Consider the following 61,441-nt stretch of genomic DNA (forward strand, 5'->3'; position numbering starts at 1 on the left):
AGCGAGTTTAAAGAGAAAAATCAAGAATTATAAATCAAATCGATAGAGCTCCAAAAACAACAACGCATTCAGACGCAACGCATGATAATAACAGGACAAGACATTACTCACCGTGTTTGTTGAGTGTTTCTTACTCACCTAAGCTTTTATGAACTCAAAGGCGCGAGCGCGCGAGAGAAAATAAATAAATAAAAATAGCTGAGCGCACGGGTGGCGAGTTAACAGGCTAGCGAATTACTAGCGTGTTGTGCTAGTAGTAACGGAAGCTAGTGATGCCAGGGTTGGGTAAGCTGTATTTAGTAGTAATATAAACAACTAGAAATTGTAGTAAATGATGGTTCAAAACAAGGAAATACGAGGCTAAGACGGAGCTTACAGCACCGAAGCAGACACACTCACAGCAGGCAGCGAGGCAGAGAGAAAAATCAAGAATTATAAATCAAATCGATAGAGCTCCAAAAACAACAACGTATTCAGACGCGACGCATGATAATAACAGGACAAGACATTACTCACCGTGTTTGTTGAGTGATTCTTACTCACCTGAGCTTTTATGAACTCAAAGGCGCGAGCGCGCGAGAGAAAATAAATAAATAAAAATAGCTGAGCGCACGGGTGGCGCGTTAACAGGCTAGCGAATTACTAGCGTGTTGTGCTAGTAGTAACGGAAGCTAGCGATGTTGGGTAAGCTGTATTTAGTAGTAGTATAAACAACTAGAAATTGTAGTAAATGATGGTTCAAAACAAGGAAATACGAGGCTAAGACGGAGCTTACAGCATCGAAGCAGACACACTCACAGCAGGCAGCGAGGCAGACAGGACTGTCTGTGGGTGTAAAGACCATTCTCCTGTCGGAAGATTGTTTCTGGACAGTCTGTCTGGTCCCACATTCAGATGGCCGGGCACATGCGCTGCCCTGAGCGAGCGCAGATTGTGCTGAGCCCAGACCAGGAGGCGTTCCGTCAGCCTGTGAAGGATTCTGGATCTGATACCTCCTTGGTGATTTATATAAGCCACCACTGACATGTTGTCCGAACGGACCAAGACATGGTGTCTTTTTATCTGGGGACAAAAAGCGCCTCAGCGCATTGTCGACTGCCATCATTTCCAGGCAGTTTATATGCAGAAGCTTCTCCCGTTCCGACCACTGGCCAAATAACGGTCTGCCCTCGAGCAGCGCTCCCCATCCCGAGGTTGAGGCGTCCGTAGACACCACCTTCACACTCGAGGAAGTCCCCAGGCTTACTCCTGACCAGTACCAGTCGGTCACTGTCCAAGGTTTCAGAGCTGCGACGCATTTCTGATCGACCTTGAGGCGCGCGAGACCGGAGGTCCAAGCTCTGCGCGGCGCGCGCGCTTTTAACCAATACTGCAGCGGGCGCATGCGAAGCAGACCCAGCTGAAGCACTGAGGATGCTGAAGCCATGAGACCCAGCATCCTTTGAAAACTTTTTGAGCGGGACTAAAGCGCCGTGGCGAAAAAATCTCTGTCATGCGCTGAATACTTAGTCTGCGCTGCGGCGACAGCTGTGCTGTCATAGACAGCGAGTCCAGATCTGTGCCCAGAAAAGATATTTTCTGACTGGGAGACAGCGAACTCTTCGCCCAATTGACTGTGAGACCTAAATTCTTTGAGGTGATCGAGTAATATGGTCCTGTGTTCTATGAGCCCCGACTGTGATCGAGCTAGAAACAGCCAATCGTCCAAATAATTCAGCACTCGTATGCCTCGGAGCCTGAGGGGTGCGAGCGCTGCATCCATGCACATTGTGAATGCGCGAGGTGCCAGGGATAGGCCAAATGGCAGGACTGTGTACTGATATGCCTGACCCTCGAAGGCGAATCTCAAAATCGCCTGTGACGTGACGCTATTTGTATTTGAAAATAAGTGTCTTTCAGATCTATCGACATGAACCAGTCCCCTTGGCAAATTTGCGAGAGGATTTTCTTGGTCGTTAGCATTCTGAACCGTCGTTTCAGAAGTGCTTTGTTTAGTCGTCTTAGATCTAGAATGGGTCTGAGACCCCCGTCTTTTTTGGGTACCAGAAAATATCTGCTGTACATCCCCCCTTCGCTCTGAGCTTGTGATAAGGGTTCTATAGCCCCTTTGCTCAGTAACTTCGCTATTTCGGCCCGAAGTAGGTGTGCTACTTCCTTTTTCACCGTAGTATCGATTCGCGCCGCTTTGCGTTGCGGGCGTCGACCGAACTGTAGCGAATAGCCTCTTTCTATAATGTCTAGCACCCACTTCGAAACCCCGGGTAGCCTTGCCCATGCGTTTGCACGAATGGCTAGGGGTTGAATGTGAAGCGCGCTCTGGTCGCTCAGCGACAGAGGGGCTTCAGTGTGCTGCAACATAAGCGTGACATTTGAGGCAGGGGGCGCGCTTGATAATAGCGGGCAGATTGCCCGCGCTCAACTCCTCTGCGGTGGTCAACCGAGAGGGGGAGGGCTGGGCGAGTCCCGTAAGACCTGTCATGTCTATGTGTGAATGTGGGCGTGGGATAGCGGGCACATTTACAACACTGAGAGCATTGTCTGCCTGAGCAGAGCGAATGCATGTTGGTTTCGTTTTACAGAAACCTTGAGACATGCAGAACATAGTGTTTGTGGGCACTGGGCAGTGGGCACATTTACCACATTTAATGCGCAATCGATCTGGGTCGATTTCATGTGCGCGAGCCCTGTGCGACGGGCTGTGTTTCTGTGTAGGAATGAGCACTGGGCAGTGGGCATTTTGTCTACACTCATAACACCATCGGCCATGGCCGGAACACCAGAAAATACACTCTTATGGGATTTATCTGGGTAGCCGTAAAAGCGGCGTTTGTGTGCAGGCAAGCGGGCTGTGTCGCCGACTTGTTTACTGCAGAATACACTGGAACAGTCGCATTACTGGAGCTGAACGAGCGAGAAGTTGCTCGTCCACTGCAATATTGACATTTCCAGAGAAATGTGTGAGAATGGAGGTAGTGACGCACGGAAACCATAGAAACGGTGCTTGGGTGCAGGCGAGCGGAATGTACAATGCGCTCGTTGGCTGCAAAATGCACATCTGCAGTCGCCTTTCAGGGAACTGACAGAGCGAGCATTGACGGCAAAATATTTTTTTTTTTTGCCGGTAGACCCGGGATCGAACATGGGTCTCTCGCGTGAAAACCTGAGAGTCTGCCACTGGGCCACAGGGGAAGACACATAGGCATGCAGATAGCGCGAGTATTATCAGAGAGCATCAACATGCCGGCGTTTGTTTGCAGGCGTGCGTGCATTACAACAGGCTCGCTCACTGCAGTATGACATTTCCAGTCGCCTGAACTTCAGAGGGGAATGAGAAATGTGTGAGAAATAGAATTCGGCCCGGCCGCAGCGGGACATTAACACTCTTTTCTCCTTTCGCCAGTGACGCACGGGAACCATAGAAACGGTGTTTGGGTGCAGGCGAGCGGGTTGCACAACGCGCTCGTTGGCTGCAAAATGCACATCTGCAGTCGCCTTTCAGGGAACTGACAGAGCGAAGCATTGGAGGCATAATTAATCTGCCGTTAGACCGAGATTCGAACACCGGTCTCTCGTGTGAAAAACCAAAGTTTCCGCCACTGAGCCACAGGAGGGAACACAAAAGCTTTCAGATGCACGAGCATATAAGAGCGTCAACATGTGCTTGCCGGCGCTGCAATATTTATATTTCCAGTCGCCTGATCAGGGAACAGAGAAATGTGTGAGAAAATTCAGGTCAGTCCAGCTTCGGCGGGACTAAAACACAATTTTCTCCTTTCGCCGGTGAGTGACGCGTGAATGGGGCGCAGGGGCAGGGTAGCTTTCTTGTACGTAAAGAAAAACTAACCCCGACCGTCCGCTTCCAGCCTCCCCTGTGAACGGCACATTTTGTGCGGCTCGAACAGAGGGAGAGAGAAAGCTAGCCCCGTGACCGTCCACTCCTGACATCCCCTGTGAACAGCGCGGTTTGCGCGGCTCGAACAGAGGGAGAGCAGGTATCATCCTCCAAGCAGGCAAGGCAAGCGGGCGCACCGGCGAGCTTTGCGGGTTGGGGGGGAAAGGGGCGTCTTGAAAAAGACGCCCGGCTCTTTTAGTGCAATGAGAGTGTGTGTCGCGGCGGCGAACACACACACATACACAAAACACAGTAACAGAGAAAAGGATATGTACGCCGGAAAGCGTCAGCAGAAACGGCGACTGAAGGCGGCGAGATGTCGACCAGCAGCTTCAGATGCACAAATCCCGCTGGGTGCTTGACTCAGACGGCGCGGCTTCCTCTCAGGATCCAACGATGCGAAGGCCCGCTGAAGAGATGAAAAAACTGACCAAACCAGCCTCTCTGGCCGTATTTATAGCCCTAGCCCCACCCGCTTTCGGCGGGACATGACGTAATGGGCGCGAAGCACCCTCATTGGTTCTGACGTCATGAGGGGCCTCTATCGATAGGCTGGTGCAGTTGCCGCAGAGCAGCCAATGGGCGCGCGAGCTGTCTCGCCCATGTCTGCATGCTGCTGCAATGCGTTTTACATTATTGCAAAATTAAGGATAATTTGTGGCTTCAATATCTCGAGGAAAAGAGGTTTTCCCCTAGCGTAAGATACTTACGCAAGTACGAGAGACCTCTCGTAAGAGAACTGTTCAGTCTGTCCTCTATCAGTGTGCCAAATTGCACAACTTTCCCGCAAGCGGTTCTATGGGCTGCCATAGAAGCCCAGTCGGAAGAAAAAGAAGAATTATTTTTGGTACGCCAACAGATACAATAGGTGCCTACGCACATTCTGTGCTTGGCCCCTAATAATAAGGGTACCTTTTTGCCATTTATAGCGCCACCTATGGTCCGATCTGCATGAAACTCGGCACACTTCTTCACCATGTCATGACACATATGCTCAGCGATTTTCGTGATGTTCTGAGTTTTTGTTTAGGATTTATAGGCTTTCAACTGTATTTTGCCCCACCCATTTTCCAAATGACCCTGTTATAGCCAACCAAATGCAAAAATGCTACTTTTTTTCAATAACTTTTTTTTTTTTTTTTTTTTTTTTTAGAATATGCAAGATGTACATAAATTGGGATCACAAACAGGGAAAACAAGTAAACAAACAAACAAACAAGCAAAACAAAACCAATACAGTCAGGAACTGACAGATGCGTGCGTTTGTGTGTGTGTGCATGTGTGCATGTAAAGGTAACTGGGTGGACGTGTCACAGTACATACTTTGAAGAACAAGGGAAAAGAAAAGGGAATATATATATATATATATGCAAATAAACATACATACATAAACATGTATAAGTCAGTATATGAAAACAAATAACATATAAATAAAACAAATATAAAGAAATCAATCAGTGGTAAGGATTGACTACTAAAAATACTATAACGTCTACTACTACAACTACTACTTCAACAACTACTACTACAATCTCTACTTCTACAATAACTGCTACAACTACAACCACAACTACTACTACAATCTCTACTACTACATTAACTGCTACTACTACTACATCAGCAACTTGAATAATGACAATGGTATAAATACTTGATAGTAATGATAATAAGATAACAGATGGACAAATCAAAACAGTAATAATAGTAATGTAAAGTAATGTAAAACAAAAGTATAAGTAATAATATTAATGATAGTAATGATATTAATGATAGTAATGAAGAGGTGATGGGAGGTTGGGAAATCAGGGAGAGGACAAATAATAATAATAATAATAATAAGAGAAAAAATATATATATAAGGAGTATATATATATATATATATATATATATATATATATATATATATTAGTGGTGGGCCGTTATCGGCGTTAACGTGCTGCGTTAACGCGAGACTCTTATCGCGCGATAAAAAAAATATCGCCGTTAATCTATTCTCCAAGTTGGGTTGGGAGATGGCTCTATACTACACAAGCTATGATGACGCAATCTACCCGCGGCCGCGAGGTAAACCCGGCTGCAACGCATATTCGTCGTCATCTTAAGTAAACACGGCTGAAAGTGAAAGCTGGTGAAAAAGATCGGTGCAACATCCATTATTTGGACTTGGTTCGGGTTTAAGCCGTCAGACGAGCAGCAGCAAACTATAGACAGAGTGTGTGGGGTAACAGTTCGGTAAGTTAACACACGACTAATCCGTTCTACCACCTCAAATTCAAAACGAAACATGATATCACTGAATACCAGCGCGCGCGTATTATTCCCATTCCAATATATCTTAGTGGTGTAGCACATAATCTCGATTTTAAGAATCGTTGTTGTGTTTCTTTTTAACTGAAAAGACATCAGTTAGAATATTCTAATTTTAAATTTGGGGTTTCATAAGCTCCAAGCCATAATAAACATTAGACCTACTTAAGTCTCTGCAGCTAGTGTACTTAAATTTTATTTATCTGCAAAATTATGTTGTATACTTACAGTTTTGCACAATATATGTTCTCAAAACTATATACACCCTTTAAAAAAAAATACATTTAGCAGTTGTTTAGCATGGGTCTGTGTAATCTGTTCTGAAATGGTTTTATTATAATATACTGTATATCGTTATCGCAAGAGGCTGCAATGTATATCACAATATAGATTTTAGGCCATATCGCCCATCCCTAATTGATAGCCTATAGTAGTTGATAATAACATAGGCCTACCTAATGTTGCCTACGGACGGTAACTGTACAGTAGTAACCTTTTACAGTCTATGAGTAGAACAGCTTTCTCAAGCAGTTTGTGATGCATTTTGGAAACAGGAGATGAGCCCCTGGTCTAATGTGCCACCTGGCTTGAGAAACACGTTCTCAAAGACTTACTTTTATAGTCATTATTTGGGTAGCACACATATTCTGAATGCCTTCGGCAGAATTCAAATGAGCCATTTTAATCTAGATTAATCTAGATTAATTTCAAAATTAATCTAGATTAATCTAGATTAAAAAAAATAATCTATGCCCACCTCTAATATATATATAATAATAATAATAATAGTAGTAGTAATAATAAGACTGAAAGAGGTAAATAGTGATAATTATAATATACTCATATTGATAATAATAATAAAATAACAACATTAATAATTATATGAGGAAGTGGAAGTTATATGATCAGCCTTGAAGTGCATAGTGTGTGTCAGTTGCTTTGTGATGCATTAAAAAGGTATGACGTTCAGCATGGATCAGTCCAGTGCAATGCCCAGGTTGCCATGCCCACGTCACCCTTACCCTCTGAATTAAGCTTTTTTTTTTTTTTTTTTTTTTTTCTTCTCTCTTTTTCTCCCTTCCCTTCCTTTCTTTTTTTCTTCTTTTCTTCTCCTTTTTCCTTTCTTCCTTCTCACCTCCTATAACAACATTAATAATTATATGAGGAGGTGGAAGTTATATGATCAGCCTTGAAGTGCATAGTGTGTGTCAGTTGCTTTGTGATGCATTAAAAAGGTATGACGTTCAGCATGGATCAGTCCAGTGCAATGCCCAGGTTGCCATGCCTACGTCACCATTACCCTCTGAATGAAGCTTTTTTTTGTTTTTTTTTTTGTTTTTGTTTTTTTTTTCTTCCTTTTTCCCTTCTTTCTTCTTTCCTCTCTTCCTTCTCTCTCCTCTTTCTTTCTCTCTTTTTCTCCCTTCCCTTCCTTTCTTTTTTCTTCTCTTCTTCTCCTTTTTCCTTTCTTCCTTCTCACCTCCTATAACAACATTAATAATTATATGAGGAGGTGGAAGTTATATGATCAGCCTTGCAGTGCATAGTGTGAGAAAAAAAAGAAAAAAAAAAGAAAAAAAAAGGTTGGGAAACAAAGCAGTACGTAAACTCTTTTTTTTTTCTTTTTTTTCTTTTTTTTTCTCTTTCCTTCTTTCCTCCCTCCCCCTCCCCCTCCCCCTCCCTCTCCCCCTCCCTCTCCCCCTCCCTTCCCCTTCCCTTTCTCCCCCTTTTCCCTTCCCTTGGATATTTAATTTAAATATTAGACACAGTTTCTATCTCTTCCTAACCCCCTCTCCCCCCCACCTCTTGTTTAAGTACTGATGAAGGTGTTGTTGGGGAATGACTCCAGACAAAGAGGATCTTCAATAGAAATGTATTCTGTTAATAAGTTTTTCCACAATGAAATGTAAATGGTATTTCTTGATTTACAGTTTATGAGGATAGTTTTCTTGGCGATAGTTAGGAACACCAATAGTAATTGACCATTTGAATTATTTATATCTATTGTGGATATGTCACCTAGTATGCAGAGGGAGGGAGACAGTGGGATGTGACATCCCATAAAGTTGGAGAGTGAGTCAGTAACCTTTTCCCAAAATGTTTTAATTGAGGTGCAATGCCATAAGGCGTGAAGATAAGTGTCAGGAGTGTTTTGTGTGCAATGCGAACATGTCTCTGAGGTGAAACCCATTTTAAATAATTTCTGCCCAGTTAGATGAGTTCTGTGAAGTACTTTATACTGTATGAGTTGTAAGTTAGCATTTTTAGTCATGGAGTATATGTTTTTGCAAATTTGAGTCCAAAAATCAGCATTGGGAGTAATGGATAAGTCTGATTCCCATTTGGTGGTTGGTAGAGCTAATGCGTTGTTTGATTTTGATATCATTTTGTATATTTTGGAGAGTAATTTTTTGGAGGAAGATATATTAATAAACTCGGAGATTTGAGGGGAAAGGTCTAGATTGATTGGTTGGTTAAGTAATTTTGATTTAATTGACAATTTGATTTGTAAATATTCCAAGAAGCAATTACTCCCGATGCTGTATGTCTGGGCTATATGGGAAAATGGTGCCAGGTTGTTATTATTAATAATATGCTGTAGTTGTGTGATTCCCTTATCTGCCCATGTGCGAAAGTTTAGTGGCTTCTTGTTAGCTAAAAAATCTGGGTTATTCCAAATTGGGATGTATTTACATGGTATGAGTGGGGAATTTGTGATCTGATGGAACTTCCACCAGGCTGTCAGAGTTGCTCCTATTGTTGGCATTTTAAAACAGTGATGTTTTTTGATTGTTTGACTGTGAAAAGGTAATTCTGAGATGCTAATGTCTTTGCAGATTGATTGTTCAATATCTTGCCATGTGTATTCTGAAGAGTTAGGTTGAATCCATTTGTATATGTTTTGGAGTTGATTTGCCAGAAAATAATTATAAAAATGTGGTGCTTCTAATCCACCTTGTGATTTTGGTTTCTGTAGGGTTGTTAATTTAATTCTTGGGGTCTTGTTTTTCCAGTAGAATTTTGTAATAATTGAATCTAAAGATTTGAACCAGATACGAGTGGGCTGTGTTGGAATCATTGAAAATAAGTAGTTTATTTTTGGGAGTATACATTTTTGTTACTGATATTCTGCCCATGATTGATAATGGTAAATTCATCCAACGTTGAAGATCATCATCTATTTTTTTAAGTAATGGGGTATAGTTGAGTGCAAACAACTCTGGCAGCTTGGCGGAAACATTGATTCCCAAATATGTGATGTAATTGGTGCACAAAGGGATTTGTGATGTTTGGGATGTCACATCCACACTGGTGGAATTTAATGGAAGTATAGCCGATTCATTCCAGTTAATTGAGTATTCAGAAATGTTTGAAAAGGTATCAATGAGTTTTATTGTTTCTTGTAATGATTTTGGGGGGTTTTGTAAGTATAATAATATATCATCAGCGTAAAGACTTATTTTATGGTGTATGTTTAATGTTTGAATTCCTTTGATGTAGTTGTTTTGACGGACAGCTGCTGCAAGCGGTTCGATGAATATGGTGAATAGAGATGGAGAGAGTGGGCATCCTTGTCTAGTTCCCCGGTGTAGAGTGAAGCTGCGTGATGTTAGTCCGTTAGTAATGACAGTGGCTGAGGGTGATGTGTAGAGAATTATAACCCAGTTGATGAATGACTCCCCAAAACCAAACCTCTCTAATGTGGAAAACAGGAATTTCCAGTTTACTTTATCAAATGCTTTTTCCGCATCAAGAGTGACTATGACAGATTTATTTTTGTTTATTGATGAGTGGTGAATTAGGTTTATGAGTCTGCGGGTATTGTTTGATGCTTGTCTACCTTTAATGAAACCGGTTTGGTCGGGATGGATTATAGTTGGCATGATTTTTTCTATTCTATGGGAAAGAGCTTTAGCAATTATTTTAGTGTCTACGTTAATTAGTGAGATTGGGCGATAACTTGACGGTAATGTTGGATCTTTATTGGGTTTGAGGAGGAGTGCAATTGTGGCTGTGTTCATGGTGTCTGGAAGTTTTGATTTTTGTTTTGATTCGCATATCAACCGGATGAAAAGTGGTGATAAGATAGACCAAAATTGTTTGTAGAACTCAGCAGGGAAGCCATCAGGACCTGGTGATTTATTGTTGGGCATGTGTTTAAGAGCATTAGAAAGTTCTTGTTCTGATAAAGGCAATTCTAGAGTATCTATTTGCTGTTTGTTAAGTTGAGGTAAGTTGATATTGCTAAGAAACAGATTTATGTCATCCTGGGATGGATTCTTTTCAGGGGAATATAGTTTACTGTAAAATTTTTGAAAGATTTGATTTATTTCTTCTGGTGAGTTGGTAGGTGTCCCTGCTGAGTCCTTAATGACTGATATAGTTGTTTTTTCTTTATTGTGTTTAATTTGATTAGCCAGGTATTTACCAGATTTATTACTATGATGGAAGTGTTCTTGTCGTAGTCTGTGAATAAGGAATTGAGTATGCATATTAATTAGTTTATTTAATTGCGATTTATATTTTATTAGCATATCCTGTGTTTCTTCTGTTGGGTTATTTATGTTGATGTCTTATAGTTCTTTAATTTTCTGTTCTAGTTCATCTTGTTGTTCTTTCTCTTTCTTTTTTTTGTAAGTGGAATATGAAATTATTTTGCCTCTTAATACTGCCTTTCCTGCTTCCCACAGAAGAGATGGGGATGTTTCCGGGGAGTCATTCATCTCTAGAAAGCAAGCCCACTCTCTTTCAAAGTAGCTGTTGAAATCGTGGTCTTGTAGAAGTGAGGTATTAAATCGCCATCTAGAAATGGGTTTATGTGCAGTGGTTATATTCAATTTTAATGTTAATGGAGCATGATCACTAATGATTATTGGGTGAATCTTTGATTCGGAAATATTGGATATAATAGAATTACTGGTGAGAAAAAAGTCAATGCGAGAATATGAATGATGAACTGGTGAAAAAAATGAGAATGCTTTAATGTCCGGATGCTGGAGGCGCCAACTATCGCCAAGACCAAGATCCCACATGAACTGTTTTATGGTTTCTGCAGATTTCCAGATGCGTTTATTGTCAATGTTGTTACATCTATCTGTAGTTGGATCTAAAACTGTGTTGAAATCACCTGCTATTATGATTGGACAATTAGAAATATTTGAAATGGAAGAAAAAAAAATCTGAAAAAAAGATGGGTCATCTGTATTTGGGCCATATACATTTCCTATTGTGACTGAGTTGTTTTTAATTGAAATGTTAATTATGATAAAACGTCCCTCTGGGTCTGTAATTGTGGTGTTATGAACAAATGGTATTTTTTTATTTATTAGAATACATACCCCTCTCTGTTTCGTGTTGTAGTGGGCAGAATATAAATGATACTGTGATGATTTGATTTTGTTTTGATCAGATTCAGATAAATGTGTTTCTTGGAGAAGACATATGTCTGCTTGTAATTTGTTTAAATGATAAAAAATTTTGATCCTCTTTGTCTGGGAGCCAAGTCCACGGACATTCCAGGATAAAAAAGTGATTGGCGACATTTCTCAAAAAAATACAAAATGAATAAATAAATGATATGTATGTATATTAATATATGGGCTTGTTAGTACTGCATATGTATATATGTGAGTGTATGCATTTGAAAAGGTGTGGTAGTGTACCTGTGTGTGTGTGTATGACAACGCAATGTTATTGTTATACTGATAGACGTACAATTTAGACATGGAGTTAACAAAACGTACATAATAGAACAATGAACAAACAAAAAAAAACTTAAAGACCAACATAATGTTTAAATTTGTCCACTGTTATGATTGCACGTTTTCCTTCATTCATTTTCTGTTTTCGGATTGGGAAGAGTTGTTTTCGACGTTCGAGGATGACCTTTGGATATTGTTCGTTGAGACCGTAAGCTGTACCTTTAAGTTGTCTGCATTGTTTTTGAACCAGTTCTTTGTGTTTGTAGTGTTCAAATTTTGCGATGATAGGTCGCGGTCGGTTGTTGTTTTGTTGAGAACGGATGTGATGGACACGGTGAAAGGTGATGCTTTGTACAGTTTCAACTGGTAGTTTGAGTTGTTTTGTCATAAAGTCCTTGATTAATTTTTCGGGGTCGTCTGGCGTTTGATCCGGGATGCCTGTGAACACTAGATTGTCTCTCATACTGCGTGCTTGTAAGTCCAGAATGTTTTCTTTCATCGATTTGTTCTCTGTGACAACGGAGGTGAGCTGAGCGGAAAGTGTGTGAACTGAGTCCTTTAAAAAGTTATTTTCTTTAGTGAGAGTGTCTATCTGTTCTTGGCTGAACTCTAAACTATGACGTAGTTCTTGGAATTCCTTGTGAATGACTTCTATTAATGCGATTCTTGTGTTGAGTCCGGAAAGTTTGTTTTCAATTGAGCGTAATATATCGCTTACCTCGGCACAGCAAGATGGTGAGGATGGTGTTGAATTTAAACTTGAAGGTGAATCAGAACGGGGTCTCTTGGAGATTGAAGTGGGATTACCTTTGTTATTTGGCGTGTTCATGTTGCAGCCGAGTGTGTTGTAGTGAGCGTCGATATATTCTTCGAGTTGATCCAGGGTGAACAATGGAGAGAAAATAGTCCAGTTGTGTTGATTTAGTCCAATTTCCGATGTGTGGAAGAAAAGAAAACGGTAGAAAAAGAAAACACTGAGGTTGTTTGTTCCTAGCAGACGGACGCCGCCATTTTACGTCTCGCACTCGGTCTCGGTTTTTCGATAACTATTGATCGAGAGAGTCCAGAGAAATGTCCTAGACTGGTTTGGTTCCGATCTGGCGAAAAACCTAGGACTAGTTCGCAAAAGTAGGTTTCGGACAAAATTCAACATAGCAGAAAATTTGTCTGGCCTACATCGAAATTGGAGATAGCCGTTTTGTCCGCCTTGAGCCAGGGATCGCAGTGGTGTAAGACACTTGAGTCTAGGACAAACGGTCTAGGAGTTATGGACGATTTAGTACTTTTGCACTAAATCTGTAGCTGTAGCACAACGTAAAATTTGTTTGCGCAGTCTTCGAGAACGGTTTGACGAATCAACACGAATTTCATAAATTTTTGTCGGCACAGTCTGGAGATGATACGATTCGATTTTGGTGAAAATCGAAAAAACGGTCTAGGAGGAGTTCGAAAAAGTAGGTTTTGACTGAAAATCAAGATGGCGGACAGGAAGTTCGGCCAAATATGGCAAACTTGGTATCTATGTTCTCAGCGTGACCCAGGGAATCTATTAAGACCAGTGGCATTTCAATAGGCAGATTCATTCAAAAGTTATTAGCCTTTTTGGAAGTGTTGTTATAACTTTTGACCACAAGGTGGCGCTGGTTCGAAACTTCTCACGCTCCTTCAGGGTATTCTGCTGATGACCCATACCAAGTTTCGTAACAATCCGTTCATGCGTTCTTAAAATACAGCATTTTAGCACAAAATTCAAAGTGGCCGACAGCCAAAATGGACGATATGGTCAATTTGGATATCAGTCGACTCAGCATGTTGGCCTGAATCTAACGAAACCAATCTTATGATTTTTGGGCAAACTATTCAGAAGATATAAGCAAAAATAGCCATTTTTCATATATCCGGACCAGTAGGTGGCGCTGTGCCAAAACGCAGCATGTAGCCTCAGGTCATGGTTGGGATGACATGTACCAAGTTTGGTCTGAATCCAATAAAGCGTTGCGGAGATACAGCCTTACGTCTGTTTTCGCAAGCGCTAGGTACAATTTGTTGGTGGGTTTTTTCAAAAATTGCTAAGCGAATCAACTTGAATTCCATAACTTTTTGTCGGCATGGTCTGTAGATGATCTGGTTCAGTTTTCGTGAAAATCGGAGCAACGGCCTAGGAGGAGTTTGAAAAAGTAGGTTTTTCGGAAAAATCTAAATGGCGGAAAACTTTCCATGACGGAAAATGACGGCATAGGGTGCAATCGAATCGTCTTGAGCTAGGGAATCAGAGGAAAAGGGAATTTTGTTTCTAGCCCTTGTGGTTCAAAAGTTATTAGCATAAACGTGAGTGCAAATTTGGACAGCTGGTGGCGCTAGAGGGAATGAGTTGGAGACTCCAAATTTGCTATGGTGACTGTTCAGTCTGTCCTCTATCAGTCTGCCAAATTGCACAACTTTCCCGCAAGCGGTTCTATGGGCTGCCATAGACTCCCAGAGCGGAAGAAAAAGAAGAATTATTTTTGGTACGCCAACAGATACAATAGGTGCCTACGCACATTCTGTGCTTGGCCCCTAATAATAAGGGAACCTTTTTGCAATTTATAGCGCCACCTATGGTCCGATCTGCATGAAACTCGGCACGCTTGTTCACCATGTGATGACACATATGCTCAGCGAGTTTCGTGATGTTCTGAGTTTTTGTTTAGGATTTATAGGCTTTCGACTGTATTTTGCCCCGCCCATTTTCCAAATGACCCTGTTATAGCCAAACAAATGCAAAAATTCTACTTTTTTTTCGAAAACTATTGATCGAGAGAGTCCAGAGAAATGTCCTAGACTGGTTTGGTTCCGATCGAGCGAAAAACCAGGGACTAGTTCGCAAAAGTAGGTTTCGGACAAAATTCGACATAGCAGAAAATTTTCCCTGCCGCCATCAAAATCGGAGATAGCCATTTTGCCCGTCTTGAGCCAAGGATTCCAACGATATAAGACACTTGATCCTGGGACAAACGGTCTAAGAGTTATGGGCGATTTTGTACTTTTGGTCGCTGTAGCGCCACCTATGGGCCATTCGGGGTCATACTCTGATAGGTTGTCCCCAAATTGAGGCCTACCATCTGGCCAGGTTTCACGTCTCTAGGCCTTACGGTTTGGCCTGCACGATGCGTTTTACGAATCCTTACAATTACAATAGGGTTTCAGCATTTCATGCTTGAACCCCTAATAAGAATGAAGGCTTTTTGCCAGTTATAGCGCCACCTATGGTCCGATCTCCATGAAACTCTGCATGCTTCCTCACCATGTTCTGACACATAGGCTCATCAATTTTGGTGAAGTTCTGAGTTTTCATTTGGGATTTATAGGCTTTTTTAGTGTATTTTGCCACGCCCCTTTTCTAAATGACCCTGTTACAGCCACCCAAATGCAAAAGTTCATCTTTTTTTCGATAATTACTGATCTAGAGAGTCCAGAGAAATGTCCTAGACTGGTTTGGTTCCGATCTGGCGAAAAACCTAGGACTAGTTCGCAAAAGTAGGTTTCGGAAAAAATTTGACATAGCAGAACATTTTTCGGGCCTAAATCGAAATTGGAGATGGCCATTTTGTCCGCCTTGAGCCAGGGATCACATTGGTGTAAGACACTTGAGTCTAGGACAAACGGAGTCTAGGAGTTATGGGCGATTTAGTACTTTTGCACTAAATCTGTAGCTGTAGCACAACGTAAAATTTGTTTGCGCAGTATTTGAGAACGGTTTGACGAATCAACACGAATTCCATAACTTTTTGTCGGTACAGTGTGGAGATGATACGATTCGATTTTGGTGAAAATCGGACAAACGGTCTAGGAGGAGTTCGAAAAAGTAGGTTTTGACTAAAAATCAAGATGGCGGACAGGAAGTTCGGCCAAATATGGCAAACTTGGTATCTATGTTCTCAGCGTGACCCAGGGAATCTATTAAGACCAGTGGCATTTCAATAGGCAGATTGATTCAAAGGTTATTAGCTTTTTTGGAAATGTTGTTATAACTTTTGACCACAAGGTGGCGCTGTTCCGAAACTTCTCACGCTCCTTCAGGGCATCGTGCTGATGACCCATACCATGTTTCGTAACAATCCATTCATGCGTTCTTAAAATACAGCATTTTAGCACAAAATTCTAAATGGCCGACAGCCAAAATGGCCGATATGGTCAAATTGGATATCAGTCGACTCAGCATGTTGGCCTGAATCTAACGAGACCAATTTGATGATTTTTGGGCAAACTGTTCAGAAGTTATAAGCAAAAATAGCCATTTTTCATATCTCCGGACCAGTAGGTGGCGCTGCGCCGAAACGCAGCATGTAGCCTCAGGTCATGCTTGTGATGACATGTGCCAACTTTGGTCTGAATCCAATAAAGCGTTGCGGAGATACAGCCTTACATCTGTTTTCGCAAGCGCTACGTAAAATTTGTTTGTGGGTTTTTTCGAAAATTGCTAAGCGAATCAACTTGAATTCCATAACTTTTTGTCGGCATGGTCTGTAGATGATCTGATTCAATTTTCATGGAAATTGGAGCAACGGCCTAGGAGGAGTTCGAAAAAGTAGCTTTTTCGGAAAATTCAAAATGGCGGAAAACTTTTCATGACGGAAAATGACGTCATTGGGTGCAATCGAATCGTCATGAGGTCAGGAATCAGAGGAAAAACGAATTTTGTTTCTAGCCCTTGTGGTTCAAAAGTTATTAGAATAAACATGAGTGAAACTTTGGACAGTTGGTGGCGCTAGAGGGAATGACTTAGACACACCAAAATTGGTGTATTTAATGTTGGGACTGTCCTCTATCAGAATGTCAAACCATTACAACTTTCCCGCGATCGGTTCTATGGGCTGCCATAGACTCCCAGAGCGGAAGAAAAAGAAGAATTATTTTTGGTACGCCAACAGATACAATAGGTGCCTACGCACATTCTGTGCTTGGCCCCTAATAATCCTACCGGAAACAATAGGGCCTTCGCCCTTTCAGGGCTTGGGCCCTAATAATCCTTACGAAAACAATAGGGCCATAATGACATTATGAATACAATTGCTGCCCTCAAATGTTAATCTGAACTAAAATAAACCTTTGTTTATAACTACTACAATATTACATTTCACTTTTTCCAAGGAGCTGTTTTGTTTTATATGCTCCTAAGAAGAGTCAATTATAGCTCTAGAACTGCTCAAAGTAAAAAAAAATATCATACTTTATGATGTTAGTTTTAATAAAAAAAGAATTAAAATTAAATCAAGAATTTCTCTGGCATTTCTTTCTTTTTGCTGTATCGAAAACGTACCGAACCGTGAATTTTGTGAACTGTTACACCCCTACCATCTATTCATATACCACGTGTTTACGATCCATTATATACCATTGTTAAGCTGTACTTTTGAACTTCCACAGAAAATGTTATTGACTGTGATGAGGAAGACGGGAGCATACAAGAGGGACACTGTTCATCTACTGTTGACGGTTTGTATTACTGTCAAAATACACTACTACATTTTGCAGTTATTCATAGTTTTCAGTCACGTAACTTGTGAAGACCTGACAGACAAAAACATTGTTCTAACATCATAGCCAACATTAAAGAAGATGCTTCAGTATGCTGAACAAATGCTTTTTTGATGAAACGGCTCATTGTGTAATGAATCAAATGCCTCCAAGCTATTCTTCAACTAAATTACACTAAACATTCATTCTGGAGTGAATATTTTTTGTGAGTTTACTACCATAAAAATGATATTTCATAGGAGAAACTTGTACAATTTTCGTAAAACACTAGCTGATCTGCTCTCTTCTCGTGTTGTGTCATGGCACAAAACGAATCATGTCAGATGATTAAGACATGAAATAAAATGGTTATACTCAATTTACTTGCGCTTATGTTTGATTAAATGTCTGCTGGAAAGATGTAGTTCAATTATACTTGCAATAATGAACAATTGCGCAGGTTTAGGGTTTATTGTACTTCAATGATTTTAAATAATTAGTGCATAAGTGTGACAAATAACAGTGTATTGTCAGCATTCTATAGTACATTTAAATTGTATCTTTCTGAACATTTTGAACTTTGATTATTTTCCATAGAACCATCTGCAGAGATGGCACTTCCTCCTACCGAGAGGAATGACATGCCTCCTCCACCCAAGAGACCCAGACCACCATCAGATGAAGAGATGCCTACAGGAGCCCGTGCTGCTAGACCTTCTTCCAAAGGTGAACTCTTTACACATTTCTAAGACTAAATTAGACCCTTTAGGAGCACTTTAACACCCAGATCTCAGACCAGATCACTAAATGCTGATTTAGTTTTTTGCCGTTTCCCTTTTGAGCCGTTTCCACAAAAACATTAGCGATTTGAACACTTTGCCACATAACTGTTTCTGCTGGCAGCCCTAAATTGTTCCTCTACACTTGAATTTCTAGATCATAATGCTCAGGAACCCATCTGTAGTTGTTACTTGGTTGATGCTAGAATCTACTAGGTGTTTTGTGGCACTAGTAGGAACTGTAGCTGTTCTAATAATTAAAACAGTGAATCAGTAATAACTAACCCCTGGAGCAGTTTGAGTGGATGGATGCATAAAAATTACTTGCAACCAAGACATTGATCCTAATATATTTTCCTTTTATCCAATGATCATTTCAGGCCAAGTGACTGAATGTAAAAATCACTGTTTGATTGACAGTGTAATTCTATTTATAGGTAGAATGCAAATTAATTTCTCTTGCAATATAGATGCTGACATAAATACTAGGGCTGCCCTCGACTAAAGTTTTTTTTCTAGTCGACTAGTAGTCGTTCATTTTAAGTTATTAGTCAACTAATCGCATTTTTATATTAATAAGCCATAACTCATAATAATGAGCCTTTAATTGCCTATATAATACATAGCCTAATTAGCGCTCAAGCGCACACTTAAAGTTCCACAGCGCACCGGCAAAAATAATGATTGAGTGTGTCTTGAAAAAACAGAAGGAGACTGTTTAAACATTGTAATAATTTATTGATATTTTCGGCTGCAGAGATTAAGTCGATGATGTGGACTCGTCATCTCCGCGTTTCATACGGATTACATAATCTGAGAATATTTATTTTCCACTTGAATTGATTCGTTTAAAAGCAGACATTTCAAGCTTTCTATAGATATATTTCTCGTGTGTGAGGCGAGTATACGCTGAGTTTCGGCTCATTTCTGTGACGCTCAAGTTCACTGAGACAGCAGAAAGCACATCCTGATTGTTTTCATTATTTTACAAAGCACAACATTTTGTAGTTATTGTGAGTTTACAGAAATAAAAGTTGAACCTTTACAGTTTGCATTACTCTTATCTGTATGAATAAAATGACAGAGTATTGAAAGTTAAATGATCGCGCCGGCGCCTTTATGTCCTGCGACTATCCGACTAATAAAAGACCTAATAAATAATAATAATAATAATAATAATAATAATAATAACCTGTAGCGACAATGACAGCCCCCCCCCCCCCCCCCCTAGAGGTGTGTGTAAACCATAGGAAAGCATATATGTCCTATTGTAACATTAATAGAACTGCAAATGCCTATACTAATGCATAATAATGTCTCTTTGCATTGCTACGTCTATATTCTATTTTTGATATCTCTGTAATCCTCTCCAGCTAACGGAGTTAAATTTCGATAACCAATTGCAGTAATTTGTATCGTTTGAGACCTTTCATATGTCTGGAGCAAATCTTCTCAAATTCGATCTCAATCATGACTCATTCGAGTGGGCGCGTCTAACCGGACAAAGGAAAACCTTCCGCTCGAAATGCGCTAAGATGATTCGCCCTCCACGCAAAAGGAGGCGTACACGGGACACTGTTAAAAGTCTGAACCTTCAGTTTACAATTCTCTCAACTCTCATCCTCTCTTCTGACCTTCTCCTCCACGCGCAGCGCTTCTCCTCCCAACGCAACCAGCTGGACAGGCCTTGCCCTGGGCCTCTGGACGCATGCCCCGCGTCATGTAGAAGCTGCCGTTCTTTTGCAACTAAGTTCCTACTCGCCTTTCCCCTCCACAAGGGAAATGATCTGAACTTTCTCGGTAACGTTAAATTCAAGTGAGCCTTTACATCGTTTTGCGAAACGACCCAGAAGACGAAGCTAGACGCAAACCAGCCGGACACGCGGACACGCGCACACGCGCGCCCCCTTTTCAGCACCACACTGAAAGAGCACAGAATCTTGCAAGTATCTCGCTCTAAAAGCTGATTTCAGGTGTCGAGCTCTTAGGTCTGTGAATTAAGTTACCCTCTATCTCTTCTCTCTGTTTCTTTCTTTCTTTCTTTCTTTCTTTCTTTCTTTCTTTCTTTCTTTCTTTCTTTCTTTCTTTCTTTCTTTCTTTCTTTCTTTCTTTCATTTCATTCTGACCACGCGATGTTTTATGTTTTTGTTTGGTTAAATGTTTGTTTGTTTTATTGTTTGCATTTTTACATACGTTTATATTGTAGCTCATATAATCTCTCTAGTTTACATTTATTAAAAATCCATTTATACTTTTAACTGTCTCTGTGTTTGAAAACCCACCTTGTAAGTCAATGAAATCAAAGATCTAAGCTACAAGCTCGATATTATAGACTACCTTGAGTAGTTTTAATTCATAAACTCAAAGTTTGATGTTCGTGGCCAGAAGATAAAACTTTCTTGGAGTTTGTAAACAGGGATACTCCTTCTTAACCCTCTGAGGTCTGAGGGATTTTTGGGGTCCTTGAGATGTTCTGACATGCCCTGACATTTGTGCTTTTTTCAGTTGCTTATAAACATATTAATGGCAAAGGTATAATTACACTCTATTTAGCACAAACAGGGCTACCATAATATGTGAGCAACATGCATGTACATGTTTGTATTTTCGAGAGAATAATGTTTATGCATGGTTATTGAAAAAACTAAAAACTAAAGTTTCCGAAATAAGGCCACAAAACACATACTAAATACGTGTCAATAAGACTTTTGACTAATTGATGTCTTTGCCTAGAGTTTTTTCTTCAAAATGATGTGAAAATCATCCTGCCCTTATCATTCACATAACACAATACATTGATTTAAATCTTGTAAAACACTTTTTGTTTGTAAAGGCAATATGCGCAAGGGGCGTCAACCATTCAACAGCATCATGCATATGTAGTGGTTCACACCTGAGGGAGACAATGGGGCCCGCATACTTAATGAGCCATTCATTCAGGTGTGTCACCTATAGCCACAAGAAAGAATGCAAGAGCAATATATATACAGTATATATATATATATATATATATATATATATATATATATATATATATATATTCTACCAAATTGGTTCACAGTTGGAAGCATGTCAATTTTTTTTTTTTTTTTACAAATTTTGCTTGCAAATTGTATAATATCCAAGGAAAACATGTCTATTAATTGTGCAGTTAATTCTCATACTGTATTTTCAGTTTTGGAATATGTATCCTCTCCCCAAATTTGTCAATAATAAAACACAATAAAAATTATTTAAAGAAAATGCTTATATTTACCTTTTAAAATTTGTTTACATCTACCTTGTAAATATATATTTTTTTATTAAAAAGGTTACAATTACAACAACAATTGAAGTGTAATCTTGCTTTGTAAAAACTAAAGTATACATTTTATCATACATATTTCAAACTTCGAATATAGCCTACATTGACAAAACATACTATATAACAATAACAATATTTAACAATATTTAACAAAAATTGGCAAACAAAAGCTTATTTGAGGTGGCAGATATTTTACAGTAAAAATGTGTAATCTATCCAAAACTAATCAACGAAATGTTGTCTTTCATTTGTCAGTAAAATAGGTATTTCGTTTTTATTATAAGGAATATAAATGTTAATTTGCAGTTTAATACGTTGCTAATACAAATACATTTTATTTCAACATATTTCAATCGATTTTACTCAGTATAGCAAAATAGTTTGCTAAAAGCAGATCATTCATTCACACACAGAAACGCAATTCAAATTTAAACCGTCTTTTTGCGAGTTGTGGTAAACAGCGCATCTCTGCCGTTCATTCATTCACACAGAAACGCGATTTACTTGAGAATGAAAAAAAAAACTTACTACATTATTCCATCCGTTGCTCCTCGAAATACCAGCACTTCTGAGGTAAGTTTTCCATTATTATTATTCCTCACAGCGCTGCGAGACAGTGTAGACAAGTGCAATGATCTGAATAAACTTGATGTGTTTTCTCGAGCTGATATGTGGGCGTTCACAGTTTGTATGGGATCGTCTCAGTCATTTGCGTTTGAATAGCGCGCGCTCTCCGTGGGCGGGGCCGATTATAACGTAATGAGATGAGATGAGCTCGACTGGAATCGCTCTTTTAATACAGATTTCACAAGATGAGAATATTTGTTTTTTATATAAATTACTTCATTTAAAAGAAGAGAATTCAAGCTTCATGCCTGTGTGTCTGTATGCCTGTTTGACTGAGTATCCGCTGAGTTATTGTTCATTTTCGGACGCGTTTCAGAATGGACTTCACTGGCAGAGAGAAGGCAGAACTCGCTTCGTGTTTATTTTTCTTTATTTGGCAAAAAGCACAACACTTTGTTTTTATTGTGAGTATACACAAAAATAATACACATTTAACAGAATCGATTGATGTATGAAACTCCTATGGAAAATCAAAGTCAACAGAGTATTTATGAGTTTCTTTTACATTGATAAAAAAAAAGCGAGCTGGTATCGCCGGCGATACCGTAGACCTCAGGGGGTTAACTGATAGTCTTACATTTATTCGCTGGACGAATGACTGATGATGAGACCAGTTACAGAACGAAGTATTTCCGAAAATTGATAAAGTAATGTATATGCGATTTATGAATTATGACCATGAGTTATGATTAGTAATATTTCCCAAATTCCCTATATTCTTGAGCTAATTCGCATTGACCCAGAGTCATTTACGTTACAAACCAGACCTAATAAATACTGATAATAGGATTCAGAACTTCGGATTGGAATTCCAGCACACACACTTTATCATTTAAATAGTTTTTTCTGTCCACTTTTAGGTAAAAGTACCCAGAGGACACCCTGGCAGCAGACAGAGGTGCAGGCGGTGGAAAGGCACATGAAGTGATTCATCATATCGCTCACTCTACCAGCAAAGAGCGACTGTGACAAATGTTTAAAAGTTGAACCAGAAGCCCTTAAGAACGGCGATTGGAAGACCGTGAAGTTTTACATTTATAATCGCATTACAGCTTACAAAAATAAATTGCAGTGCAAATAATAATAATGTGAAGATGCAACTCTGTCATGGCAGGTTTTGTTAAAAGATGTTAAAGGGTTAACATGTTTGGGTTTGCTAACCCTTTAAAACAACAGCAACACTTGTAGGCTATAGAATAACTTTGTTGTTCGACCAATGCTTTCCGACTGGTGGCCTTGATCACAGTCATCATAAAACATACGGCAAACAGTGTGTCATGTTTGCACTGTTTTATGATGACCGTGATGAAGGCCACCGGCCAGAAAGCATTGGTCGAACAACAAAGTTATTCTAAAGTTGTAGTTTGTTTAAATTCACATGTCTGTGAGAGGAAGCATGTGTGAAAGATAAAGATTTAAGATTTTTTTAAATTATTTTTATATCAGGACTTTTTGAGGTAATATGTGAAGTTGAACTCAATAAAAGTTGAATTCAGCAATTGTAATGTGAATTAATGTGTTGAAGCTCAATTAGTAGTAGATTTTGTTTTATTTTTTATAAGTATCAGGTGAATGAGTAGCAGCTGATGCTGGGAGGTTGGCTGAAAAAATTACAATTATAGAAAGAATAGTTTGAAGTGGAAAGGTTTAATTGTTTGACTTGTGGGTATGAAATGGGTTTGAAAATATCCAGACAATAATTCACTACTTGCATGCAATCCTTTGATGTTGCAGTGAAAAAGTTCTCCATTCACATATAATCCACTTCAATCACACTAATATTCCAATCAATTGTAGGAACAATCAATCGATCCAAACAAATATTCTGCATGTTGAGGAGATGATTACAAGCACAACACTAGGGCCTGGTTTCACAGACAGGATTAGGCCTTTAGTTCAGTTAGGACATTTAAGTAGCTTTTATAAACGTGTCTTAGAAATAAGCATTACTGGTGTGCATCTTGAGACAAAACAATGGCACTTGGACACAAAGGACTTAATTTAAGATGTGCTTTCAGTTAAAACGGCTTAAACACACACTTTAGTCTGAGACTATCTTAAGCCTGGTCTGTGAAACTGGCCATAGGTGTTCTATGCAAGAGTGAAGCTTGGTTGTAGATTGAACCCATTTTTAAGGGCAAATGGACAAATGCAATCTGAGGAATTACTTTGTATAAATGCCTATTATTTGTCATTAGTAATATACTTATTGTTCTATCTAGGTCCCCACAAATCAAAAGGGGAAGTTGTGTGAATTATGCAAATTAAGTCCCCACAAATCAAATGGGAGGTTGTGTGAATTATGCAAATTAGGTCCCCACAAATCTAATGGGAGGTTGTGTGAATTATGCAAATATTATGCAAATATTATGCAAAGTGGGTCCCTATAAGACATGTCCACTCGATTTTTCAAAAGTCCCCATAACGCATGGTCAAATCATTACTTCATCAATTCAGATATCTGAAGGCGTGTATAAATTATCGAAGCTATGGTAAGTATCCCTAATTTTTTTCATACCTCTAGAACCTTTAGAAAGGGTGGTCCCCACAAGTGATGATCATAAAGTTGGTCTGATTGAACAGTGGACACATAAAAAGATACTCCGTCATTTTGTTCATACAGGACACCATTCAAACTGCAAAGTGTTAGCATATATTTGTGTACAGTCGAAATAAAGCACAACATTGTGCTTTTGTAAAATAAATTCAAGCAATCTGCCCCCCGAAAGGCGCTAATTTTAAAATGAAACTAAAATGCTCACGGCTGCACACACATTCATAACGGTGCGCGTCCACGGCGAGGAACGGGCAGAACAGAGTCAACGTTTTTTAGTTCATTACTACTTCCATAGGAATTCATTGAAAACGCTCGCTCTGCTCTGCACCATTATCCATGTCAGTGTGGACGAACATATTTTACTTTCGTTTTTAAGTTAGCGATTCAAAAGCCCCCAGCGGTGTCACACGTTGATTAACCCTCTGGGGACCACGCTGTTTTTGGGGCCCTTGAGATGTTCTGACATGCTCTGACATTTGTGCTTTTTTCAGTTATTTATAAACATGTTAATGGCAAAGGTGTAAATTCACTCTATATAGCACAAACAGGCCTACCATAATATGCGAGCAACATGTATGTAGATGTTTGTATTTTTAAGAGAATAATGTTTATGCGTGGTTATTTAAAAAAATAAAAATGAAAGTTGCTGAAATAAGACCACAAAACTCATACAAAATATGTGCCCACAAGACTTTTGACTAATGGATGTTTTCTCTTGGAGTTCTAGCTTCAAAATTATGTGAAAATAGTCTTGCTTTATCGTTCACAAAAAAAAAATACATTGATTTAAATGGTGTAAAACAGGTTTTGCTTGGAAAGCCAATATGCGAGGGGGAGGAGTAGTTTACACCTTAGATTACCCAGTCCCACCCACTCTGCATAATGACTCTGCATAATTAGCCATTCATTCAGGTGTGACACTGACTGAGCCACAATGCAAGGACAAAATAGCCTATATATTTAGAAGAAGACTTATATTGACCATTTAAGATTTTGCTTACATCTATCTTGTAAATATGTTTTGCTATTTTATTAAAAAGGTTACAATTACAACAATAATTACAATTTCAGCAATATTTCTGCAAAAAAAGTACTCTTTCTTTGTAAAAAAAAAAAAGAAAAAGATTATAGGCCTACATTTTATCATATGTATTCATTAGTTTGAATATAGCCAACATTGGAACATCTTAGTCTATGACTTTATTTTTGACAAAATAGTATTTTATATATATGAGCAGAAAAGTATCTTTACAAATATGTACCCTTCATTCATCTCACAGAAACGCGATTCATATTTAGGCTAAACAGTCTTTACAAATATGTACCCTTCATTCATCTCACAGAAACGCGATTCATATTTAGGCTAAACAGTCTTTACAATTATGTACCCTTCATCCATCTCACAGAAACGCGATTCATATTTAGGCTAAACAGTCTTTACAAATATGTACCCTTCATTCATCTCACAGAAACGCGATTCATATTTAGGGTAAACAGTCTTTACAAATATGTACCCTTCATTCATCTCACAGAAACGCGATTCATATTTAGGCTAAACAGTCTTTACAAATATGTACCCTTCATTCATCTCACAGAAACGCGATTCATATTATAGAAACGCGATTCATCTTTTTGCTTACATAGGCCTACACTAACGTTATTCCATAACGTTATTCCACATTAACACTTGAGAAAGGATAACTTAGCCTACCTCACTCCTCAGCGGGATCTGCTCCTCATATCAGCACGGAAAATTTTCTCCATAAGGTAGGCTATATTATGCCTCTTTGTTTACAGTTGATGTGGGGGCGTTTCACAGACTGAAATGGTTCTCAGAATTTGCGTTTGAATAGCACGCGCTCTCCGGGGCGTGGTCAAATTACTGTGAATCATCTCGTAATGAGCTCGACTGGAGTCGCTCTCTTTTTATACAGATTACAGAAGCTGATAATATTTGTTTTTTATATAAATTACTTCATTTAAAAGCTGCGATCTCAAGCTTCATGCCCGTGGGTCTGTTTCCCTGTTTGACTGAATTTTCGCGGAGTTATAGATAATTTTCGAACGCGTTTCAAATGGGAGTTTACTGGCAGAGAGAAGGCAGAAATAGCATCATGTTAGTTTTTCTTTATTTGTCAAAAAGCAAAACACTTTATTTTTATTGTGAGTATACAGAAAAAAAATAGAAACTGAACAGGATCGATTGATGTATTACACGAAAATGAAAGATCAAAATTAACAGAGCATTTTGTGTTTATTTTTCATTGCTAAAAAAAAAAACGAGCAAAACGCGCGGGCGCGTTTTTGGTCCCCAGAGGGTTAACCGGTGTTAAAATATTCTCACCGTCACATACCTAGTATATTTTTATATAGATACAATAGGCCTACCTGATTTTGAACACAAGAGTGCAGTATAGCACTATGAATGACATAATTTATTTATTTTTTGAAAAAAAAAAAAAATTCTGGATGTTTTTAAACTTAAACAATTATTAAATTGAAAAAAAAAAAAGAATAAAATGGGTTTAGTTGTGATATTTGTATAATTTTATATAGAAATAAATGGCGTACAATAAAATTTTTAGAAGATATGAGGCTTTTAGTGTTTCCTTTTTTGACATTACTTTAATCCCTCGCCATAGCAAAACCGTTTGAGATATTTAATATCCGTTCTTCTTTAATGTATTTTCATCATGTTGAAAAAGTTTGGTGTGAATAAAATAAACCACTTAGGAGGAGTAGCTAAAAACTCTGAGTCTGAAATATCCAAAAAATCTACATTCAAACAAAATATCTGACTTCCTGTTGGTCGGAGCTAATGACTGTAAATTAGAAAGTTGTCCGGCTCGATGAGACCAATATACGTCCTGATTTTTGTAACTGTGGGTAAAACTAACCCCCCCCCACTTTTGTCAAAAGCATTTTGAAAGTGACACACTTCCTGCTGCCAGTTGGTGGCGCTATAACTTTGACTCACAATAGTCACATCCATCTGATCGGCCTCTTACCACGAACACACTGCTGAAGTTTCATCAATATCAGTTAATGTGTGCAGAAGTTATAACACTTCGTGTTTCTCTTTTCTCGCCATAAATTTGTGTCCTTGCCACGGCCAAACCGTTCGAGATATCAAAAATCCGTCCACAATTTAGCATCCTCAATGTCTTGACTCCATGCACACCGAGTTTGGTGGCGATTGAATTAATTTTCTAGGAGGAGTGTTTCAAATTCCACAGCAAGCGTTCTCCAAACAACCCATAATAGTTGACTTCCTGTTGGGCTGGCGTATAACTTAAGAGTGCGAAAGTTGTTCGGCCCGATGAGATCTATATGTGTACTGAGTTTCATATTAATTCATGCAAGCTAGTTTGATCTATGGACCAAGTTTTCGGACCCCATTCAAGGGGGCGCTGTTGAGCCCCCCTGCCACGCCCGGGTACCAGCTTCAACCCAGCCCTGATGGCCGCAGGTTCTGACCTGTGTGCAAAGTTTCAAGAGTTTTCGAGCACGTTAAGGGCCCCAAAAGTCCCTGAAACCTTGAAAAACAATTATAAAAGCAAATTTCTCCTAACAGACAAATCCCCCACACCCCCCCCCACACACACAGAGACACAGATACAGAGAGAGAGAGAGAGAGAATTCTCCAAAAAATCACATTCAAACCAAAATATCTGACTTCCTGTTGGTCGCAGCTAATGACTATAAATTACAAAGTTGTCCGTCTCGATGAGACCAATATACATAACGATTTTTGTGACTCTAGGTAAAACTAAGCCCCCATTTTTGACCAAAGGTGGCGCTACTGAGCCCCTCATCACACCCATTTCTGAAACTTTTCACATGTCTACTGGCTAATAAATGTGATGTGTCTGTCGAGTTTCATGCAATTTCAAGTATGTTAAGAGTCTCAAAAGCATAAAAAAAATAAAAATTAAGTTTGATGCGTTGCCACGGCAACAGTATCTAAGATATCAATAATCCTTTCACAGGTCTACATTTGCCGTGTGTTTACATTATACACATAAAGTTTGAAGCAAATTGGGTAAAAATAAGAGGGTGATTTCAAAGCATTTTGAAAGTGACAAACTTCCTGCTGCCAGTTGGTGGCGCTATAACTTTGACTCACAGTAGTCACATCCATGTGATCGGCCTCTGACAACGAACACACTGCAGAAGTTTCATCAAGATCAGTTAATGTATGCTGAAGTTATAGCACACTTCCTGTGTCCCTTATTCGCTATAAATTTGTTTCCTCGCCACAGCCAAACCGTTTGAGATATCAAAAATCCGTCCGCAATTTAGCATCCTCAATGTCTTGACTTCATGCTGACCGAGTTTGGAGGCGATTGGATGAATTCTCTAGGAGGAGTACATCAAATTCCACAGCATGCGTTTCCAAACAACCCAAAACAGCCGACTTCCTGTTGGGTTGGCGTAAAACTTAGAGCACGAAAGTTGTTCGGCCCGATGAGATCTATATGTGTACAGAGTTTCATATTATTACATGCAAGTGTGTTTGATTTATGGACAAGTGTTCGGATCCCGTTCAAGGGGGCGCTGTCGAGCCCCCCTGCCACGCCCGGGTACCAGCTTCAGCCCGGCCCTGTTGGCCGCGGGTTCTGACCTGTGTGCAAAGTTTCAAGAGTTTTCGAGCACGTTAAGGGCCCCAAAAGTGCCCGAAAGTTTGACAAAAAATAAAAATAATAAATAAATATAGCTTGCGGGCCCAAGCCGGTGGCACCGCCACCCTGGTGCCTTTAGTTACACTAAAGGCACCGCGGTGGTGGTGTCACCGGCTTGGGCCCTCCATCGCTGCTCGCAGCTATATTTATATATATATATATATATATATATATATATATATAAAAATATATATATATATATATATATAAATGTAACAGTATACATATATTCCCACTTCCATAGGTATTCATTGAAAACGCTCGCTCTGCTCCGCACCATTATAAATGTCTGTGCAGGCGAACATATTTTACTTTCGTTTTTAAGTTAGCGATTCAAGAGCCCCCAGCGGTGCCACAAGTTGATTAACCGGTGGGGAAATATTCTCACCGTCACATACCTAGTATATTTTCATATAGATACAATAGGCCTACCTGATTTTGAACACAAGAGGCAGAGGTGTCAAGTAACGAAGTACAAATAATTCGTTACATTACTTAAGTAGAAATTTTGGGTATCTATACTTTACTGGAGTAATTATTTTTCAGACGACTTTTTACTTCTACTCCTTACATTTTTACGCAATTATCTGTACTTTCTACTCCTTACATTTTAAAAATAGCCTCGTTACTCCTACCAGTTCATTTCGGCTTGTTTTCATCCGGCTTGTCGTCGTTAAAAAAAAATTGGCCAATTACACAAACGGTTTAGATCTGAGTCCCGCCTCCTGAACACACATCGCTAAACTGATTGGCTTTGTGTTTTCTTTCTAACTTGTGAGAGGCTGTAGTCACATTTGGTTGTGCGAAGCGCAAAAAATCCTCCGAGTCCAGAAAACGTACTCGGTTACTAACGTAACCTCGGTTCTCTCTAGAAGAGGGAACGAGTACTTGCGTAAGATATCTTACGCTAGGGGAAAACCTCTTTTCCTCGAGATATTGAAGCCAAAAATTATCCTTAATTTTGCAATAATGTAAAACGCATTGCAGCAGTATGCAGACATGGGCGAGACAGCTCGCGCGCCCATTGGCTGCTCTGCGGCAACTGCACCAGCCTATCGATAGAGGCTCCTCATGACGTCAGAACCAATGAGGGGGCTTCGCGCCCATTACGTCATGTCCCGCCGAAATCGGGTGGGGCCAGGGCTATAAACACGGCCCAGAGAGGCTGGTTTGGTCAGTTTTTCATCGCTGAGGCGAATCAGAACATGACGCATGCACGGCAAGATACGCAAGTACTCGTTCCCTCTTCTAGAGAGAACCGAGGTTACGTTAGTAACCGAGTACGTTCTCTTACGAGAGGTCTCTCGTACTTGCGTAAGATATCTTACGCTAGGGGAACACAATGTAAAACGCCGTGCGTGCTTGAGACATAACACTAAAGTCCCAAGGGCAGGTGCCCGGGGCTCATACAGTGCCTAATCACAAGGGACTCACAGAGAATCCGGGAAGAGGGGCTAGAATAGCATCATTCCTGTAATATTGAGCTCTGATAAGAGCATGTTATATCAAGTGTTCCACACAGCCAGGGCGAACTCAGCCTGGACTGGTAAATATGGGGGACTTACGTACTGCCCACAGAAGCATATAGGCGATCAGTGATCGACGCTCTAGCAGTTTCAGCATCCCGAGCCGATAGCATCGGGCGGGCAATACTGAAAAATTAAACCGAGAGCAACCTAGCTTGCAAAGCGGGAAACTCGAGGTTATAAAAACCTTATAAATGTAGACGGGGAGGCCCAGCCTGCCGCCATACAGATATCTTGCAAGGCAATCCCACTGGACCAAGCCCACGACGAGGCCATGCCTCTTGTGGAGTGCGCTTTGACACCTATCGGGCATTGCAGGCCCTTGGATGTGTAAGCTAGCGCTATAGCATCAACTATCCATCTGGATAGACTCTGTTTTGACGCAGCTAGTCCCTTAGAACGTCCGCTGAACAAAACAAAGAGCTGCTCCGTCTGTCTGAAAACAGATGAGCGAGACACATAGGCTCTTAACGCCCTGACCGGGCAAAGGAAGCCTGCGTCCCCTTCCTCCTCAGATACCGGCAGGGCCGACAGGGAGATAACCTGTGCCCTAAACGGTGTGTTGAGGGATTTAGGAACATATCCGTGCTTTGGTTTGAATATGACTCTCGAGTCATTCGGCCCAAACTCCATACACGTCGTGCTCACTGAGAGCGCTTGCAAATCCCCTATGCGCTTCACTGAAGCGAGAGCCAGAAGAAACACTGTTTTGAAAGACAAGAGTTTCAGGTCTATTGACTGTATTGGCTTGAATGGGGCACCTTTCATGGCTTCCAGAACCATGGAAAGGTCCCAAACGGGAACTGAGGGTGGTCTGGGAGGGTTCAGCCTCTTAGCTCCTCTTAGGAAGCGAATGACCAGATCGTTCCTTCCTAATGACTGGCCGAGCGGTGGTTCAGCGAACGCTGCTATGGCCGCCACATAGACTTTGAGCGTGGATGGGGTTCTGCCCTTATCCAAAAGCTCTTGTAAAAAGGAGAGAACCTCCGGCACCCCACAGCGTGAGGGTGAAGTGCCACTCGCTGTACACCAGCTAGTGAACACAGACCATTTTGAGGAATAGAGCCGCCTCGTAGATGGAGCTCTAGCCTGCGTGATCGTGTTTAACACTCCCGCTGGGAGGTTAACGGGTACCCGTTGATGGCCCACACATGTAGGGACCAAAGCTCCGGGCGAGGATGCCAGATCGAACCGTTCGCCTGCGAGAGGAGATCCCTCCTCACCGGTATCGGCCACGGGGCGGTACTCGTCAGCTGCATCAGGACTGGAAACCAGACTTGGTTTGTCCAAAATGGGGCGATGAGTAGCACTGGGCATCCGCTCTCCCTGATTCGCTCTAACACCTGGGGTAGGAGCGTGACAGGGGGAAACGCATAGAGCGGGCAGCGGGGCCAGACGTGAGCCAGCGCATCCCTGCTCTTGGAGAAGAATTCCTGACAATGAGCGTTCTCTTGAGACGCAAATAGGTCTATTTCCGCTCTGCCAAATGTCCTCCATAGCATTTTGACTGTCTGTGGATGTAAAGACCATTCTCCTGTCGGCAGATTGTTTCTGGACAGTCTGTCTGGTCCCACATTCAGATGGCCGGGCACATGCGCTGCCCTGAGCGAGCGCAGATTGTGCTGAGCCCAGACCAGGAGGCGTTCCGTCAGCCTGTGAAGGATTCTGGATCTGATACCTGCTTGGTGATTTATATAAGCCACCACTGACATGTTGTCCGAACGGACCAAGACGTGGTGACTTTTTATCTGGGGACAAAAGCACCTCAGCGCGTTGTCGACTGCCATCATTTCCAGGCAGTTTATATGCAGAAGCTTTTCCCGTTCCGACCACTGGCCGAATAACGGTCTGCCCTCGAGCAGCGCTCCCCATCCCGAGGTTGAGGCGTCCGTAGACACCACCTTCACACTCGAGGAAGTCCCCAGGCTTACACCTGACCGGTACCAGTCGGTCACTGTCCAAGGTTTCAGAGCTGCGACGCATTTCTGATCGACCTTGAGGCGCGCGAGACCGGAGGTCCAAGCTCTGCGCGGCGCGCGCTTTCAACCAATACTGCAGCGGGCGCATGCGAAGCAGACCCAGCTGAAGCACTGAGGATGCTGAAGCCATGAGACCCAGCATCCTTTGAAACTTTTTGAGCGGGACTAAAGCGCCGTGGCGAAAAATCTCTGTCATGCGCTGAATACTTAGTCTGCGCTGCGGCGACAGCTGTGCTGTCATAGACAGCGAGTCCAGATCTGTGCCCAGAAAAGATATTTTCTGACTGGGAGACAGTGAACTCTTTGCCCAATTGACTGTGAGACCTAAATTCTCGAGGTGATCGAGTAATATGGTCCTGTGTTCTATGAGCTCCGACTGTGATCGAGCTAGAACCAGCCAATCGTCCAAATAAATCAGCACTCGTATGCCTCGGAGCCTGAGGGGTGCGAGCGCTGCATCCATGCACATCGTGAATACGCAAGGTGCCAGGGATAGGCCAAATGGCAGGACTGTGTACTGATATGCCTGGCCCTCGAAGGCGAATCTCAAAAATCGCCTGTGACGTGACGCTATTTGTATTTGAAAATAAGCGTCTTTCAGATCTATCGACATGAACCAGTCCCCTTGGCAAATTTGCGAGAGGATTTTCTTGGTCGTGAGCATTCTGAACCGTCGTTTCAGAAGTGCTTTGTTTAGTCGTCTTAGATCTAAAATGGGTCTGAGACCTCCGTCTTTTTTGGGTACCAGAAAATATCTGCTGTACATGCCCCCTTCGCTCTGAGCTTGTGATAGGGGTTCTATAGCCCCTTTGCTCAGTAACTTCGCTATTTCGGCCCGAAGTAGGTGTGCTACTTCCTTTTTCACCGTAGTATCGATTTGCGCCGCTTTGCGTTGCGGGCGTCGACCGAACTGTAGCGAATAGCCTCTTTCTATAATGTCTAGCACCCACTTCGAAACCCCGGGTAGCCTTGCCCATGCGTTTGCACGAATGGCTAGGGGTTGAATGCGAAGCGCGCTCTGGTCGCTCAGCGACAGAGGGGCTTCAGTGTGCTGCAACATAAGCGTCGCGCTTATGACATTTGAGGCAGGGGGCGCGCTGATAACAGCGGGCAGATTGCCCGCGCTCGACGACTCTGCGGTGGTCAACCGAGAGGGGGAGGGCTGGGCGAGTCCCGTAAGACCTGTCATGTCTATGTGTGAATGTGGGCGTGGGATAGCGGGCACATTTACAACACTGAGAGCATTGTCTGCCTGAGCAGAGCGAATGCATGTTGGTTTCGTTTTACAGAAACCTTGAGACATGCAGAACGTAGTGTTTGTGGACACTGGGCAGTGGGCACATTTACCACATTTAATGCGCAATCGATCTGGGTCGATTTCATGTGCGCGAGCCCTGTGCGACGGGCTGTGTGTAGGAATGAGCACTGGGCGTTTGTGTGCAGGCAAGCGGGCTGTGTCGCCGACTTGTTTACTGCAGAATACACTGGAACAGTCGCATTTACTGTAACTGAACGAGCGAGAAGTTGCCATAGAAACAGAGAACGTCAACATGCTGGCGTTTGTTTGCAGGTGTGCGTGTATTACAATAGGCTCGTGCACTGCAATATTGACATTTCCAGAGAAATGTGTGAGAATGGAGGTAGTGACGCACGGAAACCATAGAAACGGTGCATGGGTGCAGGCGAGCGGGTTGTACAACGCGCTCGTTGGCTGCAAAAATACACATCTGCAGTCGCCTTTTCAGGGAACTGACAGAGCGAGCATTGACGGCAAAAAAAAAAAATATATATATTTTTTTTTTTTTGCCAGTAGACCTGGGATCAAACACGGGTCTATCGCGTGAAAACCTGAGAATCTGCCACTGAACCACAGGGGAAGACACAAAGGCATTTATATAGCGCGAGTATTATCAGAGAAACCTGTGTTTCTGTGTAGGAATGAGCACTGGGCAGTGGGCATTTTTGTTTACACTCATAACACCATCGGCCGTGGCCGGAACACCAGAAAATACACTCTATGGGATTTATCTGGGTAGCTGTAAAGCGGCGTTTGTGTGCAGGCAAGCGTGCTGTGTCGCCGACTTGTTTACTGCAGAATACACTGGAACAGTCGCATTTACTGGAACTGAACGAGCGAGAAGTTGCCATGGAAACAGAGAGCGTCAACATGCTGGCGTTTGTTTGCAGGCGTGCGTGCATTACAACAGACTCGCTCACTGCAGTATGACATTTCCAGTCGCCTGAACTTCAGAGGGGAATGAGAAATGTGTGAGAAATAGAATTTGGCCCGGCCGCAGCGGGACATTATCACTCTTTTCTCCTTTCGCCAGTGACGCGCGGGAACCATAGAAACGGTGTTTGGGTGCAGGCGAGCGGGTTGTACAACGCGCTCGTTGGCTGCAAAATGCACATCTGCAGTCGCCTTTCAGGGAACTGACAGAGCGAAGCATTGGAGGCATAATTAATCTGCCGTTAGACCGAGATTCGAACCCCGGTCTCTCGTGTGAAAAACGTGTGAATGTTTACATAGGCCTACACTAACGTTATTCCATAACGTTATTCCACATTAACACTTGAGAAAGGATAACTTAGCCTACCTCACTCCTCAGCGGGATCTGCTCCTCATATCAGCACGGAAAATTTTCTCCATAAGGTAGGCTATATTATGCCTCTTTGTTTACAGTTGATGTGGGGGCGTTTCACAGACTGAAATGGTTCTCAGAATTTGCGTTTGAATAGCACGCGCTCTCCGGGGCGTGGTCAAATTACTGTGAATCATCTCGTAATGAGCTCGACTGGAGTCGCTCTCTTTTTATACAGATTACAGAAGCTGATAATATTTGTTTTTTATATAAATTACTTCATTTAAAAGCTGCGATCTCAAGCTTCATGCCCGTGGGTCTGTTTCCCTGTTTGACTGAATTTTCGCGGAGTTATAGATAATTTTCGAACGCGTTTCAAATGGGAGTTTACTGGCAGAGAGAAGGCAGAAATAGCATCATGTTAGTTTTTCTTTATTTGTCAAAAAGCAAAACACTTTATTTTTATTGTGAGTATACAGAAAAAAAATAGAAACTGAACAGGATCGATTGATGTATTACACGAAAATGAAAGATCAAAATTAACAGAGCATTTTGTGTTTATTTTTCATTGCTAAAAAAAAAAACGAGCAAAACGCGCGGGCGCGTTTTTGGTCCCCAGAGGGTTAACCGGTGTTAAAATATTCTCACCGTCACATACCTAGTATATTTTTATATAGATACAATAGGCCTACCTGATTTTGAACACAAGAGTGCAGTATAGCACTATGAATGACATAATTTATTTATTTTTTGGACAAAAAAAAAAATTCTGGATGTTTTTAAACTTAAACAATTATTAAATTGAAAAAAAAAAAAAGAATAAAATGGGTTTAGTTGTGATATTTGTATAATTTTATATAGAAATAAATGGCGTACAATAAAATTTTTAGAAGATATGAGGCTTTTAGTGTTTCCTTTTTTGACATTACTTTAATCCCTCGCCATAGCAAAACCGTTTGAGATATTTAATATCCGTTCTTCTTTAATGTATTTTCATCATGTTGAAAAAGTTTGTTGTGAATAAAATAAACCACTTAGGAGGAGTAGCTAAAAACTCTGAGTCTGAAATATCCAAAAAATCTACATTCAAACAAAATATCTGACTTCCTGTTGGTCGGAGCTAATGACTGTAAATTAGAAAGTTGTCCGGCTCGATGAGACCAATATACGTCCTGATTTTTGTAACTGTGGGTAAAACTAACCCCCCCCCACTTTTGTCAAAAGCATTTTGAAAGTGACACACTTCCTGCTGCCAGTTGGTGGCGCTATAACTTTGACTCACAATAGTCACATCCATCTGATCGGCCTCTTACCACGAACACACTGCTGAAGTTTCATCAATATCAGTTAATGTGTGCAGAAGTTATAACACTTCGTGTTTCTCTTTTCTCGCCATAAATTTGTGTCCTTGCCACGGCCAAACCGTTCGAGATATCAAAAATCCGTCCACAATTTAGCATCCTCAATGTCTTGACTCCATGCACACCGAGTTTGGTGGCGATTTAATTAATTTTCTAGGAGGAGTGTTTCAAATTCCACAGCAAGCGTTCTCCAAACAACCCATAATAGTTGACTTCCTGTTGGGCTGGCGTATAACTTAAGAGTGCGAAAGTTGTTCGGCCCGATGAGATCTATATGTGTACTGAGTTTCATATTAATTCATGCAAGCTAGTTTGATCTATGGACCAAGTTTTCGGACCCCATTCAAGGGGGCGCTGTTGAGCCCCCCTGCCACGCCCGGGTACCAGCTTCAACCCAGCCCTGATGGCCGCAGGTTCTGACCTGTGTGCAAAGTTTCAAGAGTTTTCGAGCACGTTAAGGGCCCCAAAAGTCCCTGAAACCTTGAAAAACAATTATAAAAGCAAATTTCTCCTAACAGACAAATCCCCCACACCCCCCCCCACACACACAGAGACACAGATACAGAGAGAGAGAGAGAGAGAGAATTCTCCAAAAAATCACATTCAAACCAAAATATCTGACTTCCTGTTGGTCGCAGCTAATGACTATAAATTACAAAGTTGTCCGTCTCGATGAGACCAATATACATAACGATTTTTGTGACTCTAGGTAAAACTAAGCCCCCATTTTTGACCAAAGGTGGCGCTACTGAGCCCCTCATCACACCCATTTCTGAAACTTTTCACATGTCTACTGGCTAATAAATGTGATGTGTCTGTCGAGTTTCATGCAATTTCAAGTATGTTAAGAGTCTCAAAAGCATAAAAAAAATAAAAATTAAGTTTGATGCGTTGCCACGGCAACAGTATCTAAGATATCAATAATCCTTTCACAGGTCTACATTTGCCGTGTGTTTACATTATACACATAAAGTTTGAAGCAAATTGGGTAAAAATAAGAGGGTGATTTCAAAGCATTTTGAAAGTGACAAACTTCCTGCTGCCAGTTGGTGGCGCTATAACTTTGACTCACAGTAGTCACATCCATGTGATCGGCCTCTGACAACGAACACACTGCAGAAGTTTCATCAAGATCAGTTAATGTATGCTGAAGTTATAGCACACTTCCTGTGTCCCTTATTCGCTATAAATTTGTTTCCTCGCCACAGCCAAACCGTTTGAGATATCAAAAATCCGTCCGCAATTTAGCATCCTCAATGTCTTGACTTCATGCTGACCGAGTTTGGAGGCGATTGGATGAATTCTCTAGGAGGAGTACATCAAATTCCACAGCATGCGTTTCCAAACAACCCAAAACAGCCGACTTCCTGTTGGGTTGGCGTAAAACTTAGAGCACGAAAGTTGTTCGGCCCGATGAGATCTATATGTGTACAGAGTTTCATATTATTACATGCAAGTGTGTTTGATTTATGGACAAGTGTTCGGATCCCGTTCAAGGGGGCGCTGTCGAGCCCCCCTGCCACGCCCGGGTACCAGCTTCAGCCCGGCCCTGTTGGCCGCGGGTTCTGACCTGTGTGCAAAGTTTCAAGAGTTTTCGAGCACGTTAAGGGCCCCAAAAGTGCCCGAAAGTTTGACAAAAAATAAAAATAATAAATAAATATAGCTTGCGGGCCCAAGCCGGTGGCACCGCCACCCTGGTGCCTTTAGTTACACTAAAGGCACCGCGGTGGTGGTGTCACCGGCTTGGGCCCTCCATCGCTGCTCGCAGCTATATTTATATATATATATATATATATATATATATATATATATATATATATATATATATATATAAAAATATATATATATATATATATATATAAATGTAACAGTATACATATATTCCCACTTCCATAGGTATTCATTGAAAACGCTCGCTCTGCTCCGCACCATTATAAATGTCTGTGCAGGCGAACATATTTTACTTTCGTTTTTAAGTTAGCGATTCAAGAGCCCCCAGCGGTGCCACAAGTTGATTAACCGGTGGGGAAATATTCTCACCGTCACATACCTAGTATATTTTCATATAGATACAATAGGCCTACCTGATTTTGAACACAAGAGGCAGAGGTGTCAAGTAACGAAGTACAAATAATTCGTTACATTACTTAAGTAGAAATTTTGGGTATCTATACTTTACTGGAGTAATTATTTTTCAGACGACTTTTTACTTCTACTCCTTACATTTTTACGCAATTATCTGTACTTTCTACTCCTTACATTTTAAAAATAGCCTCGTTACTCCTACCAGTTCATTTCGGCTTGTTTTCATCCGGCTTGTCGTCGTTAAAAAAAAATTGGCCAATTACACAAACGGTTTAGATCTGAGTCCCGCCTCCTGAACACACATCGCTAAACTGATTGGCTTTGTGTTTTCTTTCTAACTTGTGAGAGGCTGTAGTCACATTTGGTTGTGCGAAGCGCAAAAAATCCTCCGAGTCCAGAAAACGTACTCGGTTACTAACGTAACCTCGGTTCTCTCTAGAAGAGGGAACGAGTACTTGCGTAAGATATCTTACGCTAGGGGAAAACCTCTTTTCCTCGAGATATTGAAGCCAAAAATTATCCTTAATTTTGCAATAATGTAAAACGCATTGCAGCAGTATGCAGACATGGGCGAGACAGCTCGCGCGCCCATTGGCTGCTCTGCGGCAACTGCACCAGCCTATCGATAGAGGCTCCTCATGACGTCAGAACCAATGAGGGGGCTTCGCGCCCATTACGTCATGTCCCGCCGAAATCGGGTGGGGCCAGGGCTATAAACACGGCCCAGAGAGGCTGGTTTGGTCAGTTTTTCATCGCTGAGGCGAATCAGAACATGACGCATGCACGGCAAGATACGCAAGTACTCGTTCCCTCTTCTAGAGAGAACCGAGGTTACGTTAGTAACCGAGTACGTTCTCTTACGAGAGGTCTCTCGTACTTGCGTAAGATATCTTACGCTAGGGGAACACAATGTAAAACGCCGTGCGTGCTTGAGACATAACACTAAAGTCCCAAGGGCAGGTGCCCGGGGCTCATACAGTGCCTAATCACAAGGGACTCACAGAGAATCCGGGAAGAGGGGCTAGAATAGCATCATTCCTGTAATATTGAGCTCTGATAAGAGCATGTTATATCAAGTGTTCCACACAGCCAGGGCGAACTCAGCCTGGACTGGTAAATATGGGGGACTTACGTACTGCCCACAGAAGCATATAGGCGATCAGTGATCGACGCTCTAGCAGTTTCAGCATCCCGAGCCGATAGCATCGGGCGGGCAATACTGAAAAATTAAACCGAGAGCAACCTAGCTTGCAAAGCGGGAAACTCGAGGTTATAAAAACCTTATAAATGTAGACGGGGAGGCCCAGCCTGCCGCCATACAGATATCTTGCAAGGCAATCCCACTGGACCAAGCCCACGACGAGGCCATGCCTCTTGTGGAGTGCGCTTTGACACCTATCGGGCATTGCAGGCCCTTGGATGTGTAAGCTAGCGCTATAGCATCAACTATCCATCTGGATAGACTCTGTTTTGACGCAGCTAGTCCCTTAGAACGTCCGCTGAACAAAACAAAGAGCTGCTCCGTCTGTCTGAAAACAGATGAGCGAGACACATAGGCTCTTAACGCCCTGACCGGGCAAAGGAAGCCTGCGTCCCCTTCCTCCTCAGATACCGGCAGGGCCGACAGGGAGATAACCTGTGCCCTAAACGGTGTGTTGAGGGATTTAGGAACATATCCGTGCTTTGGTTTGAATATGACTCTCGAGTCATTCGGCCCAAACTCCATACACGTCGTGCTCACTGAGAGCGCTTGCAAATCCCCTATGCGCTTCACTGAAGCGAGAGCCAGAAGAAACACTGTTTTGAAAGACAAGAGTTTCAGGTCTATTGACTGTATTGGCTTGAATGGGGCACCTTTCATGGCTTCCAGAACCATGGAAAGGTCCCAAACGGGAACTGAGGGTGGTCTGGGAGGGTTCAGCCTCTTAGCTCCTCTTAGGAAGCGAATGACCAGATCGTTCCTTCCTAATGACTGGCCGAGCGGTGGTTCAGCGAACGCTGCTATGGCCGCCACATAGACTTTGAGCGTGGATGGGGTTCTGCCCTTATCCAAAAGCTCTTGTAAAAAGGAGAGAACCTCCGGCACCCCACAGCGTGAGGGTGAAGTGCCACTCGCTGTACACCAGCTAGTGAACACAGACCATTTTGAGGAATAGAGCCGCCTCGTAGATGGAGCTCTAGCCTGCGTGATCGTGTTTAACACTCCCGCTGGGAGGTTAACGGGTACCCGTTGATGGCCCACACATGTAGGGACCAAAGCTCCGGGCGAGGATGCCAGATCGAACCGTTCGCCTGCGAGAGGAGATCCCTCCTCACCGGTATCGGCCACGGGGCGGTACTCGTCAGCTGCATCAGGACTGGAAACCAGACTTGGTTTGTCCAAAATGGGGCGATGAGTAGCACTGGGCATCCGCTCTCCCTGATTCGCTCTAACACCTGGGGTAGGAGCGTGACAGGGGGAAACGCATAGAGCGGGCAGCGGGGCCAGACGTGAGCCAGCGCATCCCTGCTCTTGGAGAAGAATTCCTGACAATGAGCGTTCTCTTGAGACGCAAATAGGTCTATTTCCGCTCTGCCAAATGTCCTCCATAGCATTTTGACTGTCTGTGGATGTAAAGACCATTCTCCTGTCGGCAGATTGTTTCTGGACAGTCTGTCTGGTCCCACATTCAGATGGCCGGGCACATGCGCTGCCCTGAGCGAGCGCAGATTGTGCTGAGCCCAGACCAGGAGGCGTTCCGTCAGCCTGTGAAGGATTCTGGATCTGATACCTGCTTGGTGATTTATATAAGCCACCACTGACATGTTGTCCGAACGGACCAAGACGTGGTGACTTTTTATCTGGGGACAAAAGCACCTCAGCGCGTTGTCGACTGCCATCATTTCCAGGCAGTTTATATGCAGAAGCTTTTCCCGTTCCGACCACTGGCCGAATAACGGTCTGCCCTCGAGCAGCGCTCCCCATCCCGAGGTTGAGGCGTCCGTAGACACCACCTTCACACTCGAGGAAGTCCCCAGGCTTACACCTGACCGGTACCAGTCGGTCACTGTCCAAGGTTTCAGAGCTGCGACGCATTTCTGATCGACCTTGAGGCGCGCGAGACCGGAGGTCCAAGCTCTGCGCGGCGCGCGCTTTCAACCAATACTGCAGCGGGCGCATGCGAAGCAGACCCAGCTGAAGCACTGAGGATGCTGAAGCCATGAGACCCAGCATCCTTTGAAACTTTTTGAGCGGGACTAAAGCGCCGTGGCGAAAAATCTCTGTCATGCGCTGAATACTTAGTCTGCGCTGCGGCGACAGCTGTGCTGTCATAGACAGCGAGTCCAGATCTGTGCCCAGAAAAGATATTTTCTGACTGGGAGACAGTGAACTCTTTGCCCAATTGACTGTGAGACCTAAATTCTCGAGGTGATCGAGTAATATGGTCCTGTGTTCTATGAGCTCCGACTGTGATCGAGCTAGAACCAGCCAATCGTCCAAATAAATCAGCACTCGTATGCCTCGGAGCCTGAGGGGTGCGAGCGCTGCATCCATGCACATCGTGAATACGCAAGGTGCCAGGGATAGGCCAAATGGCAGGACTGTGTACTGATATGCCTGGCCCTCGAAGGCGAATCTCAAAAATCGCCTGTGACGTGACGCTATTTGTATTTGAAAATAAGCGTCTTTCAGATCTATCGACATGAACCAGTCCCCTTGGCAAATTTGCGAGAGGATTTTCTTGGTCGTGAGCATTCTGAACCGTCGTTTCAGAAGTGCTTTGTTTAGTCGTCTTAGATCTAAAATGGGTCTGAGACCTCCGTCTTTTTTGGGTACCAGAAAATATCTGCTGTACATGCCCCCTTCGCTCTGAGCTTGTGATAGGGGTTCTATAGCCCCTTTGCTCAGTAACTTCGCTATTTCGGCCCGAAGTAGGTGTGCTACTTCCTTTTTCACCGTAGTATCGATTTGCGCCGCTTTGCGTTGCGGGCGTCGACCGAACTGTAGCGAATAGCCTCTTTCTATAATGTCTAGCACCCACTTCGAAACCCCGGGTAGCCTTGCCCATGCGTTTGCACGAATGGCTAGGGGTTGAATGCGAAGCGCGCTCTGGTCGCTCAGCGACAGAGGGGCTTCAGTGTGCTGCAACATAAGCGTCGCGCTTATGACATTTGAGGCAGGGGGCGCGCTGATAACAGCGGGCAGATTGCCCGCGCTCGACGACTCTGCGGTGGTCAACCGAGAGGGGGAGGGCTGGGCGAGTCCCGTAAGACCTGTCATGTCTATGTGTGAATGTGGGCGTGGGATAGCGGGCACATTTACAACACTGAGAGCATTGTCTGCCTGAGCAGAGCGAATGCATGTTGGTTTCGTTTTACAGAAACCTTGAGACATGCAGAACGTAGTGTTTGTGGACACTGGGCAGTGGGCACATTTACCACATTTAATGCGCAATCGATCTGGGTCGATTTCATGTGCGCGAGCCCTGTGCGACGGGCTGTGTGTAGGAATGAGCACTGGGCGTTTGTGTGCAGGCAAGCGGGCTGTGTCGCCGACTTGTTTACTGCAGAATACACTGGAACAGTCGCATTTACTGTAACTGAACGAGCGAGAAGTTGCCATAGAAACAGAGAACGTCAACATGCTGGCGTTTGTTTGCAGGTGTGCGTGTATTACAATAGGCTCGTGCACTGCAATATTGACATTTCCAGAGAAATGTGTGAGAATGGAGGTAGTGACGCACGGAAACCATAGAAACGGTGCATGGGTGCAGGCGAGCGGGTTGTACAACGCGCTCGTTGGCTGCAAAAATACACATCTGCAGTCGCCTTTTCAGGGAACTGACAGAGCGAGCATTGACGGCAAAAAAAAAAAAAAAATATATATATTTTTTTTTGCCAGTAGACCTGGGATCAAACACGGGTCTATCGCGTGAAAACCTGAGAATCTGCCACTGAACCACAGGGGAAGACACAAAGGCATTTATATAGCGCGAGTATTATCAGAGAAACCTGTGTTTCTGTGTAGGAATGAGCACTGGGCAGTGGGCATTTTTGTTTACACTCATAACACCATCGGCCGTGGCCGGAACACCAGAAAATACACTCTATGGGATTTATCTGGGTAGCTGTAAAGCGGCGTTTGTGTGCAGGCAAGCGTGCTGTGTCGCCGACTTGTTTACTGCAGAATACACTGGAACAGTCGCATTTACTGGAACTGAACGAGCGAGAAGTTGCCATGGAAACAGAGAGCGTCAACATGCTGGCGTTTGTTTGCAGGCGTGCGTGCATTACAACAGACTCGCTCACTGCAGTATGACATTTCCAGTCGCCTGAACTTCAGAGGGGAATGAGAAATGTGTGAGAAATAGAATTTGGCCCGGCCGCAGCGGGACATTATCACTCTTTTCTCCTTTCGCCAGTGACGCGCGGGAACCATAGAAACGGTGTTTGGGTGCAGGCGAGCGGGTTGTACAACGCGCTCGTTGGCTGCAAAATGCACATCTGCAGTCGCCTTTCAGGGAACTGACAGAGCGAAGCATTGGAGGCATAATTAATCTGCCGTTAGACCGAGATTCGAACCCCGGTCTCTCGTGTGAAAAACCAAAGATTCCACCACTGAGCCACAGGGGGGGAACACAAAGGGTTTCAGATGCACGAGCATATAAGAGCGTCAACATGTTTTCTTCGGCGTTTGCTTGCCGGCGCTGCAATATTTATATTTCCAGTCGCCTGATCAGGGAACTGAGAAATGTGTGAGAAAATTCAGGTCAGGTCAGTCCAGCCTCGGCGGGACTAAAACGCTATTTTCTCCTTTCGCTGGTGATTGACGCGTGAATGGGGCGCAGAGGCAGGGTAGCTTTCTTGTACATAACGAAAAAACTAACCCCGACCGTCCGCTTCCAGCCTCCCCTGTGAACGGCGCATTTTGCGCGGCTCGAACAGAGGGAGAGAGAAAGCTAGCCCCGTGACCGTCCGCTCCTGACATCCCCTGTGAACGGCGCGGTTTGCGCGGCTCGAACAGAGGGAGAGCAGGTATCATCCTCCAAGCAGGCAAGGCAAGCGGGCGCACCGGCGAGCTTTGCGGGTAGGGGGGGGAAGGGGCGTCTTGAAAAAGACGCCCGGCTCTTTTAGTGCAATGAGAGTGTGTGTCGCGGCGGCAAAACACAGTAACAGAGAAAAGGATATGTACGCCGGAAAGCGTCAGCAGAAACGGCGACTGAAGGCGGCGAGATGTCGACCAGCTGCTTCAGATGCACTAATCCCGCTGGGTGCTTGGCTCAGACGGCGTGGCTTCCTCTCGGGATCCAGCGATGCGAAGTCCGCTGAAGGGATGAAAAACTGACCAAACCAGCCTCTCTGGGCCGTGTTTATAGCCCTGGCCCCACCCGATTTCGGCGGGACATGACGTAATGGGCGCGAAGCACCCTCATTGGTTCTGACGTCATGAGGAGCCTCTATCGATAGGCTGGTGCAGTTGCCGCAGAGCAGCCAATGGGCGCGCGAGCTGTCTCGCCCATGTCTGCATACTGCTGCAATGCGTTTTACATTATTGCAAAATTAAGGATAATTTTTGGCTTCAATATCTCGAGGAAAAGAGGTTTTCCCCTAGCGTAAGATATCTTACGCAAGTACGAGAGACCTCTCGTAAGAGAACCAGATGCGGTAAGCGAGGGAGAAATTAACAGTTCTGTGCTCAAGAATACGGGGCAAATCGCGTCAAATATTGATTTGGGGACAGACGTTTTTACAATATAATGACAATCGTAACATAACACTAACATAATCGTGTGTGTGTGTGTGTGTGTGTGTGTGTGTGTGTGTGTGTGTGTGTGTGAGAGAGAGAGAGCGAGAGCGAGAGTGTTGTGTGTGTGTGAGAGAGAGAGCGAGAGAGAGAGTGTGAGTGTTGTGTGTGTGTGTGTGTGTGTGTGTGTGTGTGTGTGTGTGTGTGTGTGTGTGTGTGTGTGTGTGTGTGTGTGTGTGTGTGTGTGTGTGTGTGTGTGTGTGTGTGTGTGTGTGTGTGTGTGTGTGTGTGAGCGAGAGAGAGTGTGAGTGTTGTGTGTGTGTGTGTGTGTGAGAGCGAGAGTGTGTGTGTGTGTGTGTGTGTGTGTGTGTGTGTGTGTGTGTGTGTGTGTGTGTGTGTGTGTGTGTGTGTGCAACTCTACATTATAGGGTCAAAATATCCCCACAAGATGTCAATATCCGAAATCCTTGTCCTTTAGGGGATTTTTTTTCTTCCAGAAAACAGCTTATAAATCAGACTTTTGTTTTTTGAAAATGTAAAAATGCAGACAGTTTTCTGTGATAGGTAAGGTTAGTCTACAGGGGGCTAGAATACACAGTTTGTTTGTACAGTATAAAAATCATTGTCTATGGAAAGTCCCCATAAAACATGAAAAAATAACATTGCTTGGTCTGTTGAAGGCTGATCTTGTTGAAATGAGAGGCCTGTTGACCAAATCATCTCAGTCTCATCAGCTGGACTGAAAGAAGTTTCAGTGCTCTTAGGAAACTGAAAACATGGCTCAGAGCAATGGTCACAAGTGACACTTGACAGTATTGCTGTGTGTCGTGTCCAACAGGACAAACTGGACAGTATTGATGTGAAACATATGCCAACAGTTCATTTCTGTTAAATGATTAGTTCACTTAGTTAAAAATGAAAATTCTGTCATCATTTACTCACTCTCGAGTTGTTTCAAACCAGTTTCTTTCTTCTGCTAAACACAAAAGAAGATATTTTGAACCAGACTGTTGATGGTAGCTATTGACTTCCATAGTATTTTTTTTTTTCTACTAAGGAAGTCAGTGGGGTCCATCCACTGTCTGGTTATTGACATTCTTCAAAATATATTCTTTTGTGTTCATCAGAAGAAAGAAATTCATACAGGATTGAAACAGTTTGAGGGTGAGTAAATGATTTTCATTTTTGGGTGAACTATATCCCTTTAATGAAAGATGCAGACATGTGTTTGGCTTCTTCAAAAAGCAAGGAACAAGACAGTATTGCACTATTGCATTGCACTATGAGCGGAGTAAAGTTAAGTCTCTGTTATACTGCCACCATGTCTTTATTAGTTATTTGTAACATTACAGAATTAATGAATTTACCTATTGCATTTTTTTCCTTGCATTACTTTTACTTTTATACTTTAAGTAGTTTTGAAACCAGTACTTTTATACTTTTACTTGAGTAAAAAGCGTTGATACTTCAACTTTTACAGAAGTCTTTTTAAACCCTAGTATCTATACTTCTACTTGAGTAATGAATGTGAATACTTTTGACACCTCTGACAAGAGGGCAGTATAGCACTATGAATTACATAATTTATTTTTTGGACTAAAAAAACATTCTGGATGTTTTTAAACTTAAACAATTATTAAATAGAAAAAAAAAAAAAAGAATAAAATGGGTTTAGTTCTGATATTTTATATATTTATATATAGAAATAAATGGTGTATAATAAAATTTTTAGAAGATAGGAGGTTTTTAGTGTTTCCTTTTTTGACATTACTTTAATCCCTTGCCATAGCAAAACCGTTTGAGATATTTATCATCTGTTTACAATTTAGCATTTTTAATGTATTTTCATCATGTTGAAAAAGTTTGGTGGGAATCAAATAAACCACTTAAGAGGAGTGGGTAAAAATTCAGAGGCTGATTTTGCAAAGAAATCCACATTAAAACCAAAATATCTGACTTCTGACACACTTCCTGCTGCCAGTTGGTGGCGCTATAACTTTGACTCACAATAGTTACATCCATATGATCGGCCTCTTACCACGAACACACTGCTGAAGTTTCATCAAGATCAGTTAATGTATGCAGAAGTTATAACACTTCGTTTTTCTCTTTTCTCACCATAAATTCGTTTCCTCGCCACGGCCAAACCGTTCGAGATATCAAAAATCCGTCCGCAATTTAGCATCCTCAATGTCTTGACTTCATGCACACCGAGTTTGGTGGGGATTGGATGAATTCTCTAGGAGGAGTATTTCACATTCCACAGCAAGCGTTTTCCAAACAACCCATAATAGCCGACTTCCTGTTGGGCTGGCGCAAAACTTAGAGCACGAAAGTTGTTCGGCCCGATGAGATCTATATGTGTGCTGAGTTTCATATTAATTCATGCAAGCTAGTTTGATCTATGGACCAAGTTTTAGGACCCCATTCCAGGGGGCGCTGTTGAGCCCCCCTGCCACGCCCGGGTACCAGCTTTAGCCAGGCCCTGATGGCCGCAGGTTCTGACCTGTGTGCAAAGTTTCATGAGTTTTCGAGCACGTTAAGGGCCCCAAAAGCCCCTGAAACCTTGAAAAACAATTATAAAAGCAGTCTCTCCTAACAGACAAATCCCCCACACCCCACACACACACAGAGACAGAGAGAGAGAGAGAAAATTCTCAAAAAAATCACATTCAAACCAAAATATCTCACTTCCGGTTTGTCAGAGCTTATGACTATAAATTAGAAAGTTGTCCGGCTTAATGAGAACAATATACATAAATATTTTTGTGACTCTACTTAAAACTAAGCACCCATTTTTGACTAAAGGTGGCGCTACTGAGCCCCTCACCACGCCCGTTTCTGAAACTTTGCACATGTCTACTGGCTAATAAGTGTGATGTGTCTGTCGAGTTTCATCCAATTTCAAGCATACTAAGAGTCTCAAAAGCATCCGAAAATAATATTAAAGTTTGATGCGTTGCCACGGCAACAGTATCTAAGATATCAATAATCCTTTCACAGGTCTACATCTGCCTTGTGTCTACATTATACACATAAAGTTTGAAGCAAATCGGGTAAAAATAAGAGGGTGATTTCAAAGCATTTTGAAAGTGACACACTTCCTGCTGCCAGTTGGTGGCGCTATAACTTTGACTCACAATATTCATTTCAATGTGATCGGCCTCTGACAACGAACACACTGCAGAGGTTTCAGCAAGATCAGTTAATGTATGCAGACGTTATAATACACTTCCTGTGTGCCTTATTCGCCATAAATTCGCTTCCTCGCCACGGCCAAACCGTTCGAGATATCAAAAATCCGTCCGCAATTTAGCATCCTCAATGTCTTGACTTTATGCTGGCCAAGTTTGGAGGCGAATGGATGAATTCTGTTGGAGGAGTAGATTAAATTCCACAGCATGCGTTTCCAAACAACCCATAATAGCCGACTTCCTGTTGGGCTGGCGTAAAAAGTAAAAGTACGAAAGTTGTTCGGCCCGATGAGATCTATATATGTACCGAGTTTCATATTATTACATGCAAGCGTGTCTGATTTATGGACCAAGTTTTCGGATCCCGTTCAAGGGGGCGCTGTTGAGCCCCCCTGCCATGCCCGGGTACCAGCTTCAGCCCGGCCCTGATGGCCGCGGGTTCTGACCTGTGTGCAAAGTTTCAAGAGTTTTCGAGTACGTTAAGGGTCTCAAAAGTGCCCGAAAGGTTGACAGAAAAATAATAATAATAATAATAATAATAATAAAATATAGCTGCAAGCAGCAATTATCGGGGCCAAGCGCAAGCAGATGACAGGATATGCCAACATGGCTGAAGGTGTCAGATCAACTGCAACAATGAGCAATTAAATACATTTAAAGAGGATTTTAGGTGAAATGGCTGAAAAATAATATAAAAAAGTCATTCAAAATATGATTTAATGGATTATCACTTTCGACCAATAGGTGGCGCAGTTACAAAACTGATGTGATGTGGTCAGAGTGAAGTGACAATGACACATACAAAGTTTGGTGTCAATATGTCAAGGCAATGCAGAAATAAAGCCTGAATAGTGCTTTTGGCATCATGCCTCAACTTTGCTGCTGCGCTATACGAAAACGGTTATGTCTATCGACACGAAATCCATAACTTTTAATCGGCACGGTCTGGAGATGATACGATTCGATTTTGTTGAAAATCGGACAAACGCTCTAGGAGGAGTTAAAAAAAGTAGGTTTTGAATGAAAATCAAGATGGCGGACAGGAAGTTAGGCCAAATAAAGAAAACTTATTCTATCTATGTTCTCGGTTTGACCCAAGGAATCTATTAAGACCAGTTGCAGTACAATATGCCAATGTATTCAAAAGTTATTAGCCTTTTTGGAAATTTTGTTATAACTTTTAATATTTTGTTTTAGTTATTTTGTTATAAGTTTGTTATAACGCTGTTTCGAAATATTTTGAGTACCTTCAGGGGATGGTGCTGATGGCACATTCTGAGTTTCGTAATATTACACCAATGCATTTGTTTAGTATAGCATTTTATTTCACAAAACTGTATTGAAGTCAGTGGGAATTTCATGTTTTGTTCTATTATAGCGCCACCAAGAGGCTCAGTCCCACAATTTTTTTTTCGTGTCCTCAGAGTGAGCCCATACATATGTGTATCAATTTTGGTGAAAATATCTCGATTCACTTCAGAGTTATAGACATTTATATGAAAAAACACGTTAAAAATGACTGACACATGACTTTGATTGGAATTTACTACCCCTAAACATCAATATTTTCGCATTTGAGCATATGTGTTAGCTATCGACCTATGTTTCCAAACTTCTGACGGTGGTTTCGTCTCAATCGGACAAGCGGTTTCGAAGATAAAGCCAAATGTTTTTTAAGCGCTAAATCACAACGCTACACAAACCGTAAGGCGAAACCTAGCATGTTTAGTATCGTGGGACTTGGCAATGATTCAGGAGTCTAAAGAGATGAGTTTTGTGAAAATAAGTCGATCACATCCAAAGTTATAAGCATTTGAATAAACAAATTCACCATAGGTGGCGCTGTTTCGAAACTTCTCACGCTCCTTCAGGACATCGTGTTGATGACCCATGCCAAGTTTCGTAACAATTCGTTCATGCATTCTTAAAATAAAGCATTTTAGCACAAAATTCAAAATGGCCGACAGCCAAAATGGCCGATATGGTAAAAATTTTAATCGAATCGGCATGAGCTCAGGAATCAGAGGAAAAATTTTTTTTGTTGATTGGCCATAAGGTTCAAAAGTTTTTAGCAAAATAAAAGTGAAACTTTGGACAGGTGGTGGCGCTAGTGGGAATGACTTAGAAACACCAAAATTGGTGTATTTAATGTTGGGACTGTCCTCTATCAGAATGTCAAACCAAAACAACTTTCCCGCAATCGGTTCTATGGGCTGCCATAGACTCCCATGGCGGAAGAAGAATAATAAGAACGGGAACAGATACAACAGGTGCCTCCGCACCTTCGGTGCTTGGCTCCTATTAATAAGAACGGGAACAGATACAATAGGTGCCTACGCACCTTCGGTGCTTGGCCCCTAATTAAAGCTGCAAGCAGCATTTATCGGGGTTCAAGCAGTTAAGGCCTTTAAGGCTTTTAAGCACACAAGCATCAAAAGACATTAAGTTTTATTTAGCAAGCATTTAACAACTGCCATCATAGATGAAAAAGTCCATTTACAGCCAATACAGGCAGTTTGCCATAGGAAATATATGGTTTTAAAGCGTTTTTACAGTTATAGCACCTTTTGCCTAGTCTTCTTATAGTCTTGCCTGATCTCCACCACTTTTATTAGTAGTACTCAAAGTGTGCCCATATATATGTGTCAGATTTGTTGTAAATATTTAATTTTGATAAGGAATTTAGACAATTATATTTAGTGGCGTAATGAGCCAACACTGGGCCCTTAAGTAGGATTATCAAGGCGGGCCCCTTGATGACGCAATTGATGACATTGATGACGCAATGTCCGCGAGTAGGCTACCATGAATAGGGCAGGATATGATCATACACAGCATATAAGAGATGAGATGACTAACAAAATCAGGAGTAGCGTACGCTCACCAAAAACAAAACAAAAAAACAACAAAAAAACAATGGGGACAGCGCATTATAAAACATTGTTAGGCCTAGGTCCAAATACATGAGAAAGATGCTCTCTTACATTATAGCGGGATTTTCCGGGCTTTCCTATGTGCAACTGCAAAGTTGTCGATTAGATCAGGATTGTGTGCACAGGCATTCTCAATTGACCCTTCGCAGGGAGTTTGATTGACAGGCGATCTGACTAATCATAATCCGCCATTTTGTCCAACAAAGCAGTCAGGAGAGTTAGTAGATTAACATAGGAGGAATTAAATTTGAAAAACAAAGTGTTCTGACGTCTTAGCACTTTAAAACAACATTCCTTTTATGTTCATTCATGTTTATTTTAATGCTATAAATTAACTAGAAGGAAGAGATGATCGGTTCACAAGCAGCTTTAACTGAGCCTCGAGTCTACAGCGATCTGTCAGACACATTAAGGAGTCACAAAACGGTATTTATTGTTTAAATGTCTCTAAAAAATGACTACATTTGAAAGGTGAGACTTTGTTTCACAGGGTATCTGCACATTTTTGCTCAACAAATTTAATGACTTTTAAGACCTTCAAGAATAAAAATTAAGACCATTACCACGGCAAAAATATATATAAAAACTACACTCTAGGCTGTTCAGGTTAACAAAGCACATTTGTATTTGAGCAACAGTGCAAATAGTCAGTGTATATTTAGCAACATAAAGTGCATGTCAGGCAACTGCCTTCTCAATACAACAACAATACTGTTGTAAATAACGTACAAACAGCGCATAACAAATCAAATTGTAAATGACAAGTTAAACACAGTCCAAAAAATGGATGGAGTAAAAAAGGGAATTAGTTTCCAAACAACAGCAAAGAATTTGAAATTGACAATTTGAATTTGTGTCCCAGCAAATTGCTCAGCATGCTCTTTTTGCAGGAGATTCATACATTTCCAATTAACAGAGGGTCCATCCATTGACATGGAGAGCATATTCCTGAGATTTAGTTCCTTTGTACATTCCTAAAAATATGAAAAACACAACCCCTAACCCTAACCCTACACAAACATAAAAACTGCCAACTTATTCCTAAAGCAATGATACCAAGAGAATTTTATTAAGATAGCCTATGTCTGTCAAATATTTAAATAAAGTAAGTTTAGTTTACCATAAGATAAGGTGTGCAAACATAAACATCCAGAAAAATTGCCTTATGCTAGTGCTGGGCGGTATGACCAAAAATACACATCACAGCATTTTGCTAAATTATAGTCTACCGGTTTGACGGTAAATGACTTTCTTTTTTTTTTTTAAGCATGACTGGGTGTTAACGACATTTTCTACTGAGTGAGAGAGGAAATACTGCAGTAGATTGACTTAGAATGCCCTAATTTACTGTAATGAGTGAATATTATAGAAAACCTCCACACTAGTATTAATACAGGTTTGCAAGGCTGTTTACAAAGAGGTGCCAGCAGGAGGCGCTTTAGGAGCGGCAGAAATGGCGGTTTTCCCCGGTAACGGCTGTACACAAAGCAAAGCTCATAAACGCTGCTTTATCAGGAAAGATAAAGAAAGATTCAATCGTAATAACAACGAAACTTTTCTAAAGATCGTCAGTTCACTTCAGATACATTCATATAAAAACACCCGCGCCGCGTGAAAAAGGACCCTCTCAAACAGTGTTACCCAGCGACGCGTTCCGATCGTTATTTAAGCGACATGCCTATTAGACAGGGACGTGCGCTGGTGAAATAACGTTAGCATGGAAAATAGTTTCTCCAGACATATCTTTCTTTCATTCCGCCCAGATGAAATTTAATGTCGCCCATATGAAATTTAATGCCACTCTTCGAAAATTAGCGAAATTTAATACATTTTAAGACCTTAAAAAACGTATATTTTATTTAAGACATTTTAATACTGTTTAAGGATCCGCGGAGACCCTGTTTCATATCAAAAGTACTTGTCTGTCAGCGCTCAGTCTTTTTTCTGATCCGCAATGTATTTTTCACTGCGTGAGAACTTGGTGTGGTGTGAGAGTGACGTCGCTTGTCAGACATAGCAACAGTAACTAAAGTGGGCGGGTCTTTGCGAACGGTCATTGACAGTATGGACGGGGATTCGCCAGTCCCGATTCAAAACAAATTTCATCACAATCCATCATTGTTCGTTTCAAACATGTGAGCATCAAAATGATCCATGGGTGAAATTGATTGGATTTAATTTATTTTTTTGTCAGTTCCTATCATAATTTTAACATTTGGCGTTATTGTTTAGCTATTTACCTATGTTTTCAAATTTCCTTTGTTTTTTTGTTGTTGTCTAGATCAGACTAACGGCTTTGAAGATAACCACAATTTTTTAAAGCTTTACTCCTGTGAAAAAAACACGGGCTTTCTTGAAACTTCTAAGGGTCCTTCAAGGCTTTGTGCCAATGACCTATACTGAGTTTTTTGAGATACACCAATGTTCTCATAAACTATCATGGCACCCTGGACAAAGACACTGCGTGCCAATTTTCAGTAGACTAACGGTTGGGTGCGCTTATAGCTATTTTTATAGCTTATTTTTATTTTTATAACAGATTTTTTCACTGTTATAGTGCCACCAAGTGGCCAATTGTCACGATTTTTTTCATGTCAACTCAGATTGAGCTTATGAACATGTGTCCCAAGTTTAGTGAAAATATCTCATTCCGTTCACAAGTTTTTACCATTTTATAGCACCACCAAGTGGCCAATTGTCATGATTTTTTTCACGTGACCTCAGAATGAGCTCATGAACATGTGTCCCAAGTTTTGCGAAAATATCTGTTTCCGTTCACAAGTTATAACCGTTTTATAGTGCAAGCTAGTGGCCAATTGTTGCGATTTTTTTCAAGTGATCTCAGATTGTGCTCAGGAAGATGTGTCCCAAGTTTAGCAAAAAAATCTCTTTCCGTTCACAATTTATAACCATTTTAGTAAAAGTGGCCCTGGTGCCATCAAAGATTTTGGTTCCACTTATCGACCGTTAATTGAAATTTTGAATTTTTTGGATGATTATTGATTGTCAGACTCCAGAGAATATTCTTGCAGTGGTTTGGTTCCGATTGGGCGAAAAACCAAGGAGTAGTTTGCAAAAATAGTTTTTTCCAAAAAATGCAATTTACTCGAAATCGGAGATAGCCATTTTGTCCGCCTTGAGCCAAGGATTCCAACGATATAAGACACTTGATCCTGGGACAAACGGTCTAAGAGTTATGAGCGATTTAGTACTTTTGGTTGCTGTAGCGCCACCTATGGGCCAATTGGGGTCATACTCTGATAGGTTGTCCACAAATTGAGGCCTACCATCTGGCCAGGTTTCACGTCTCTAGGCCTTACGGTTTGGCCTGCACGATGCGTTTTACGAATCCTTACAATTACAATAGGGTTTCAGCATTTCATGCTTGAACCCCTAATAAGAATGAAGGCTTTTTGCCAGTTATAGCGCCACCTATGGTCCGATCTCCATGAAACTCTGCATGCTTCCTCACCATGTTCTGACACATATGCTCATCAATTTTGGTGAAGTTCTGAGTTTTCATTTGGGATTTATAGGCTTTTTTAGTGTATTTTGCCACGCCCCTTTTCTAAATGACCCTGTTACAGCCACCCAAATGCAAAAGTTCATCTTTTTTTCGATAACTATTGATCGAGAGAGTCCAGAGAAATGTCCTAGACTGGTTTGGTTCCGATCTGGCGAAAAACCTAGGACTAGTTCGCAAAAGTAGGTTTCGGACAAAATTCAACATAGCAGAAAATTTGTCTGGCCTACATCGAAATTGGAGATAGCCGTTTTGTCCGCCTTGAGCCAGGGATCGCAGTGGTGTAAGACACTTGAGTCTAGGACAAACGGTCTAGGAGTTATGGACGATTTAGTACTTTTGCACTAAATCTGTAGCTGTAGCACAACGTAAAATTTGTTTGCGCAGTCTTCGAGAACGGTTTGACGAATCAACACGAATTTCATAAATTTTTGTCGGCACAGTCTGGAGATGATACGATTCGATTTTGGTGAAAATCGAAAAAACGGTCTAGGAGGAGTTCGAAAAAGTAGGTTTTGACTGAAAATCAAGATGGCGGACAGGAAGTTCGGCCAAATATGGCAAACTTGGTATCTATGTTCTCAGCGTGACCCAGGGAATCTATTAAGACCAGTGGCATTTCAATAGGCAGATTCATTCAAAAGTTATTAGCCTTTTTGGAAGTGTTGTTATAACTTTTGACCACAAGGTGGCGCTGGTTCGAAACTTCTCACGCTCCTTCAGGGTATTCTGCTGATGACCCATACCAAGTTTCGTAACAATCCGTTCATGCGTTCTTAAAATACAGCATTTTAGCACAAAATTCAAAGTGGCCGACAGCCAAAATGGACGATATGGTCAATTTGGATATCAGTCGACTCAGCATGTTGGCCTGAATCTAACGAAACCAATCTTATGATTTTTGGGCAAACTATTCAGAAGATATAAGCAAAAATAGCCATTTTTCATATATCCGGACCAGTAGGTGGCGCTGTGCCAAAACGCAGCATGTAGCCTCAGGTCATGGTTGGGATGACATGTACCAAGTTTGGTCTGAATCCAATAAAGCGTTGCGGAGATACAGCCTTACGTCTGTTTTCGCAAGCGCTAGGTACAATTTGTTGGTGGGTTTTTTCAAAAATTGCTAAGCGAATCAACTTGAATTCCATAACTTTTTGTCGGCATGGTCTGTAGATGATCTGGTTCAGTTTTCGGGAAAATCGGAGCAACGGCCTAGGAGGAGTTTGAAAAAGTAGGTTTTTCGGACAATTCTAAATGGCGGAAAACTTTCCATGACGGAAAATGACGGCATAGGGTGCAATCGAATCGTCTTGAGCTAGGGAATCAGAGGAAAAGGGAATTTTGTTTCTAGCCCTTGTGGTTCAAAAGTTATTAGCATAAACGTGAGTGCAAATTTGGACAGCTGGTGGCGCTAGAGGGAATGAGTTGGAGACTCCAAATTTGCTATGGTGACTGTTCAGTCTGTCCTCTATCAGTCTGCCAAATTGCACAACTTTCCCGCAAGCGGTTCTATGGGCTGCCATAGACTCCCAGAGCGGAAGAAAAAGAAGAATTATTTTTGGTACGCCAACAGATACAATAGGTGCCTACGCACATTCTGTGCTTGGCCCCTAATAATAAGGGAACCTTTTTGCAATTTATAGCGCCACCTATGGTCCGATCTGCATGAAACTCGGCACGCTTGTTCACCATGTGATGACACATATGCTCAGCGAGTTTCGTGATGTTCTGAGTTTTTGTTTAGGATTTATAGGCTTTCGACTGTATTTTGCCCCGCCCATTTTCCAAATGACCCTGTTATAGCCAAACAAATGCAAAAATTCTACTTTTTTTCGAAAACTATTGATCGAGAGAGTCCAGAGAAATGTCCTAGACTGGTTTGGTTCCGATCGAGCGAAAAACCAGGGACTAGTTCGCAAAAGTAGGTTTCGGACAAAATTCGACATAGCAGAAAATTTTCCCTGCCGCCATCAAAATCGGAGATAGCCATTTTGCCCGTCTTGAGCCAAGGATTCCAACGATATAAGACACTTGATCCTGGGACAAACGGTCTAAGAGTTATGGGCGATTTTGTACTTTTGGTCGCTGTAGCGCCACCTATGGGCCATTCGGGGTCATACTCTGATAGGTTGTCCCCAAATTGAGGCCTACCATCTGGCCAGGTTTCACGTCTCTAGGCCTTACGGTTTGGCCTGCACGATGCGTTTTACGAATCCTTACAATTACAATAGGGTTTCAGCATTTCATGCTTGAACCCCTAATAAGAATGAAGGCTTTTTGCCAGTTATAGCGCCACCTATGGTCCGATCTCCATGAAACTCTGCATGCTTCCTCACCATGTTCTGACACATATGCTCATCAATTTTGGTGAAGTTCTGAGTTTTCATTTGGGATTTATAGGCTTCTTTAGTGTATTTTGCCACGCCCCTTTTCTAAATGACCCTGTTACAGCCACCCAAATGCAAAAGTTCATCTTTTTTTCGATAATTACTGATCTAGAGAGTCCAGAGAAATGTCCTAGACTGGTTTGGTTCCGATCTGGCGAAAAACCTAGGACTAGTTCGCAAAAGTAGGTTTCGGAAAAAAATTGACATAGCAGAACATTTTTCGGGCCTAAATCGAAATTGGAGATGGCCATTTTGTCCGCCTTGAGCCAGGGATCACATTGGTGTAAGACACTTGAGTCTAGGACAAACGGAGTCTAGGAGTTATGGGCGATTTAGTACTTTTGCACTAAATCTGTAGCTGTAGCACAACGTAAAATTTGTTTGCGCGGTATTCGAGAACGGTTTGACGAATCAACACGAATTCCATAACTTTTTGTCGGTACAGTGTGGAGATGATACGATTCGATTTTGGTGAAAATCGGACAAACGGTCTAGGAGGAGTTCGAAAAAGTAGGTTTTGACTAAAAATCAAGATGGCGGACAGGAAGTTCGGCCAAATATGGCAAACTTGGTATCTATGTTCTCAGCGTGACCCAGGGAATCTATTAAGACCAGTAGCATTTCAATAGGCAGATTGATTCAAAGGTTATTAGCCTTTTTGGAAATGTTGTTATAACTTTTGACCACAAGGTGGCGCTGTTCAGAAACTTCTCACGCTCCTTCAGGGCATCGTGCTGATGACCCATACCATGTTTCGTAACAATCCATTCATGCGTTCTTAAAATACAGCATTTTAGCACAAAATTCAAAATGGCCGACAGCCAAAATGGCCGATATGGTCAAATTGGATATCAGTCGACTCAGCATGTTGGCCTGAATCTAACGAGACCAATTTGATGATTTTTGGGCAAACTGTTCAGAAGTTATAAGCAAAAATAGCCATTTTTCATATCTCCGGACCAGTAGGTGGCGCTGCGCCGAAACACAGCATGTAGCCTCAGGTCATGCTTGTGATGACATGTGCCAACTTTGGTCTGAATCCAATAAAGCGTTGCGGAGATACAGCCTTACGTCTGTTTTCGCAAGCGCTACGTAAAATTTGTTTGTGGGTTTTTTCGAAAATTGCTAAGCGAATCAACTTGAATTCCATAACTTTTTGTCGGCATGGTCTGTAGATGATCTGATTCAATTTTCATGGAAATTGGAGCAACGGCCTAGGAGGAGTTTCGAAAAAGTAGCTTTTTCGGAAAATTCAAAATGGCGGAAAACTTTTCATGACGGAAAATGACGTCATTGGGTGCAATCGAATCGTCATGAGGTCAGGAATCAGAGGAAAAACGAATTTTGTTTCTAGCCCTTGTGGTTCAAAAGTTATTAGAATAAACATGAGTGAAACTTTGGACAGTTGGTGGCGCTAGAGGGAATGACTTAGACACACCAAAATTGGTGTATTTAATGTTGGGACTGTCCTCTATCAGAATGTCAAACCATTACAACTTTCCCGCGATCGGTTCTATGGGCTGCCATAGACTCCCAGAGCGGAAGAAAAAGAAGAATTATTTTTGGTACGCCAACAGATACAATAGGTGCCTACGCACATTCTGTGCTTGGCCCCTAATAATAAGGGAACCTTTTTGCCATTTATAGCGCCACCTATGGTCCGATCTGCATGAAACTCGGCACGCTTGTTCACCATGTGATGACACATATGCTCAGCGAGTTTCGTGATGTTCTGAGTTTTTGTTTAGGATTTATAGGCTTTCGACTGTATTTTGCCCCGCCCATTTTCCAAATGACCCTGTTATAGCCAAACAAATGCAAAAATTCTACTTTTTTTCGAAAACTATTGATCGAGAGAGTCCAGAGAAATGTCCTAGACTGGTTTGGTTCCGATCGAGCGAAAAACCAGGGACTAGTTCGCAAAAGTAGGTTTCGGACAAAATTCGACATAGCAGAAAATTTTCCCTGCCGCCATCAAAATCGGAGATAGCCATTTTGCCCGTCTTGAGCCAAGGATTCCAACGATATAAGACACTTGATCCTGGGACAAACGGTCTAAGAGTTATGGGCGATTTTGTACTTTTGGTCGCTGTAGCGCCACCTATGGGCCATTCGGGGTCATACTCTGATAGGTTGTCCCCAAATTGAGGCCTACCATCTGGCCAGGTTTCACGTCTCTAGGCCTTACGGTTTGGCCTGCACGATGCGTTTTACGAATCCTTACAATTACAATAGGGTTTCAGCATTTCATGCTTGAACCCCTAATAAGAATGAAGGCTTTTTGCCAGTTATAGCGCCACCTATGGTCCGATCTCCATGAAACTCTGCATGCTTCCTCACCATGTTCTGACACATAGGCTCATCAATTTTGGTGAAGTTCTGAGTTTTCATTTGGGATTTATAGGCTTTTTTAGTGTATTTTGCCACGCCCCTTTTCTAAATGACCCTGTTACAGCCACCCAAATGCAAAAGTTCATCTTTTTTTCGATAATTACTGATCTAGAGAGTCCAGAGAAATGTCCTAGACTGGTTTGGTTCCGATCTGGCGAAAAACCTAGGACTAGTTCGCAAAAGTAGGTTTCGGAAAAAATTTGACATAGCAGAACATTTTTCGGGCCTAAATCGAAATTGGAGATGGCCATTTTGTCCGCCTTGAGCCAGGGATCACATTGGTGTAAGACACTTGAGTCTAGGACAAACGGAGTCTAGGAGTTATGGGCGATTTAGTACTTTTGCACTAAATCTGTAGCTGTAGCACAACGTAAAATTTGTTTGCGCAGTATTTGAGAACGGTTTGACGAATCAACACGAATTCCATAACTTTTTGTCGGTACAGTGTGGAGATGATACGATTCGATTTTGGTGAAAATCGGACAAACGGTCTAGGAGGAGTTCGAAAAAGTAGGTTTTGACTAAAAATCAAGATGGCGGACAGGAAGTTCGGCCAAATATGGCAAACTTGGTATCTATGTTCTCAGCGTGACCCAGGGAATCTATTAAGACCAGTGGCATTTCAATAGGCAGATTGATTCAAAGGTTATTAGCCTTTTTGGAAATGTTGTTATAACTTTTGACCACAAGGTGGCGCTGTTCCGAAACTTCTCACGCTCCTTCAGGGCATCGTGCTGATGACCCATACCATGTTTCGTAACAATCCATTCATGCGTTCTTAAAATACAGCATTTTAGCACAAAATTCAAAATGGCCGACAGCCAAAATGGCCGATATGGTCAAATTGGATATCAGTCGACTCAGCATGTTGGCCTGAATCTAACGAGACCAATTTGATGATTTTTGGGCAAACTGTTCAGAAGTTATAAGCAAAAATAGCCATTTTTCATATCTCCGGACCAGTAGGTGGCGCTGCGCCGAAACGCAGCATGTAGCCTCAGGTCATGCTTGTGATGACATGTGCCAACTTTGGTCTGAATCCAATAAAGCGTTGCGGAGATACAGCCTTACATCTGTTTTCGCAAGCGCTACGTAAAATTTGTTTGTGGGTTTTTTCGAAAATTGCTAAGCGAATCAACTTGAATTCCATAACTTTTTGTCGGCATGGTCTGTAGATGATCTGATTCAATTTTCATGGAAATTGGAGCAACGGCCTAGGAGGAGTTCGAAAAAGTAGCTTTTTCGGAAAATTCAAAATGGCGGAAAACTTTTCATGACGGAAAATGACGTCATTGGGTGCAATCGAATCGTCATGAGGTCAGGAATCAGAGGAAAAACGAATTTTGTTTCTAGCCCTTGTGGTTCAAAAGTTATTAGAATAAACATGAGTGAAACTTTGGACAGTTGGTGGCG

General features: G+C 41.9%; 2 protein-coding genes and 1 long non-coding RNA gene across 3 annotated transcripts; 1 reads left to right on the forward strand and 2 right to left on the reverse strand.

Moving 5' to 3' along the window:
* Nucleotides 1-16,936: 16,936 nt before the first annotated feature.
* Nucleotides 16,937-23,109, forward strand: LOC309508593. The gene is made up of 3 exons (XR_014209585.1): nucleotides 16,937-17,373; nucleotides 17,992-18,120; nucleotides 22,965-23,109. It is a non-coding gene; the product is annotated as an uncharacterized lncRNA (long non-coding RNA).
* A 928-nt stretch (nucleotides 23,110-24,037) lies between these two features.
* LOC309508169 (uncharacterized protein) lies at nucleotides 24,038-35,337 on the reverse strand (the record flags this gene model as incomplete). The annotated part of the gene is made up of 3 exons (XM_082182694.1): nucleotides 34,769-35,337; nucleotides 31,668-34,254; nucleotides 24,038-24,064 (listed from the first exon to the last, which is right to left on the reverse strand). Exons 1-3 carry the CDS (start codon nucleotides 34,822-34,824, stop codon nucleotides 24,038-24,040), a joined length of 2,670 nt encoding a protein of 889 aa, XP_082038820.1. The 5' UTR covers nucleotides 34,825-35,337.
* Nucleotides 35,338-36,477: 1,140 nt separating this feature from the next.
* On the reverse strand, nucleotides 36,478-43,930 carry LOC309508170 (uncharacterized protein; the record flags this gene model as incomplete). Its single annotated transcript, XM_082182695.1, has 3 exons — nucleotides 43,869-43,930; nucleotides 40,768-43,354; nucleotides 36,478-36,492 (listed from the first exon to the last, which is right to left on the reverse strand). The coding sequence occupies exons 1-3, from the start codon at nucleotides 43,922-43,924 to the stop codon at nucleotides 36,478-36,480; spliced, it is 2,658 nt and encodes an 885-aa protein (XP_082038821.1). The 5' UTR covers nucleotides 43,925-43,930.
* Nucleotides 43,931-61,441: the final 17,511 nt, after the last annotated feature.

This window comes from Leuciscus leuciscus, assembly GCF_965113295.1.
Source record: "Leuciscus leuciscus genome assembly, chromosome: 10".
Taxonomy (NCBI): domain Eukaryota; kingdom Metazoa; phylum Chordata; class Actinopteri; order Cypriniformes; family Leuciscidae; genus Leuciscus; species Leuciscus leuciscus.